This window comes from Bradysia coprophila, unplaced genomic scaffold (genome assembly GCF_014529535.1).
Source record: "Bradysia coprophila strain Holo2 unplaced genomic scaffold, BU_Bcop_v1 contig_94, whole genome shotgun sequence".
Taxonomy (NCBI): Eukaryota; Metazoa; Arthropoda; class Insecta; order Diptera; family Sciaridae; genus Bradysia; species Bradysia coprophila.
Window position 1 is genome coordinate 4,111,130 of NW_023504022.1, and position 60,948 is coordinate 4,172,077.

Here is a 60,948-nt window from a genome sequence, read left to right on the forward strand (position 1 = left end):
TCAAAGTAAAATTTTACCACGAACGAAAATATTCACGGCTAATGTCTTCTCCGAGAGGATGGATAGTGAATTTCAACGATAAGACCGAAAACAACAAAACAAACAATGAAAATCGCATTAATATGGCTATTAGGTGTTCGTACACATACAGCATCTCATGCATACCGAGTCATACGTTTAAAGAATTCATTTAGCAATATATTCTCCACATAATTTCTTTTATAGAACAATGTGCATCATCAATTCATTACTTCTGGCCCACCACTATATTCAAAATCAACATCAATAACTCAACTTAAAGTTGTGAACATCGCTACTTAATATCACCGGTCGCACACATATCACTAATCGCGAATTTCTTCTTTTTTCTTTCAATCAAAACAAAAATAAAACACACGACTATCTAACAAACTCGAGCTGTTTGCTCAGACTGTCCTACTCCATTCTTACAATTTATTCAATGTGGGCAAGTAATACCAACATAATTGACCACATGTATCAACATTACCAATACAAATGGACAATATCGATAGCACAGTGTGGAAAAGGTACAAGAAAAACGCAGTGAAAGAAAGCACAAAGCATAGAAGGCGAAAAGAATAACTGAAATGGAAAAATTTTTCATCAATTTCGGCCAAAGAGCATTATTTTCTATTCTATTTTGTGGCATGACGGCAACGATATGTTGTCGTGGTGGACGATGGTCAAGCGCATATTATATACGCAAGCAAAAAGCATGTTGGGATATGTTATGAACGGGAGTAGATATATATGTACATTGTACAATCATATGGGTAATGTTATGGCCATGGTTGAGTATATGGCTGTGGCTTTTTGAGTGTATGGTGCAATGGAAAAAGCGTCAGATTCCACCATGTGCTTACTCAAATAGATGGTGTGTGCAGCCGAATAGAAACGTAGACATACGCACAATATCTGTTCGGTATTTTCTTTTTCGGTGCTTTCTCGGACGGTATTTTCGTGAATGGGTTTATTTTGGAGTATAGTGCACTTTACTACATCTAGAGCAGGTGTTTATAGAGCATTGTATGAGTCATGTTTGTTATTGTCGGTTGGGTGGTTGGGCAATTGAAATTGTGCGTGTGGATTTTTCAATATTATTTACGGAAATCATATGGCAGTCCTCGATAAAAATGTGTCTGGAGCGAGTTGCGGAAATCTTCAGAGACACAGCACATAACATTCGGAAACCCTCTTCAGTTATCCACTAATTTTCCATTCATTTACCAGAAACAATAGCTCAACTTACTTTGAATTCTTTTCCTCTTTTATTCCATTTGAACCCCGAATACTAACACACAATTTTCCTCATTCTCTTATATATTCACTTAAACTACAGATATCCGAATAACTCAGCTGAGTTTTGTGTTATATAAGCTGGTAGTGCTGGCTGGTCTAACGGCAATGACGAATAGCATTCGTGTGGTAAACTTTTTTAATTACTTTTCTTAGTAAATTAAATTTGTTATACCACACATCTCGTATGTACACGTATATAAATAGAGGTACACACCAACACCACACATTATATTGTCGACGTCTTAAATAAGTGGAAAACTGTGATGAGTCTTTGTGCATATCGTATTAAATACGTCATTATTACGGGCCAACCAATGTTAATTGATAAGGAGACTGTTTCTGTATCACAGCGATGGTCTTTAAGAAACAGTGGAACAATTTAACGGCGGTGAATATTCCTTTTTACAAAGCAGGCGATAAAATAGTTATTTTCTCACCTCATTGAAACTTCGAAAGCTTTTGCTGTGAAAAACCTTGACCTTGGGAAATAAGTTGAAAATTGCATTTTTTTGGATGACTTGTTGCCCTCGCTACGCTCTGGCCCGAAATGATATTTCCACCTTTTTTTTCCCTAGGTGAACCAAATACTATTTCGGATTGCGAAGTGAAGACTCATATTAATTCCCAAGCATTAAAGAGTTAGGTAAGGTAGGTAGCAACCTTTTCATCTACTTACTACATCCATGAAGAATTGACAGGGCATCCTAAAAATCCTAGTAATCCCACCAAGGATGCAGTAATTTGGAATCAAATGTAATTCCTATTTGGTAGTCAGTTGCAATGACTCGTGTGAGATCTCCCTGTCCGTACGTACTAAGTGTTTACCTGCTGCCACTGTTTAAATTGTTAAAAATATTACGAACTTGAAGATGAGTCCTGAGTCCCGTTGGTTCAAATGAACATTTTTGATGGCTGGTCTGTTTTGACATTGTATTACCTCTGAATGAATGCCATTCCTCAGTAGCCAAAAAATACACTTTCAGACGAACTCACCTAGACCAAACTTGTATCATAATTCAACCCTCAGTAAAATCAGCTGCTACATGTGGAGCGACTACCCTATACATGAAAGAAACTTCACACTCACACACACCATAATGCAACCATACCGGCGACGAGAAACCGAGCATAAACAAACATGTAAACTCATATAGTTCACAATCTTAAGAAATTATCTCTGGGTGATGGAAGAAACGAAAATGTGGAAATTGGATGGGGGTAGGTGGTTCAATAACAGAACAAGGCTACATTACTGGGTGGCATTTAATTACATCTGGTACAAAGTTTATTAATTAATGGTCGGGTGAGATGCAATTTGAGATTCTTTAATCAATACGATATGTATGTGTTGTTCATGGTACTTGCTGTGGATATGTGGTGTGGTTGTTAAGAAAATGCGGAAAAATATTGTGTGTTGAGTGTGTCTAGCTACATCTATATGAAATGTTGATAAAAGAGGGCAATGTTCGTACAGCTGAAACTCACTTTGTATAATTGCTGCAGAGAAAAGAAGTTCTGTCGGACGTTCGGGGGGTATGTGGGATAATTTTTATTGGGAGAAATATGGGGGGGTGACTCATTAGAAAAGTTCATTTAAGGAGTTCACCACAAAACTAAATGATGGAAATTTTGTCTGCGTATTTGTAATTGCTGTGTTTTTGAAGAATTTTGGCGCTAGTGCTAGTCGACAGCTATAGAAGCATAGATTTCAAATATTCTCGTAACTGTGAGTCTATAGTATCCATTTGTTCAATTTATTGATTTTAATTTTTTTTTTGTTTCAAACTTGATTGTAGTGCAGATTACACTTTTGCAGTGAAATGCCACACGATTAAATTTTCCACGTGCGGAAACTTCACTATAGATCTAGAGTCAACTAAGTCTGCCTCTCTGTTTACTGACAAGTATTGAAAACTCTTCTACCGTTTTTCAATGTTTCTTCTATCCCCGAATGTGACATTGAAAAATTGAACGACAAATCACCGATTTGTATGTCTTCTAGTGCCTGAAATTTAAAGAGAATCGTAGTTAAATCTGTGACCTTCAGCAGAGTGGGTGTGGACTGAATTCACAAAACATCGGAAGGACTATGATAGAGGAGTGCACACGAAGCTCTTCCTTCCGGCATGGTACCCAAGAAAAAGTGGACCAAAGGGCTACTTTACATTGATCGATTTGAAATTTAACGAAATTGATGAATTTTGACGAAATTGATGAAATTTGGAATTTTGTAAATTCCACAAATAAACGGCGCTGATCGGAAATCGCATGAGGAAGGTGGAGGGTGCAATTGACCGGACACTGTCTAAACTTGGGAATTATAATTCTAAAAAATTCTGAAAAAGTTCCAAAAATTAGCCCTAGGATTAGAGGAGGAAACGGGCGTTCATCTATGAATGTCCAAAGTATTACATTCTGAGATGCAGGACACTTGGAAGTCATGTTGTTCAACACTCCCTGACTGGTACATTTTACGGTGAATAGATTCCTGTCGCGAACTGGAAGGTCTAGATGATTTACATGATGAAAGGGAGAAGAAAGAAAAGATCATTTGATCTGTTTCTGTTTCCAGTCATCCCAACCTGATAAATCTTAAATGAACGATTGGGTCGTTTTTAAGACGATAGTATCGTTTGTGACCATGTAGAGATGTTCCACTACCCATCGCCGATATTTTCATAAATTTTAGTAGATTCGGTAGGTACGCCTAACAATCAGCAGACTTAGAAGATGTTGAGCAGGAGTAGAGTGGAAGACTCGGCTTAAATGATAATAACAACTCTTTTAAACAGTCTATATTTAGATGGTGTACAATAGGTCCAAAACAGGCAGTGAGACTTGTCATATCTGCTTGATAATAACTGAATTCTGGTGTTCAAATTATTGATTTAAAACAGAAATGTTGAGCCATTGCGCAAAAGAACTCCAGCCATGAATTCAGGTTTTTCCACATTCTAATTCAAAATTTCCCCTTGTATCCATCCGGAATTTTCCAATATTTGTATTTCGATTCAATATTAACGCGCATTTCATCTAGATAGTCGATGGCATCGAACCAAGAAATTAGCTTCGAGTACAGCTTATGAGAACCAGAAAAAACAAGTAAATAAAATTACCAACTACCTTTGAATTGCTGTAACAGCAAAGATACCAGACCTATATACAGACTGGAATATCTTCTATACAGTTTGTATCCGAAACCCCCTCTTTATACCATATTCAAATGCCTCAATCCTTTTATATGTGGAAGACTAAAAATTCTCGTAGTTGTTGATACGAATTGGTGATGTTGTTTGCCTTTGATACGAAGTAAGGAAGAAGGAAAAAAAATCGAATCAGGCTCAATCTCCACTATGCAGTGTGAATACCGGCATTGAAATTTTTCTCACAAAAATCTATGTATCTCACCGTACACCGTGAATAAGTATATTTTATGAAAACATACCATACTTCTTTACCATACATATGAAAATTCCGCAGTTGAGATGTTGGTTTAAGAGGATGAATAAGAAAATTTGAATGGAAAATGTATATGTGTACAAGACACTTGATCTTTTTAAATGTGGTTTCCGTTGCCGTACACATATCTATAGTCGATGACTTGGTGCTGTTTGGCAGCAAACGCAAATTGATATCTTATACTTTGCCTAAAGTTTATCGATTCCGTCAAACATCAAACGCTGGATCCCTTGACTTGGATGAAATTCTTGCAGTAAAATTTTGGCTTGAAATCTAATTGTCATTCGGTCGTTTAGGTGCCACACTAAGCCCCTTTGCGATTTTTTATCATCGCGAAAGCTTAATTTTATTTTTATAAAAAAAACCAACCGACACCACTCATGAGCTAAACAAGGCATCAGAACAGTCGGAGCGTTTGCTGCGACTTAGCCCCGTACAACCCGTAATCCTATTTCGTCCGCAACCATAATACGTCCGTAGCCCTAATAAGCCCGGAACCCTAATACGTCTACAACCCTCTAATGCGTCTGTTACCAAAATGCAAGTCAAGTTCAGCATGGTCAAATTTACTGAAAGTGTTCATTTTTAAAATTGCGCATAGCGCAATTCCGAAAGCCCATACGAAGTACCTCTCAAATAAAACCAACAATTTACGACATTATTTTAGAAACCCAAAATTTTTTGCCAACTTTCCATTGGGTATTCAATTACCTCTCAAATGAAACAAAAACTAGCAAAATCGGATGAGATTTACTCGATTTATGTGCAAAAAGCACTTAGGGCCGAGTAGCGGCCTTAGTGCAAGGGCCCAAATTTGAAACTTTTTTTGCCGTCATTCTATTCGGCATTCAATTATCTCTCAAATGAAACAAAAACTAGCAAAATCGGATGAGATTTACTCGATTTATGTGCAAAAAACACTTAGGGCCGAGTAGCGGCCTTAGTCCAATGGCCCTAATTTGAAACTTTTTTGCCATCATTCTATTCGGCATTCAATTATCTCTCAAATTAAACAAAAACTAGCAAAATCGGTTGAGATTCACTCGATTTATGTGCAAAAAACACTTAGGGCCGAGTAACGACCTTTGAGCCCTCCCAACAAGCCCACGTTGCATCTTACACAAAAACAATGTTCAGCAACTTTGTTCTACTCGTCAATACCTTTCATTTGATATATCACAAGCAGCTATTGCGTGCGTATTTCGGTAGATATCGTCGAAAGACTGAAAAACACCTATAGGGCCCTAGCTCTGGAGGGGCCGACCCTACCATGCCCATTTTCGAACTTGACCTTACTTTTGTCGATACCAATCGGGAAAAAAAAGAATTTTGAAAAAAGGTTGTGATTTACTCAAGCTAGAGGGGTCACGGACGGACGGACGGACGGACATTTTTTTTATTGCGGATTCGTCATCTATGAACATAACCAAATGCTTTGCCCTTACTGTCTGCTTCCAATTCGACGTGTTACAAACGGCATATTAATCTTATAAGCCCCCAGTACTTCGTACGGGGCTAAAAATAATTTCAATACCCAAACCGAACTGCACCATTGTAACACATACACCACCCGTTGTTAAAACACTGCTACAGTTCTAAGAGATTTCACACATAATTTTCTATATTTTATTATCATCCGAATCAGAATCAATAATATTTTCAAATATATGTGGTGTGCCATATACCTATACCATTGGATGGGTTATCCAGAACACAGAAATAATAATATGAAAAAGAAAAACTTTTAGTTTTACGAAGTGTGTATTATATACACCAGGCATATCTCAATATTCTTTTATTGTATGGTAAAAACTTATAATCGATTCACGAGATATCAATGCTTGGTTACTCTTAACATTTGCACCTCTCCATTATACGTATTTCTGCCGTACCTTGTCCATATTTTACAATAATTTAAATTTGAACGGACACTCTTTGTGAATTTCTAAGAAATTTTATAATTTATACAAAGCGTTGGAATATCTGCAGTGTACATAGTTATGCACCACGTCTATATATATATACAATAAATAAATAAAATAAAATAATAGAAGTGTATCGATGGGAACAACGTATTTATTGAAGCTAATGTAATTGATACATGAACAACGATTTTAATTCAATTTCAGTTTTTCTTCCATATTTTAATTTCGTGTCAAATAGTTAATAGAATTTCCAATATAGCACTCAAAGACAAAGTCAACAGAGGAATATTAATTGATTTTTAATCGATGCAACAATTTTTTTGTTTTTACTATTCTTTCTATACTGTTTGTCTAATGAGACGCACCTCAAAAGATTGCTATCATTATAATTAGCTGGTGCAAAGCAAACATATTTTATATACTGTAAGTTGAAAAAAAATTCATAATTTTCAGCATGAATCTAGTTTGCAAAGACAGTCAATTTACTCACTAAAATTTCCGTGCGCATATAGCTATTTTGCTAACTAGTTAGTAAATGGGCTTGTTTTGCGCACTAGATGTGAGTTTGCCGATACGAACGGAGCGAGTTCGGCAACACATCGTGTGCGCAAAACCCCATTTACTAACGTGTTAGCAACAAGATTTTATATACTGTTAGTTAAAATATTCATAATTTTCAAGCAAAACACATCAACACAAAATCCTGCTTCACATGATCGTAGTAGGATTCTGTCAATTGCGTGCGCATAAGTTGCTATATTGATTATATGCATAAAGCATATAACTGAATATATAAGCTTATGCGCACGGAAATTTTAGTGTGTAAATTGACTGTCTTTGCTAACTAGATTCATGCTGAAAATTATGAATTTATCTCCTGTAATGTCATAATATTCACAATTTGAGTGTCACTTTTAGAATCAAAATGGGCTAGATTTAAACACGTCATTCACAGAACGTACGTTTATTAACTGAAAATTTCGATAAATGGTCATTTGCGCACGGCTAACTTCGATAATTTCTCATTTATTCACTGAAAATTGACAAATTCTTGACAGTATACTAGATGTGTGTTTTATTTGTGGGGAATATGAATGAGTGACGGCGTCATGGCGTGTTTATGTTTCAGTTTGATTTTTTAAATTTGGTTTTTATGGTGATTATGACATTACAGGAGATAAAACCTTGTTCCTAACACGGTAGTAAATGGGGGTTTTGCGCACACGATGTGTTGCCGAACTCGCTTCGCTCGTATCGGCAATCTCACATCTAGTGCGCAAAACAATCCCATTTACTACCTTATTATGAAAATAGCTATTTTTCAACTTACAGTAGATAAAGTTTATATATTTATGCTTTATGCATATATCCAATATAGCAACTTATGCGCACAACATTGACAGAATCCTACTACGATCATGTGTAGCAGGTTTTTGTGTTGATGTGTTTTGCTTGAAAATTATGAATATTTCAACTAACAGTAGATAAAATCTTGTTGCTAACACGTTAGTAAATGGGGCTTTGCGCACACGATGTGTTGCCGAGCTCGCTCTGCTCGTATCGGCAAACTCACATCTAGTGCGCAAAACAAGCCCATTTACTAACTAGTTAGCAAAATAGCTACAGTACTTCTTTAGGACCAACTAGAATTTCTATGTGAGGGATTCTTCTGAAAAAAAGAAGACCTAAATCGGACGCATTTTCCAGGGTAATTTTTTATGTGTATCCAGTAAGGTACTCGACCCCAGATCCCAAAACCACTTTCAAAACAATTCTTCGAAGCTTGTGTGGCTGGTGAAAAGTGATCAAAAAACGAAAACTTGCACTTTTCTTCCAAAAATTTCTCCAGTTACACGAGGCATAAAGGGTCGTGTGGGGTGTCATTTGAAAGGTAATTACATGTACTTCCGGGGCAAATAGGTTCTTATTGGGTTTAAAAGTCATCCACACTGAGATATGTACAGATGAAATTTTAAAGACTGAAAACTTACACTTTTCTTACAGAAATTTGTCGAGGTACACGAAACGTTTATGGTCGTGTGGGGTGTCATTAGAAAGCATGTACTTTCAGGGCAAATAGGGTCTTATTGGGGTTTGAAAGCATCTACGACGAATTATGAGAATTTGAAATGTTTAAGTGCTTATATTGAATCGCAGATGCAACCAAACTTCCGTAAGCGTCCGTAAGCTATACTTTCCCTGAAAGTACATGCACTTACCATTCTAATGACACCCCACACGACCATAAACGTTTCGTGTACCTCGACAAATTTCTGTAAGAAAAGTGTAAGTTTTCAGTCTTTTTTCGGTTGAAAATTTCAACTGTACATATCTCAGTGTGGATGAATTTTAAACCCAATAAGACCCTATTTGCCCCGGAAGTACATGCAATTACCTTTCTAGTGACATCACACACGACCCTATACGGCTCGTGTAATTGGAGAAATTTTTGTAAGAAAAGTTTTCGGTTTTCGATCACCTCACACCAGCCACACAAGCTTCGAAGAATTTTTTTGAAAGTGGTTTTGGGTTCTGGGGTCGAATACCTTACACATATAAAAAATTCCAATGGAAAATGCGTCCGATTTCGGTCTGCTGTTTTTCAGAAGAATCCCTCTGTTTAGGATGGGTAGCGTTTTGCAAAAAGTTGTTTTTTATTGTTTAAGGCCTCGGCGTAGATTCTCATGCTGGGCCAGTATTGGCCGTAACTTTAAGAGTTCGTAACTTGACAGTTCTTATGGGATTTTAAACACGCAACTGTCAAGTTACGAATATTTGGAGATAGGAAAATACGAGAATCGTCGCACTGGGCGCCAGTTCCCGTATTTTCGTAACTTTACGAATTCACAAAGTTACGAACGAAATGTTACGACCAAAAGTTACGAAAAGGTTACGAAAATCTTAAAAATTCAATTCTCAAACATTTTCGTAACTTTTCTAGAAAATGAACTTTGGGATATACTACACCTAACGAAATATTATGTTTGACACAATTATTGTCCGGGTTCAATCATGCCAATTTTCTATGTCTTATTGTGCTAAACATGTCATGTTTGCAACAGCCAGCAGCCATGTCATTATTATTGTGTTAAGAATTAAGAATGTTTGTGGTTCTTCATGTTGGTGTTGACAAAAAATATTTATACAGGCTTATCGCTCTACATTTTTGTCACAAACATACCTGATGTTTGTGGTAACCACCATAGCTGAAACTCTGACATCTATTATGAGTTGACCGTAATGAACTATGCTTTTAATTGTTGAGAATATCTGACTATAACAATTTATGTTCGCTGCAATCACAGCATGTTCCTTGGAATCATTACATGTTTCTTGTAATCATTACGTGCTACTTGCAACGATTATAATGTTTGAAGCATTCATATTCAGATATTGAACAACATAATTCAGAACATCACACTGATAATAGTAGGCAACGCACTTCTATTAATGACATCTGCCAAATATCCCCATTTTTTTACAGTGTAAAATTTTGTATGTAGCACTGTCAAGTTTCAGTACCCAATTTAGAGTACCACTTTTGCTTGAAGTGCGTTGTAGTAGGACGAAATCTCGCCTCAGACATTAAATTTTTTTTATTTTCTTAAAAATAATCCCTAAGAACCCAAAATCTGAAAAAGCCGCTATGAAGGAGCAAGAACGATTTTTTTTATTTTACGAATTATGGTTGACAAGTATCGGGAAGCTGGTTTAATTGGCAGGGAGAGAAATGGAGTTGATTTTTTAATAGCTTTAATCTCTTAAATTGCAGTTTCGATCAAGTCTTTCTTGATTTGAAATATCATAACAAAGGCTGCTCATTAGGTGCAACGAATAAAAAATCAATCTCTTTTACTTACGCGACAAACATAGAGTGCCTAATAATACTTCACACCAATATAGCATGTCACGCAGTACTAGTTTATACTGAAAACTACGACAACTTTATTTTCATAGGTGAAACGGTCGTTTCGTGAAGCAAAGAAAGTATAAAATGAATGGGATCTTCCAAACATGAAGGTAGCATTCGAAGAATTATTGAACTCAAGTCAAGTTGACCGTGTGGGGCTGCTAGCATAAAAAAAAACGAATCCTCAAAGTGGTTGCATGCATTACCGTCGAGCCAACTAGGTTTATTGTTGGACACTAATGCAGAGAGAATTGTGGTAGCTTTACGTTTAGGAAGCAGAGAAACACCGATGCGTTTGTGACGAGATGGTAAAGGTAAATGGTCACCATGGCTTGTCTTATATGAAGGCTGGTGGACATTACGCCCATCATGCTGACCAAATCATGTCAGGCGCATTGTCGTCTGCTAGAGTTCCGAACATTCTGAAAGCACCTGGTCTATCGCGAGATGATGCGATGGTAAAAGCCCGGACGGACTGTCTTTGATTCCATGGAGTAGAGGAAAAGCGATTCTTTGGAATTCAGCACTGACCTCGTCATATCTGTATAATTCATCTAGAACCGCTGGATCAGTTTCCGAAGAAGCAGAAAGACGTAAACGCAATCATTACATTGATTGAATTAAAACAAGGCATCAGAACAGTCGGAGCGTTTGCTGCGACTTAGCCCAGTACGATCCGTAATCCTATTTCGTCCGTAACCATAATACGTCCGTAGCCGTAATACGCCCGGAACCCTAATACGTCTACAACCCTCTAATGCGTCTGTTACCAAAATGCAAGTCAAGTTGGGCATGGTCAAATTTACTGAAAGTGTTCATTTTTAAAATTGCGCATAGCGCAATTACGAAAGCCCGTACGAAGTACCTCTCAAATAAAACCAACAATTTACGACATTATTTTATAAACCCAAATTTTTTTGCCAACTTTCCATTGGGTATTCAATTACCTCTCAAATAAAACAAAAACTAGCAAAATCGGTTGAGATTTACTCGATTTATGTGCAAAAAGCACTTAGGGCCGAGTAGCGGCCTTAGTCCAAGGGCGCAAATTTGAAACTTTTTTTGCCATCATTCTATTCGGCATTCAATTATCTCTCAAATGAAACAAAAACTAGCAAAATCGGATGAGATTTACTCGATTTATGTGCAAAAAACACTTAGGGCCGAGTAGCGGCCTTAGTCCAAGGGCCCAAATTTGAAAAATTTTTCGCCACGGTCTTTTCGGTATTCAATTACCTTCCATAAAAAACTAAATCTAGCAAAATCGGATGAGATTTACTCGATTTATGTGCAAAAAACACTTAGGGCCGAGTAGCGGCCTTAGTCCAAGGGCCCAAATTTTAAACTTTTTTCGCCACGTTCTTTTCGGTATTCAATTACCTTCCATAAAAAACTAAATCTAGCAAAATCGGATGAGATTTACTCGATTTATGTGCAAAAAACACTTAGGGCCGAGTAGCGGCCTTAGTCCAAGGGCCCAAATTTGAAACTTTTTTTGCCATCATTCTATTCGGCATTCAACTATCTCTCAAATGAAACAAAATCTAGCAAAATCGGATGAGATCTACTCGATTTATGTGCAAAAAACACTTAGGGCCGAGTAGCGGCCTTAGTCCAAGGGCCCAAATTTGAAACATTTTTTGCCATCATTCTATTCGGTATTCAATTATCTCTCAAATAAAACAAAATCTAGCAAAATCGGATGAGATTTACTCGATTTATGTGCAAAAAACACTTAGGGCCGAGTAGCGGCCTTAGTCCAAGGGCCCAAATTTGAAACTTTTTTCGCCACGTTCTTTTCGGTATTCAATTACCTTCCATAAAAAACTAAATCTGGCAAAATCGGATGAGATTTACTCGATTTATGTGGAAAAAACACTTAGGGCCGAGTAACGACCTTTGAGCCCTCCCAACAAGCTCGCGTTGCATCCTACACAAAAACAATGTTCAGCAACTTTGTTCTACTCGTCAATACCTTTCATTTGATATATCACAAGCAGCTATTACGTGCGTATTTCGGTAGATATCGTCGAAAGACTGAAAAACACCTATAGGGCCCTAGCTCTGGAAGGGCCGACCCTACCATGCCCATTTTCGAACTTGACCTTACTTTTGTCGATACCAATCGGGGAAAAAAAGAATTTTGAAAAAAAGTTGTGATTTGCTCAAGCTAGAGGGGTCACGGACGGACGGACGGACATTTTTTTTATTGCGGATTCGTCATCTATGAACATAACCAAAAGCTTTGCCCTTACTGTCTGCTTCCAATTCGACGTGTTACAAACGGCATATTAATCTTATAAGCCCCCAGTACTTCGTACGGGGCTAAAAAGATTATCATTTTATGCCTCTTGCATTTGAAACGCCTGGTCCTATGAGTCCAGATACGAGAATGGTAATAAAGGAAACTGGCGAAAAAAGATCGCAAAAATTATCAATCTCGATCCAGAGAGGGAATGCAGCATGTATTCTGGGCACTTTCGGGAAAAAACTAACAAAATGATTTTAGTTTATATATTGAAATTGCAAACCATATGGTAAGATCATTCTACGTTCAGTACCAGTACCAGCCCAGACCTGTCTAAAGTTCACACAGATTTTGAAAATTTTTCTTGCAAATTTTTGCAAACATATATCAATGAATCTAATCAAACTAGACATGACCCGAAAGTACTTAAGCTCAGCTTTCCAACGAGCCCACGAATGATCATTTATAACGGCCAAAAAATTCGGATAAAAAACACTATTTTTCCAATTTCGGAGATCTTCCACCAGCAACCAGGTGTGGCTCGAGACTGTGTGAGGCCTGTTTTGAGGTCTACTGGCAAAGACCTTTCAGACCATGTATATATCCATCCCAGACGAAGTGGGTCCGATTTTGATAGGTGGATTTTCAAAAGAATCCCTCTTAACATTTTATGAATCAAGTTTGAGTTTCAGTTTCCTTCTTAGATAACCAATTAATTAAAATGTGCTCATTACCGAAAAGCTACTGTCGCGAAAAGACTCATTATCATTTTGTTCGTTCTAACTTTTATTTTATTATTTGGGGGCACATCTTGATGAGAAAAGCAAAATTGTTTATTTAGCGAACATCAGGAGCCACAAATTATCCGGTTCGTTTCCAAATTTTGACAGCTGAGTTGATTGGTCGAACCTCACAGCCTGCTACATGAAATTGAGTTGCTGTTCCCGTTTGCTCCCATTTCCCAGTAAAAAGTCTAGCTGAATAACCATTAGTTGGCAAAGTTATAGCATGAGCGTAAACATCGCTTCTTATGTTGTCTATCTTGGATATACTCGGAGAACACGATTGTTGCACCTCATCCCATCCTGCAGAGTCGCCACCCAAAGCTCGAAAGAATTGTCCAGCATACTCACTAGTTACGTCGGTCCATATCATCGTCGGCCACAATGCAGTTGGACTACTTTGTTTTCGGTACTGAATGTAAATGAATCCAACTGGAATGAGGTTACTGGTGAGAGCGACCAAGCTGTCTTGAATGTTTGTCATTTTCTTAATAGCCGCTTCTATCGGAGCTAGACTGGAGCTGAGAGCCACAATGCTATTATGATTGATGGTGATTTTTCGCATGACATCTTCTGTTGTCCAGTCTGGCGATTTCTGGCACAATGGTAAATTCATTTGCGAGCAATGAACGCGTTGCAACGTACTGGTGCGTGGTTCGATTTGCAAACATGCATTCGCATTTGAATCTATTTGTCCAATCCAGATGCTGTTATTCGTAAATTGGCCGATTTGAGCTAGATAACTGTACAGTTGCAATGGTTTGACTCGGATCAGTGATGGACTGTACATTAAGTCACTTTGATCGGAGCAAAATTTCGCTGCTTCGCTATAGCTCATAGGTTTGAAAAATATTTTGAGACATAGGTCGTCTTTATACGTGATCCAGTCATTTCCGCAATATGCTCCATCTGAAAGAAAGAAAAAAAATGATTTGCTTTTATCTTCAAGGATCTGTTCAACGAAATGCGTGTGAACACAGATAGATTAGGGTTCCCATTCGTCCTCTTTTTAAAGGACATGTCCTCTTTTTTCATCTCGTTCTTCTTTTTTACAAAAATTCTAAGAACATCACTTTTCTGAAGAAAACGTCGTCTTTGTCATCTTTTTTTCAGCTCTTCTTCTTATTTTAGTAAATTTGATGCAGCTCATACCTAAAGAACGAAAAATTTTCGCTGCGCGGATTTAACTAATAATCTTCTCTGTCAGAGAACGGTATCTGAACGGTAATACAACGAAATTTTCATCACAAAAAAAAATTTCGTGCTCTTTTTTTGACTTGGACTAGATATGGTATGCCAATGTCTCCACCTGCTATAGCTAAATCATTACAACAACAACCAATGTCGCAGCTACAGTCGAGCTGCAGAAATGCAAGCTTTAAAGAAAAGAAAAAAAAAACTCGAGACGATAACCGAGAAAACTATGATACTGTATGGGCTCGGGGAGTGAAGGAATCCGTCAATTCTACAAACAAATTAGGCGCAAGTTTGATCGATGAAGCGGTAGAACGTCCATAGAAGTTATTCCTAATGCAAAAGAAATCGGTGCAGCTTTATAAAAAAGGTAAATGCAGCTACTGTTCCAGGCACCTTTTCATACGGCACCAAGTACGACGAAGTTTTGCAGATAATTTATTCAGGAGGACGTTGTGTTGCTGAGGGTTATCGACGATAATGTTAGGTTTCTTTTTTTGTATTGTGAGTATTCTGCTTTATGAATCGTGTCTATATGCCACTGACATTTAATGACTGATTTCGGTCAGTCGAAATTCAAAAGAAAGCTAAGAGTAGCTGTTCACGAGTGACTTAGGAATATCCAGCGACATTACAGCAGGTATTTTCTATCGTATACATTTCTTCAATCTTCTACTTCCCAAAAATTCCCAAATATTCCCAAAAATTCCCAAATATTCCCAAAAATTCCCAAAAATTCCCAAATATTTCCAAATATTCCCAAATATTCCCAAAAATTCCCAAATATTCCCAAAAATTCCCAAATATTTCCCAAATATTTCCAAATATTCTCAAATATTTCCAAAATCGATAACCAAATTATAAGCCATGAACGACATCTATTCGCGAAGCAGCAAAGCGTATTTATATCGGAAGACTTGAAGAAGAGAATACGATAGAAAATAATTGCCGTTCTACGGACTCATCTCTACTGGATCATCTCTTTTCTAGAATCACGGCCGACTAAAACAAGATTAATTTATCAGAAATCAATTTAGGGACTTAGATGACAAGGTTTTTGAAGTCAAAGCAAAAATTTGGAACCTCGGACGTAATGTGCTTGACGTGATTAGGCAATGTCAATGCATATTCCTTATGATGAACAAAGTGTTATTTTCATTGCACTTAACACTTAAATCTTTTGTGGTTCCTCCATCGGCTTAAAACAGGTCATTTTGTGTATTAAAAAGTTTATGAGGATAATATCCACTGATCGTTCAAATATTTAAAGGGTAGTTCCTGAGTGAAAAGACATCTGCGTCTCTACAGACGACTTCTTCAACTCAGTTCAATATTTGGGAATTTTTGGGAATATTTGAGAATATTTGTGAATTTTTTGAATTAATTCCCAAATAATAGGCCCTGGCTATCGTGCCAAATGAAAACTGAAAAAAAATGGTTTTTCTTTTTAACTAGCCAACGTTTCGGTTTGGAATCGAACCATCTTCAGGGCTCTTTTATTCGACATGAAAAAGAAAATTCACAAAGGACTAGGTCTTGGACCATCATCACAATTTTATGCGCCATTGTTTACCTGAAACGTTGGCCAGTTAAAAAGAAAAACCAGTTTTTTCATTTTTCATTTAGCACGATAACCCTCAGCAACACAACGTCCTCCTGAATAAATTATTTTTATTCTTTTGTAAAAAATTGCAAAAATATGAGACTCACTAGAAGGTTTTACGTAAACTGCTAATATTATTAATGGCAAAAAAGTCTTCATGATTTTAGTAGCTTTCTGTACAAACCTCAACCTTGAACTAAACTGAAAAATATGATTTCACCTTAATATCAGAAATTGTCGAGTGTAAAACAGAGAATCATAAAAACATCCGGTGAAAGAGATAAGGCGAACCATTGTGAAACGCGTGCAGTGGGCAAATCAGTCGAGTTAAAAAATGACGCAAGTGCTTGTGTATTTACTTACAAAATAGCACGGCAGAGTAAAGTAAACCAGGCAGGAGCGCTTGATTTGGCTACGGACCTGAATTATCTAGTAGCCTTTATGTTTTGCGAATAAAGTTAATTCAATTTATGTCAGTGTTCATTTGAGTTTATTTTCATATGGTGTATTAGATCCCTTCTTTGATGTTTCAAAAATGAACAGTTCTTGCTTGGTTTATATTTCTCTGCCGTGAAAATAGCTAAAAATTTACAGATGCAGAATGTTATTCAGTTATTTTGTTATGGCAAGAGGACCTGCGTCACCATTACTCAGAGGGATTCTTTTGAAAAACAGCCTACCGAAATCGGCCGCATTTTCCAGTGGACTTTTTTCTATGTGCCTAGAAAGGACTTCGACCCTAACACCCAAAACCACTTTCAAAAAAATTCTTCGAAGCTTTTGTGACTTGTGAAAGGTGATCAAAATCCGAAAACTTGCACTTTTCTTACCAAAATTTCTCCGGGTACACGAGCCGTTCATGGTCTTATGGGGTGTCATTAGAAAGGTAATCACATCTACTATTGAGCCGAATCGAGACTCATTGGTTTTAAAATTAATCCACACTGAAATATGTGCAGTTGAAGTTTTCAACCGAAAACTTGCACTTTTCTTACCAATATTTCTCCAGTTATACGATCCGTACATGGTGTGTGGGGTATCATTTGAAAGGTAATTTCATGTGCTTTTGGGCCAAATAGGGTCTTATGGGGTTTGGATGCATATGCGATGAAATATGGGCACTTAAACATTTCAAATTTTCGGCTTTCACCAGCCATAAAAGCTTCGATTTTTTTTTTTTATAGTGGTTTTGGCTTCTAGGGTCGAAGTCCTTTCTAGGTACCTATAAAAAGTTCCACTAGAAAACACGCCCGATTTCGGTAGGCTGTTTTTCAAAAGAATCCCTCTCAATATGGTATACAAGTTTTCGATGTTTTCATTATACAAGTAGGTAACATAAGTGAAAAGTAGTTTAACCGTAAAATCGGTTTTTAGCGGCGAAAAAACAGCGGTATCTCAATGCTCAAAATTGGCAAAAACCGGTCAACCGATTCGGTTTAAATCGGTTTGCGTCACGGAACCATTTCTTATTCCAACTTAATATTTTTTACAAAAAGTCAAAAAATTCGCCTGCGGCGAAAAGATGTAGGTACGTAGTATATGATATTTTTTCGACTTCACTACGTTACCTCAATTTTTCACTTTTTTAGTCGTAGTTTACAGGAGATTTTCTTTAGTCGAACATAAAGTAGTCGTATGTAGCTGTATTCTGGAACCAGGAGCATACATTTATGTTTCTGCAAAGGTTTTTATTCTGCACGCAATCTAGAGGTCCCCATACGACATTCAAACAATAAAAAAATTGACAAAAAACGTTAAGATGTAGTTTTGTTGTTACATCAAATTTCGCCGATGCCAGAATTTTTGAAACGAAAATATCTATCGAGGAAATCAGTTCAAAAGTTTGCCTCTAAAAGTTCACTTGAAATGTATTTCAGTTATTTATGCAGTAATAGAAAGCACTGGAAGCAAAAATTCAATTTATTTAAAGTTTTTGTATGTGCAAGGTGCCGAAGAATGGGCGAATGTGCTGGAAAACCACATTTAAAATCGAAGAACAGTGAAAATTAGGTAAAGTGTTTTTTTTCCCTTATTCAAAAATTCTCGAAAGATCGAGCTATTATTGAACCTTGTCAATGCTTCGTATTACTCCATAAGGAATTGAAATACGTATAAAACGAGCTATTTTCTACTAGTCCAAGAATAAAGTTTGTTCGCGGAAGCTTCGACTAAAAAAATGTCTCAACGGGTACGGATAAATAAACTAAAATAGGAAAACTGATGTACGTATCACAATTTAAAAACCTAATCGATCGAGGAATCATGTAAAGTTACTTTTATTTCACTGTGGTGAAACTCTACCTCAAGTTTCTTTAGTAAATACTTAACTTGGAAATGGCAAATCTTGTGTGTTTACCAACCTCGGCTACGACTCTATCGCTACCTTCGACTACGACTCTATCGCTACACAAGTAGTGCCATTTTCAGCATTGGTAAGCTTTGGCATTTCCATTGGTAAGTATCTGAATCAAGCGAAGGTAAACAATTTTAGAGGATTAGTCACTCTTGTTTTTAGCAATCGTTCAGCTCGTTTCCTTAATCGATGATAAATGCAATTTTTTACGAGGTCAGTGTAAACATATGTTTAAACTAGGTCAGTTTAAATATATCATATGGAGTTCATATGAATCGTAGAGTTATTTGCTCTAAAAAATGTTTGTAAAAATAATGTTTCATTTTGTTTGAGTCATTTCACTTCAAGGGACAAAAACAAGTAATCAGATAATAATAACTTCTTAGGGCCTTTAACCTGTAACAGACGGCAAGCATAGTAACAGTTTTACTATCTGATCTATTACTTCATTTGATCGAAGATTTTCAGAGATTATTTTCAGAAATCTTTTACTTCATTTGTTTTGACACGGCAGCGTCAAATAAACCAGACTGGAGCGGTTCATTTTCGAAACGTCAAATACAGGACCTAATACACTGTATGAAAATGAACTCAAATGAACACTGACATAAATTGGAAAATTTTATTCGAAAAAAATATGGCGCTACAAGATTGTTCAGGTCCCTAGACAATAGTCCCCAGAAACAAATTTAAATTTGATTTTTTAAGGATATCAAAATTTCATATTTTCAAAGCTATCGCATTAATTGGATGCCATTATTTTTGGGTGTTTTAGAAACAATCTTTTGGAGCTTTTTCATGTGAAGTACGAGTTGTAGCTAAGATTATTGCATTGAAATTTATTCCACAAAAATAATTGGAAATGGGCGACCAGATCGAATTTTTTTGTTTATTTCCTCAAGTCTAACTCAACTTAATTTACAGATGAGCCTTTGACAAAGTCTCATTTCTCCACTAATAAATGATTATCGTATAAGGTACATGTAAGGTAAAATGTATTTACGAAAAGACTCCTTTGTAACCATATATCGTAGCTATTAGGTTATATATTAAAAAATGATGTGCAGAGTAATACCTCAACGAGGGAACAATCTCACATTACCATACATGAAAATGACTTATGTAAAAGCATACATATGTGTGGTGTCTATGCATATAGGCATATGTACGTACATATATCATACATGTTTCTAGCTTGTATATATGCTCCATTTTCAGATAGTATCATTTCGTATGATAATATACAACAAGGATTTGGTTCATGTGGATTTGTGGATTGTAGCACACACGAATTCTCAGTGTTATATTGAGAAACGAGATGGAAATTAAATTTAAAAAGAGTTCCTGCTAATATAAATGTAGATATGGTGGATGGATATCCAATCCCACATATATGTACAAACATTCTCCTTTTTAGCTGTATCACAAGATATTTGCGAGTTATATATCAAACATAGCTTTGATTATATACATATATATACAGAGACGGCATTTTGGTCTTGGTATTCATCATAATATGGATTTTTGAAAATGTACTTTGGCTTGAGTTTTCGAGTTGGTTGGGAATGGAGAGAAAAACTTTTAAATGAAATTTTAAAATATAATTGGAATTTGTAGAGACCAATAGAAAATTTTGATAAAGTCTGCATTTAGATGCACATAACGATTCGAAATACGGGCAGAATGTAAGTAATTTGGCTAATTTTGGATTGGATACAACAGTATCGTATACATTATGTACAGGATGTACAGTCAATGAGATATGATATCAGATGGCTTCGAACCTCAACCAAATTTCGACACTGAACTGATTTATCTATTCAAAACCAGGAAATAATCATTCCGCACTCTTCAAGATCTATACAAATTATTCAAACTTAATGGGATTTATTTTAGGATTGACTCGGGAATGTAAGATTTTGTATTCCCTTGGGAACAGTTCCAACCATTTTAGCCTTTGAACAGACGATAAATCTAAAAAAAATAGCTAAAGTTTTGCTTAGAAAAACACTCGGTCACCTCCTGGAAATAATGCATGCTGTTCAATGTGAGAAACGCTTTCAGTGAGAACAGATGATAACAGTCCTGCCAATGTAAACATCAGTTTTCCGAGATGTTAACCTGTCACATAAGGCTTTTGATCTGTTAGCGATAACGACGACAAAAATAATTACAAGCTCTGCAATATGGTCTTTTATATAGTAAAATACATGGTAAAAAATTGAAGTACAAGATTTGTAATCAACCGATTAAAAATACTTTCATCGATGGAAGTAATAGACCCGATAATAATACGGGTCATATGTTTGCCGTCTGTAACAGGTTAGTATCTACGACTTGATAGTAATAAGTCCGGCGAATGTAACAATAATTGTAAGGTGACGAGGCTAGTGTGCATTAAAAGAAATCGAGGTTCGAAAGTTCACAAATCATAATTCCGAACAGGTGCTCAACAAAAGCATTCAGAATTCCAGCCGTTATGTCTTTATACATATGAATCAGATAATTCTCCGACGAAAATGTTTCGTTAGCTTCGTGCGCAACTTAAAGCTATTCTTACAGCTCGACTACCATCTTTGGCTAAGCAATTTTCTTTTTTGTGTATTAATTCATCTGTTTAGAAATGGCTTGTCATCTGTTATCGCCAAGTACACAAAGTTCCGACTAAAATGAGCTCTCTAAAATAGAAAAAATTATGTTAAAGTGATAAATCTTCATTTTAAACAAAAGAAGCAACAGATTTCTTGATAGACTTGTAATTTGTCAAAGAGTTGAATTATCATGTGTCTATTTAGTTCAATATGTAGAGCGATGGACATCCAAGAGGTCTTGGTTTAGATCCCAGGTGAGGTGCAAACATTACTAACTAGTTTTAAATCTAATCACTACACGATTTAGGACCCACCATTAGGCACCTAATGGTTGTTCGACCGTAACGAAGTCGCAAATACGTTATAGAAGTAACCTGTTTGGTCCTATATACAGTAAAATTCATGTTAAAAAAATTGAAGTACAAGATTTGAAATCAACAGATTAAACGTTCTTTGATTGATGGAAGTATGTAATAGACCCGACAATAATACTGGTCATATGCTTACAGTCTGTAACAGTTTGAAGTACTAGATTTAGAAATTGTAGCAATTACAGTTTAAGGTGCGTAACCTACACAAACAGATGATACTTTCGGGTAGCCTATGTAATATTGAACGGAAATATCTGTACCATTCCCATGTGCAGGGTACAATCCGCAAGTAATATAATCAATAAACCGAACACCTATCACGAACCTACTAATAAATAAATAAATTTGAAATGAATTCGAAACATTCTCTCACCCACACATTTTGCATTTGTGAACATTACTAGATCGAGTAAAACCAAATAGCGACACACGGTATATATGCACGTACATACTTACATATCTCTAGAAATGCATAGATAATAGCATAGGCATGTTTCTCGCGAACCCATCTTCTTTAACTACACTCTTTACATCATTTCAGACTTCGCATACACATGCTGCATTACAGGGAAATATGTTATAAAGCAAAAGAAGAAGAAAAAACCTCGAATGTGTGACTCTCGCATTCGATGTGAGTGTTTTTCGCGAGTGAAGAGAGTTTTTTTTTTAAATGAACCCAAAAAAGAATACAAAAATTTTTTGTTGTAATAAAACAAGTTTTTTAACGTTGATTCGCTTGACAACATAAAATGTTCAACGATTGGCGCGCGCGTTGGATAAAAAGCCCCGGTATGCAAATAGACTCCGCCTGAATGTCTGTTTGGAAAACGATGTGTATTAATGTTCAACGAGAAGACAACGCGGTGAGTATGAAGTACCTCGCGAAAGCGAGACATAAACACAATCATAATCACAGTCACAGAGGGGAGACACACATTCATTTATACTTTGAAATTGTCGATATGAATGTATGGATTATTGCATAAATTAGGCGCACACAGACAATGCAAACCGGCATTTTTCTTCAATTCCCTGCATCGTTATTTACTATCACCATGAATGTTGAGACTATCGTCTCGTTGATGTTGTACACACAGCGAGTATTTAATTTGCAACAAATAATCGGGGAAGTTTTTAATTATTTTAAATTGGAAAAATAATGGATTCACGTAGGTGTGAATTTGGAAGCTCCTTTGAACGGTAGCTCTTTCCAAAACGATAACTTTACAATCAGAACTATTGACGAGTTGTAAGGCAAATCAATTCTTCCAATATCCCAATGTATGCAAACAACATCAGTTATTGTCATACATTTTGTCATAAACATATTCAAATTTGTGCACATGCGATTTACAAGCACATACACCAAGGAAATGACTTGCTTTCAAGCTTAAGAACTCCGCACAAGAACCAAAAACTTACATAACTTTTGTGTTGTATTATATAGAGCATCTGGCCGTATTTTGCCTAGTACAGTAAATTCGCATACATATTATGTATTACTTTCGCCGTCGTCTCGATATCTATATACGATTCTTTGGTTGGATTTATTACATGCATGGCATACATTACAAATATAAAGAGGAGTTCCTGCAGATACAGAGGAAACTATCAGGAAGCTTAGTCGCACAAGAATGCTTTTAAGAATGTGAATTATTCTCTTAGATGGTTACAGCGAGAAGATCGAAGGCCAGTTAATTATAACCTGCCACCGAATGTTTTCATAATTGATTTTAACAGATCCAATGCAAGGTAAAATAACTGGTCCAAATTAGATTTCATTCATAACAGCCTATAAACTATTAGAGGAGAGTTTGGATAGCAGTTAACTATAGTTTGCCTTGGTTAGGGGTACTTGTCATTGCATATTTTCAAAATTTTGACATATACTCCAAAGCAAGTTAAAATTACTGGTCCAAATTAAAGTTCGCTCTCATCTTAACAGTCTATCCAGTTTTGTATAACAATACATGGTCTCGACATTAAAGAAATTTTTTTTGAATTTGACGCCCAAAACGAAACTGCAGGTAAGAGTAAGGAAGATGTTAGCAGTAAAGCCACCCTGGTCCATCTACATTTTCTCTTTCCTCTACAAAAGAAGTTGCATAAAAAAAGGAACTAGTGTGATTTTACTGAACACTGTGACTGAAAATATTTTTACTTTTTTCGCCCTGGGTAATGGGTCATTACTTCATTAACATGAGCTTTAAAATTCATTGCCTTAATTCATTGGCTTAATGAGCAAAGTAACTTACGTAACTGTTTGGAACTTTGTATTTTGCCTTGTGTGGTTGCATCCCCCGTCTTCAGCTCGAGCTACAAACGCCTCACTTGGCAAAATAAAAAGTTCCAAATAAGGACGTAATCGAATATTTGAAAATATTCCAGCACAAGAATCGGAATATTCCTGGAAAAATACAGAGAGAAAATGGTAGATTACGTCAATGTGATGCATTTTATGCATAAATCTAGAGAAAACTTAACTCGAGCCAACTTTTCATCGCTAGAGCTGATAGTTTTGAAATACTGATCTGCTTCGATTCATTAAAAAGTAAGTCATAAGTTTTAAGTCTAAGTAGTCGACTAAAGTATTCTAAAGGTCTAAAGTAAAAGTTATAAGTTTATAAGTTGTACGCCCCAAAGTGTGATGCGTTTATAAGTGATTAGTGCTTGGATTAGTGAGACAAAAGTCAAAATATAAATTTCATATATATATATATATATATATATATATATGTATGTACATCATCTTAATCACTGACAGGAAATTAAACAGCGGACACAGGTAATGTGCGTCTCCAGGTAATGCAATTTCGTTACAAAATCTGTGAAATCGAAAATAATCTGTGACAGGTAATGCGAAACGTTATCTGTGACTGGTAATGTGCCAAATCAACGGACTTCAAGCAAAAGTGGTACTCTAAATAGGGTACTGAAACTTGACAGTGCTTCATTTCATACAAAAAGTACTCTATTTGGCAGCAGTCATTAATAGCACTTTTGCTTGAAGTGCGTTGGCCAAATGAAATAAAAAAAAATGTTGCACGCGCTGGGGCTCGATCCGATAACCTTCGGATCACCAGCCTAGCGCGTTGTCACTTAGCCATTCAGTACACGATTTTGCATGGCTTATTGTCGTTATAAGCTGAAACATTACCTACGACAGCCAATGTTGATTATCTACCACAGAAAATGCACTTTACCTGTGACAGATAACATTGGTCGGTCACATTCAAGGCTGTATACTTGGGGAGGTCACGCAGATACAGATACGCGGGTTACACACCACAGTTGATGATAAAATGGCCGATTTCATACAAAAATTCACCTACTCTGATGATTCTCGTCGTCTTGATGATGTGGTGAATTTCTTGTATATGTAAAGTCATTAGAAGTGGTGTGTTCCCGCGTATCTAATAAAATGGCGGTCTGCGTGACCTCCCCAAAGTATACAGCTTTGGGTCACATTATCTGCCACAGGTAATTTTTGACAAATTGCCTACTTACAGAACATTTTGGGGCACGTTACAAATCACAGGTAATACATTTCTGTAATGTTATCTGTGGCAGATAACTTTTCCTAACATTACCATCAGTAGGTAATCTTATTGAAAATATTATCTGTCACAGGTAATGCAAAAAAATATTTTTTGCCAGTGATTTTTAATGTGAAAACGCGTAACAGATTTTGGTAGCTAACTTGGCCAGGGTACAATCAAGTTAGCGTTGCCTATTACCAGTAAATTTTCCCATTTTAAATTAAGGGAATTCACGAAGCTGAAATAAGCAGAAATATACGCTGTATATTCCGTATATCTTGTATATCTCGTATATTTCTGTATATCTCGCTTATTTTGACAACTGTCAACAGAAAAATAATTCAATTTCAACTCGATGGATTTTGCTCAAACAAACTGCCATTGCTTAGCGCGCGATCTCAGGAACCTGGAAACGTAATTAGTTTTTAAATCGGTTTAATATTTACCGAGCGATAAGACTTTGAAATCATGATGTGATCAGTATCAAAAAAAAACTTTTCCAAAGTCTTATCGCTCGGTAAATATTAGACCGATTGAAATACTAATTACGTTTCCAGGTTCCTGAGATCGCGCGCTAAGCAATGGCAGTTTGTTTGAGCAAAATCCATCGAGTTGAAATTGAATTATTTTTCTGTTGACAGTTGTCAAAATAAGCGAGATATACAGAAATATACGAGATATACAAGATATACGGAATATACAGATTTATATTTTGACTTTTGTCTCACTAATCACTTATCAACACATCACACTTTGGGACGTGAAACTTATAAACTTTTGACCTATAAACTTATGAACATATAACTTTTACTTTATAAGTAGTCGACTTATAACTTATGACTTATGACTTATAACCACGTGACTTATAACTTATAAGTGACTGACTTATAACTTATAAATTTGGATTTATACGTCGACTTATAATTATATGTTATTTGCGCAAACTCTCTATTATTTCTTTTTTCCACACCATCTATACGAGACATTCATCTGTTATTGATAACGACGACAAAAATAATGACCAGCTCTGGGTAATATGGTCCGCTGTATAGTAAAATGCATGTTAAAAAAATCGAAGTACCAGATTTGAATTGAACCAATGAAAAATACTTTCATCTATGGAAGTAATAGACCCGATAATAATACTTGTCATATTCTTGCAGTCTGTAACAGTTTAAAGTACTAGATTTTGCAATCATTCTTTACAATGTCTACTTTTTCAAGTAAATCCCACATCAAGTATTTATAAAAGTAAGTCTAAAACACATTGGGTTGATCTTGTTGGAGTTATCAGATAGGATCAATGTTTCTAACATAGTTTTTGCAGATTCTGATGCAGTCTTGTTAGTGTTAGTGTAAATATGTAATGTATAACATCCGAGATAAGAGACCAAAGGTGTCAACGAAAATTAAGAATTATACGAATTTTTAACATAACCAGAATGTTTTCGTGCCATCGGTGTAGAAACAGTTGTTCTCCAAAATGTAACAAAAAATATTCCAAAATTCAAAGATAATCAGAAAATTCCACTGTATTGCATTTCCAACACTATATCACGTTCTACCTCCTGTTTCCTCGTGAGTAATTTTTCGGTATTTTCAATTACTGCACCATAAATTACAAATAATCGCCCGTAATTTGTGATATTAAAATTAAAATTGATTGTGATTATGATAATATGTAAATTGAATTAAATAACTAATAAAATGTAATTTTAAAGTGCAGTGAACGCACTGAAGGAAAACACAATGGCACAAAAAACGTAATGAAAATAAATAAATGAAAAAAAAAATGCAAAACAAACGCACAGCATTTGGTTACGGATGTCTTGAAAACCGGTGAAAAGAAATTAAAATTGGTGCGTTTAAGCATGTGAGCTCATTTAATCGTAAATGCAATAAACATTATGAGCGTAACGTTTCGTAAAAATCATTTTTGTTTTATTGACAAATTAAATATAATTTTTTGTTTGATAGTTTTATGGATTGAATTCATTAACCATCCAGATGCGAACAGTTACAGTACGTATTCTCTAGAAAATTCAATTAAATTCACATTTTAACAGAAAATTATACCGTCATGGAAATTTGATCGTTTCATCAGATTGTTGTCTAGAGAGATCCTGAGCGGTGATATTCATGCGTCTGTATTTTAGTTTTATTAAAGTGCGAGGTAAAGCGTTAAATTGCTTTATCGTTAAATTATCGTTTTTGTTATTCATACAACAATTTATGATTCTTATTATTCATCTGTAGTAAAGGGCACGAGTATTGCGATATATACAATCGCTGAATCTGTTAGTTTTTAGAGTTTCATAACAAATCTTTTACTTCACTTTATTTAACATACATTTTGCTATAAAAAAACCCCTACCATGAGTCTGCTTACATATTACAGTAATTGTTTCCAATAACAGATGTGATAATCAGGTAGATTTCATATCCTGTCAAAGTAGGTCCATAGTCGAACCGACCAAAATCAATTATTCCTATGAAAATCACACAAAAAATGTTTGTCACAAAATGTACACTATGAATAAAAATGGATGGATGAAGAATTAAATAAACGTATGAAAATAGAAAATACCGGAGTAATAATCTAGTGGTCCTTTGTATATTAAAAAAAGCAATACATAGCGAAGCGAGTGTTTTAGTATAGAAATTTTCGAAAAACAATTTTCTACGAACCGTGAAAGACTCGAATTTGCTTGTCTGTTAAAACTTCACGAATTATATATATAGCCTGGAAATTAGGAACAAAATTACGTAAAAATTGTGTTTTCGACATGAAAACCGAAATATTTGTTATTGTGAGAATTGGTGGGCAAAATTGGTGGGAAAAATAGCGCGAAGAGTTCGAACTTTTTGGGGATGAAGTTGGAAACTTTCAGAGTCTGGAAGTGTAGTTAAAACATAGCTAACGCCGACCCGTACGAAACACCTATTCGTGTCAAAAGCCTTTAAAATCACTTACATTATCCACTCTTTGCCTTGTTATCATATACAAATAAATTGCCAGAGGCAACATAGACAGCCCCGTACGAAGACAAATTTCATAAATTCCTATTTAAACAGCTATGTACCGCTTTATTTACCTATATTTCACTATAAATAAACATTTCACAGAGGAATATATGCCTGTATATAGCTCAATATAGCTGTACATAGATATATATAGATGTCCATATATGGAATGCCTGAAACACCCCACTCACATAACCAATCACTTCTACGTTAACAGAAACTCTCTAAGTACCATTTTTCCCAGGATATATCACTTTTAATAAAATCCAATATGGCCGCCGGCAGCCATTTTGTTAGGAGACCGGAAATTGTACCGACGCTTTACATTCGTTAATACCTTTCAAACAAAAAAAAAATCATGAAATTCGGTCAAAATTTACTCGAGATATTGTCAAAATACACCACGTTCACTGTACTTCCGAGTAGCCAGATAAGAGCTCACTGCAAGAGACCTAGCTCACGCTCAGGAGAACATAATTTCATAAAAAAAAATTTCCCTGATTGGTACGGTCAATACCTATCTAATAAAGCTAAAACAGACGAAATATGTTCAAATGTGGCTGACCTACAAGCAAAAACTGCTTGCCGCCCTGTGCCTGTTTCACACCAAGGGGTCTAACTCACGAGTCGGTCATCCGATTTCCATAAACTTTTTTTTTGTCGATCGGTATTGTAAGTACCTTTTATTTGACGTATCACTGACAAGTGTAGTGCTTAAATGTCTGGAGATATCGTCGAAAAACACTTAGGCACTTATTGGGCCCCAGCTCCGGAGAGGTCGATCCGAAATCACCCATCTTCGAACTTAGCCTGTCTTTTGACATTACCAAACGAGGAAAAAAAGAATTTTTAAAATCGGATGCGTTTTACTCAAGTTAGAGAACCCACAGACAGACGGACACAATAGGTTTCCCCTTACTCCCCTTACAATTCGACGTGTTACAAACGTATGCGTAAACCTATAAGACCCCAGTACTTCGTACGGGTCTAAAAAGAGTGGTTTCTTCTCATGGACTAATAAATATGGAAAAGGTTTTCGTGAAAAAAGAGTTTTGAATTCTACAATCTTGACAAAATTCATAAAAAACACTTAAAAGTTGAGACCTTTTTTATTCTCCTTAGCTATACAATACAGTCTAAGGTAACACCTAGGTATAGTGGCTAAAATTGAAATAGTCAGTCCTCAAAGAATTGTCTCATAAACTTTTTTTGCTTATCCATAAATGTTCATTTTACAGGAAGTTTCATTTTCAAAAATGTACTATACACGTCTTTTAGAGCTTGTGAATTTTCAGAAATGTTTGTGATTTAAACAGTTCAATCTTCTCAAATATTTATCTAGCTTCGTAGACAATTACATCTAATCCAAGAGTTAAAATTTACTGGCTAAAAGTTTAAACCTTTTAAGAGTTGTAGTACATCCCCATAAAATACTATGTTAAGCAGAACTAGCGACAGCTGATGAGCATTGTCATGTTGTTGATTTGCTTTGTGTTTATTGAGTACCAAACTATAAATATAGGACATTACTGCTGTATATAAGAGACGTGTACGTATACGAGAGCTTGCGCGAGTATTAGTACGAGTCTCTTATATACAGCCTTATATCAGTGAGGTATTTTATCGCAGTAGGCAAACATCTCTTTTTCTAGTGGTATAATTTTGCTTGCAAAACCTTTAGCTCTCTAGGGTAAATTTGTTTACGTCGTGTATATAGCGCACAATACAAACACACCGTATGCGATAAAAAATCATACTAACAATACAACTGACGCAAAAGCAGCTGTTGCTAGTTATGCATAATCGAAATATTTTAAGGACTTCTGTTTCATGGGTAACCGATTTCAATTTTTAAGAGATATCAAAACATTCATTAACCTGTCACATACGGCTATTCATCTGTTATTGAACAAGGCGACAAAAGTAATTACAAGTTCTGGGTAATATGTGCCTTTAAAACAGTAAAATGCATGTTAAATAAATTGAAGTACCAGATTTGAAATCAACAGATTAAAAATACTTCAATCGATGGGAGTAGTAGACCAGATAATAATACTGGTCATATGCTTGCTGTCTGTAACCGGTTAAAGAAAATTCCTCATTTTCTTGTAGAAACTAAAGAAGTTTATGCCAATTTGAGACGTATTACGGAAAATCTATTATGAATGAGCATATGCTCTGCGATTTAAGTAGATCATTTTATAGAATTCAAGAGACTGATATAGTACTGTTGCGGAAGCATACTGAACGAACAGTTGACATCGTATGCCGAATGAATTGATTAAAGGAAACAAAAGGTGGGGTGAGCAGCATTCATGGCCTTACTATTTTAATTTGAAAGAAAAATAAGAGTTGAGCTGTCGATTTGCAAAATTTATTCGATGGCAAAGTCTCATCAATTATTTGTTGTTTGTTTCTTTTCGGTAATAAGAAAACCTCCTGACACAAAACTAATATTCGACCCCATTTCGTTCATTTGTCTAATTTGACGATGACAATTGACAATAAATTATATGCGTGCTCATATTATGCTTAATTTCATAGCCAAATTATGCAAATAAAATTACTTTTTAAATGTAGGAAAAAGACTAAACAAAAAATTAAAGACCAACTTGATGACGACGATTATAATCGGAATAAATTTTTATATAAATTTTCCTCATTAAAACGAACAATAAATAATACCCCTGATGCACGCACATAATAAAATTAATTTTTTTTTCTCTCTCTCGTTTTTAAACAAAACAATGAATAAAAAAAATAAAATAATAAAAAAAACTCGAAAATGAATGAATTTGAGAGATGTCAACACACAACAAATTAATTTAATTGTTTACAAAACGGAAAAAATGAATAAATGAATAACAACGAAAAATTGTCTGTGTTTGGTTTTTAGTAGATGGAAGCCTCGCATACCCATAAACATTTAAACTGCTGGCCGAGTTGATGAATGGCATCAACAAAAATTAAAATTTTCGACTGTTGTTTTGTTTAAAATAGTTAATCAAAAATGCAACACAAAAATTATTCAAACATTCAAAGGGCGTGTAATTTCCGTTTAATTCTTCAAACACCACATTATCGTTTGGTATTTTTTTATCGATGCTTAACATCTCTATGGGCGAGCGGCTACTGTATGTGAACGAAAAAAAAAACATTTTACGGTTTCTCAACCAGAAGTTCTCCATATATATACGAAGAGATATATAGCATGTCTGTGTTTATACATATGAGAATATACTCTTCATGAAGCTATGAAACCAACAGTTTCGTACATAGACCAAATGCACGACGAGAATTTCAATATGCTAAATGTCTTCAGTTGTCTTAACTTTCCCGACTCAATATTGGTAATAACCTATTTACATGATGAGTTACTTGCTTGATTAATTTCATGAGTAATATGGAATCGACGGTTAATCAACTAAAAATATTAGTTGCGGCATAAGTAATTCATTGCATGTGGGATCAATTTTGAAGTCACACGTATGGATTGAAGCAACAAGCAAAATTGATCCCGAATTAATGAATTACTTCACGCATGGTAATAATCGAACGTTATTAGTTTTGGGTTGAGCGTTAAAAATAATTCCATTTACCAATATTTCCATCTAATTGGTACCAATTTGATGATCATTACGGTAGCGAGAATTAAAATATTTGTAAATATCAAAAGATATTGGTCGAATATAATTTCCCATTACTTCACAGCATGTAATGTTAGATACCTTACTTGGCAATGGTGTGGATGATGGAAATGGTATTTCTTGTGTGTTTACCGACCTCGGTTACGCCTCGATCGACAAATTTCACACAAGAAGTATAATTTCCATCATTTGTCACATTGATAAGGAATGTACTAGATTACATTGGATGCTGGGAAAGTAATTCTTTTACATGAGGTAACAATGGGTTGTGATGGAAGTTACAGATTTACTTGCAAAAATTGACTCCAGCGCCAACTTTGTAATTTTCTTTCTCGAAATTCACACGTAATTTCTACTCAAACGGGAATAATTTTGTAATTTTACTTAAAAAATACAAACTCTACTACCGAGTCAAAACATAAACAACCAGAATACATGTCTTATTTACGAGCGTCATATACCTTGATCGCAATTCTTCTTCTTCTTCTTAGAATGGCGGAAATCACAACCCATTTTGTGATAAAGGCAAACTCAAGAGAGCTTTTTTTGAGCAACAACCGCGACAGCAGTAGTTGTCTTCTCGTCAAGTGTTTATCCGAACCTAGGTGAGGTACCAACCTATCGAAAAACGGTTATCAAAGCAGGTTGAACACATCAATATCACAACGTTTTTCCAAATTAATGATAACATACAATGTATTTTAGTTTATTTCTCGTGTGCTCTCGGCCTAATGAGAAATTTGCAAAAATCAACATTTCTCACAACCTTGACGACTAAAAGGAATGGTTTTTTGTTGAACTATTATTTTGTTTCTTACATACAAATGACTATTAACAAGAGACTAGTTTTGCCTGTGTCTCTTTTTGTAGTAATTTCAGTTATGCCTATTTAATCAATTTTTCCTCCCTATTTCCATCTACCTTTCGCCTCGTATCTCTTCAAGATCATTTTATTCCCAAAATTGCAAAAAAAATATATTTCCATGTTGAACACATTTCACATTTGAAAGTGCATGCCATAACTGAACAATATTTGATTTTCATAATATTCTCCATTCAACGCTGACAATGAAACCCTCACACCACCCATTTCAAATAATAATACAATCATACCGTCCCCCCAACGTGAAAGTCCACGTAATTTCTCCCGATACCTTTTTCATTGCTACATTCAACTCTTTCGGAACGCCATTAACACCGTTTCCCCCATTATCCCACAACTCCAAAATTCATAATATTCTCATTATCATAACCCTATTCAAATCACTTTATCACCATAATACCAAATATACATGTTCCATAAACCATTCCATTTTCAGCATAACATCAAAAATAATCATGGATGGATAATTGCACGTACGTCATTTCATTGACATCGCCCACACCATCGACACTTTCGACTCTCTGTGTTTTAATCTCATCATCTTTAATAAACATTAAAATTCATAACACCAGATCATCGTTGATTTAACCCTTTGTATTTGTGTAGTAATTACGGAAGAATAATCGTAATTACAGCGAGAGAGACTGACTTGTTAAAATAAATATTCTTCGGTGAGTTTCATGGTTAGTTGCGTGTGCTGTACTGGGGATGTTGGCTAACTAAGTGAGTTTTCTCTTATGAGTTGAGTTTTGTCGGTGTCGAGTGTATTATATATAGAGTCAATTCATATTTCAGTTTGTATTACCATTGGGGAGACTTGCAGACTGAACACAATTTTCACAGTCATTTCAATGGAAATATTTAAATGAGTTTTGTTCAGCTACTACGTCGGAAAAATGATTTTGATGATTAACTAACGAGGGTCATTCGTTCCGTTCAAGCTCGGAAGTGTTAGGATAATTAAAACAATATGTAGATGATGAATGGAAATTTGATATGGCTGAATGTAACAACGAATCGCACGTGAGAGGAGTGGGAGAAATAGCGTTGTCGGTGACTTAAACTGACGACTGACAAATTTAGAGCGGGGGTTAATCAAATTCTGATTTTTTTTAGTTCTTCAAATCAAAAGTTATGCAAAGACTCATATAGTAGGAAGCTTGACCACTGTGGAAAGAGAAAATTAAATACATCTTTCGACGTTTAACATTAATATGCAGTTCAAAAATACCATTTCTCATAAGTTTACGGCGGTAGTGGTACTTGATACAATGCTCTAAAAATACTATATCAATTTTCACACGAACAAGTCTAGTGAATCATAATCGAAATGAAATTCCGACTCATCACTATCCTTGCAGACTCGTGGCGATCTGTGGTTACACCACGAAAAAAGCTAAACAAGCAGGAAAGATTAGAGCCAAAAAACCAAAAGAACCAATTCGTAAAAAATGAGCACATAAATGCAACTAAAATTGTTTTTTCTTCCAAATCACAATTTGTTGCAAATTAAAAATCCATTTTGATAGCATCAACATAGCTGCATCAACCGCAATAAAATAATAAAACGAATGAAAGATTGAAATTCGGCGACAAGAAATTAAAGCACACGTTAGCGTTTATTGCCCCAAAGCAAAACTGAATCAGTTACAGAAAAAAATACTCAAAATCGTCGGTCTTAAAAAAATCAACATAATAAAAAAAATGCTTACACTATTATCCAGAGCCGTATTAGCTCAAGAAAGTCCTTTGTTGTCTAGCGGCCAGAAAATGCGTCATTACTGTCTTGCGTGACCGTGCCCGGTTTTTTCGTATTTTCTGGTCACAAGACAACAAAGTACCGTACTGTCTTGCTGGCAATTTTTTTGTTGAGGCGTGTGATAAAAATTCCTCGCCTTGAGCTCGAAATACAACTCGCTTACACCCCTTCACAAAAAATGTCCCAGCAAGACAGTAATGTGTTATTGAAGCGCCCATATCACTCATTTGTAAAGGGCTTACAAATCAAAAATTTTAATACATAAATCCAAAGGGAACTTAAGGCATTGCCCGAATTGACAATATTGCCAGTTCGAGCCTGCTATTATCCATTTTAAAATAAAAAAAAATCTTTGGCTGAAAATAAAATTATGAAAAAAACGAAGCCATGCGTACCGCGCTATAAACTTCGTTTCGTTACAACTACACAACTTTTATACGTGAACCAGATAACCGAGAATATCGCGCACAGTCTCGTAATCATTAAACCACAAAAATTAACACTTTTCCGTTAAGACAATGGAGCTATTAAATTCCTTTATTTGTTTTTCGTGAATTTTTATTTTTTATTTAATTTTTTTTATTAAGAGAACAAGAACTCGCGCGCGCGCGAGTCAAAGAATAAGGCGTTTTTATATGAAACAATATAACATGTTTTATGGACTTACCTATCAAGATAACAGAGCCAGAAAGCACGCAGAGATGTTTAGTTAGAGAACAATTAAAGAGGAGTCTATGGATGCTAAACGTTAGTTTACTGAACAAATGAATTTGAAATCGGGGATTTGGTTGTTTAATAAGCCAACTATGCCTCGTTCGCCATTGTCAAACCTTTAACTTTAACACGTGAAATTTACAAAAAAAAACAAATTTTCGAAAAAATTAATTGATATTCACCAATGCACTTCAAGCAAAAGTGTTTCGAGTGACAGCTGCCAAGAAGACTACTTGGAAGACTACTATTTTCTACGAAAAAAAAATTGGGTAGTCGCAGTATGTTTGGTGGCTGCAACGATGAATTGAGATTGAAATACGATGAATTGGTGTACATATGTCCAGTCTACATTGAGGCGAGATATGAACTTGCACATAAATTTCCTCAGAGTGTATTTGCATACACTTCGAGGCGTGGTTCGGAAGTCATGTTAAGTCGTCGGTGCACTTGGTGTGGTTAGTGGGGTTAGTGGAGGCTCATAACTTATTTATCTTTTGAACAGTTTTCGTTAGTTTAAGGTCAATTTTGTTCTTTATTGACGTCTGTATGCAGAACACTCAATTTCTGAATATGTTTAGGTCGACGACACTAGCCTAGAGTGCCCGAACTTAGAATGGATAATTCAGCAAAATATGTTTTAGGTTAACAGATACAGAGTACAGGATGTATGACATCATTTTTACAACGAATGCTTTCGACCTTCAGCAATTAGAGACAAGCCTTCCTTACATGCCATTTTGTTTTTTGTCGCAACCTAATGTCTGACTCACAATTGAACGACTAGGGTATAAATCTGCAGCAATTGAATGTATTCGGTTCTCCTGAAGCGTTGAGAAGACAACGCATTTACATCTATGAGGAGGAAATGACAACATTTTAACGAGCCACACGAAATTCTCATTGAATCCCTTTCTGATACTTCAGCAAATCTCTGCGTTGAAACATCAATAGAAAGAAGCCCGGTCACTAGTTTGAAATACTGTAGCTTCAAAGTCGATTTACATTGACCGATTACAGCTATGGTATTGTCGCATCTAACGGGTCGAATAATTTTGTCAACCGTTCCTTTAACGGAAAGTCGAAAACAATCTAGTCTTGTCAATTCACATGACACAAACAATTCTTTCTTGCAAATGAACAGTGCTTTTCGTTAAATAAATTCCGTTTTCTGTGATTGTGATTATGTCTAGCGTTTATCCGTTCATATTTGTTTAAATGCCATTGCCGGTCAATTAATCTAGACAAGTATCAGCTCGGGTCGATTTCGATGTTTTTTGTAACGCACCCATTGTAATCGGCTTCTTCGGGATTATCTTCCAAACATGACTTGATTGGAATTATTTGAAATGATTTAATGGAACATTGAGGCTGGGAAAACCGATCAACGAATTTGATCCACACCGATACGTAGTTGAACGTAAAGGGTTCGTAGTGGATCCACCGAGATCCACCATCAACATTTTTAAAATTACCATTTTTCCCATGTATTTGACAATGTTTGCCGTAATGCTTGCTGCAGTTGTGGGACACACAGGTGCGTACAGATCCGTTGCAACAGTTCCATTTCAAAAATGTCTTTTACACATGAACATAAATTCCATCGTGCGCACAGATTGTCATCTTAGCAATTCAGAGCAAACAACGAAACAAATGTCAATTGAATTGATGAATCCGAAGCCGTTACATACAATCAATGTACTAGCCATATCATGCATTTCGCCGTATGACATAGCGTATTGTTTGAATGGTGGCCGATGTTTTAATGTCACATTCGCCACCTATTCAATGCCCAGTTGTGAGTGTGCCACTGGTTTTATGGGCGAGAAATGTGAATACAAATATTTGGATCGATCTTATAATCCTGAGCATTATATGAAAGCGGATGACACTATCACAGCAGAACATTGGTCCAACGTCGGTGAGCACAAGATTGTGTTGTCTTTCGGTAGTATCGTTGGGTCCCGTCCCAGTTGTTTTGTTTCGTTTCGATCACGGCAGCGTAAAATAAACCAGGCAGGAGCGGTTCATTTTCGAAACGTCAAATAAGGGACCTAATACACGGGATGAAAATGAACTCAAATGAACACTGACATAAATTGAATTTGCTTTATTCGCAAAATATCAAGGGCTACTAGATTATTCAGGTCCCTAGTCAAACAAGCGCTCCTGCCTGGTTAACTTTACTCTGTCGTGGTTTCGATGTAAGTTCGATGTAATTTCTTTTAACGTAACAACCTTTCCTTCCAATCAATAAGACCGTAATCTTGTGAACGTCCGTACCGATCCTCTGGATTTAACGCTAAACATTTTCTCATTTCTCTTTTATCTTTCAGAGAAATCTCACAGAAAACCAAGCTCATTCGCCAATATTGCCGGAGAAACGTACGTTGGATCGGGTGCAGTAAAAGGAGTTTCAGCTACTGTTTCGGTTATGCTACTGTCGATGTTGTTACTGCATCTCCTGATATTTGTATTAGTAGCAGTATAAGGATACCATTTGCGGTGAGTAAAGAACGAATTTGTTTTGCAAAGTAGGTCGAGAGCAATGATTATTTGGGCATCGACGTCAACGCTTTTTTTTCTTCTTTGATCAACATCTTGTAGCTTTGATCAACGCACTTCAAGCATGAGTCAGCTGCAGAAGGTATACTATTTTACATGAAAATGTTTTACGTTTGTATGATACACCTTCCAGTTTCAGTACTCTAGTTATTAGAGTACCACTCATGCTTGAAGTGCGTTGCTTTGATAGAGTAATATTAGTCAAACACTTACTCGCACAAATGATGTAACAGAGTCACGCGCAAACATTGATTTCCTCAATTCGTTTTTGTCTACTTGATGTGACTGCAACCTTTCATTTCCTGTTTGAAGAACTTAAAACAGTTCTTGCTGTTTTCCTCTGTCAACTCAACCAATTAAAAATGTGTCACATACTCAGCTCAAGGTTTATGATTTGTTTTGTCAAATTTTGAGTCATTCCTCGAATAATCACTTCTCAATGCTCATCGGGGCATATTCTATTATACGACCAAATTCTAATCCTGGTGTGTGAGTAGGTTACGCAAACCGCGCAAAGAATGTTGGTTAACTGTGTAAGTGCATTTCAATGCTGAACTTCAACTGAACCAAAATTTTGTATGAAATTACAGTATGCAGTTCTGCCGATTTTTTTCGATAACGTCCCCAGCGATCGGCATAACATGCTTAACATCTTCATATACACTGACAAAAAACAGAGTTGAGAATCTCACATGTCACAGAAAACTTTGTCTCCAAGTAACTAGTAATCTGCATTATCTGCCTCAGCTATATTTTTCGCATGTGGCGCTACGGTCGTGACAGCCATTTTAGATTTCCTGAAGGCAAAGTTACCTGCTACCGGTGAAATTTTCTTTCCAACACTTTTTTGCCAGTGTGAACCATTGATCAAAACGATCACAATAAAGATTAATTTGAATTGGTTTGGTTTTTAATCCAAGTTTTCTTCTTCTTCTGTTTCAGTTAAGAGAATTGTAACCAGTACAAAGTTATCGTTTCTATAAATTTAATTTTTTTTTTTCGTAAATAATTTTCTTGAAAAATTTCTATGGTGCACCAGTAAATACGATAAAAGTTGTTGGTTACAACTTACATTTGTTAAAATATAAGATTTATTTAAAAACAAAATTATTTCTAACATTTTGTGATATAATACCGTAGGCCTACGTTAGGTCGGTAAGATTTTTTTTTTTTTGTTATTGCTGATAGGTTTGAATAACAATAAACTTGTTAAGCCAACTAAATAATAATTAAGGGGAAATCTAAGCGAAAAAACGCTTTATGTTGAATTTACGAAAATATTTTCCTTTTTCTTTCTTTTTATGTATCATCTCGGTATGCGCATACCCATAATTTCTTTGTTGTTTAAGAAATTTTGAATTTTCACATTTTATTTTTATTTAGTTTTTGTTAAGCTATTAATTTGTACTCCATAAAATGCTGTAAAAGGAAACTCGTGTGATTACATTGATATAATGTTACCTAAGATGTGTTTGAAATGCCGGTTTTCCGGTGTAAGCTCCGGAGTTGGAAAATCGCAAGAAAATCGAAATCATTACCTTCAGTTAAATACAAAATCAATGACACATTTGCTACACTAGTTTTGGAAGTCATTTACTCCTTTCAGAAAAATTACGCTTAAGTGTGACCAATGATAGTTCCTGGATTGAATTATCAGGTTTATTTATACTGAGGCTGAGGATACATAATTCATTCAAAAAACGACCATTATAGAACAATTCTGCACTGACAAAAAAAGAGTTAAAAATCTTACCTGTTGCAGGTAAGTTTCTCTTCAGGTAACCTACAATAGCTGCCACAGTTGTAGCTCTACATACAAAAAATACAGCTGTGGCAGATAATGTACATTACCTGGAGACAAAGTTACCTGCAACAGGTAAGATTTTCAACTCTTTCTTTTCATCCTGGGAGGATCTTCAGATCTTCGACTTACTGTGGAGCAATGCCTGTTTTAGAGTTACGAGTTGTGAATTCTACTCTTCGAAACTTACAACGTCTAGAGTATCTTGACTCCTAGACTTACATTGGCTCAATCGATTGAATGGATTGCTGCCGAAGAGCCTATAAGAAGACCTCATTACCTTACGAAATTTACTGCTACCCAATACTCTCTCTATCAAACAAACTCTCAGCTTTTTGTGGCACATGCAAACCTTATTTCTTTGTATTCTACATTTTGATTGACAACGTTGCTGTAATCATGTAAATTCCGAAGACTACTCGATTTTTAGCCCACCTTAATAAAAGTGGTTTGTTTGCTAGAGAGAGTATTGCTGATACTTAATAGAGAACTATTTTGTATGAAATCAAAGGATATCAACACTTAGCCTTTGATGAAATGGTTTTTCTTGCATTTTTCTGCAGTTGTGTGACTGTGACACACTGTCAATTTTCAATACACTATTTAGAGTACCACTCTTGCTTGAAGTGCGTTGCTCCTATACTTCTACTTTGCTCAATATCGATTAATTGGATTTGTGTGCCTAAAAGAGGAATTTACCTTACGAAATACGCTACATTTTCACAACTCAGCGAAAACTGTACACTGTAGATGACTTTGTTGTCTTTGATGACGTTGTATGAAACTTGGTGCAAAAGGTTTTATTAGGCAGAAGATGTGTATTGCATCTAATAAACCACTTTGCGTCATTTCGTGTATTGTAACAATTGGACAGAGGCTCGAGTTACATGTCTAGTACTTAATCATTGCCTAATTTTCAGAATTAAATTCACAAAATTCACAGAGTTTTTGTTTATTTTTGGCAAATCTACATTCTACTAATTAGGCCCTGTAATTTGTACTCTGTTGCATAAATTACTATTGAAGGAAACCGCTATCTCGATCATTAAAATCAATATTTCATAATATTAGTCCCACCCGACCACTAAGTCAATCAAAAATAGTTAAAGCCTCACCAATCATATCCATTACAGCACCCCTACACTCACCCACTAAATATATATCTTGATGGTGTACATATAACATCATCCACTCAAGGAAATTCTTTCCCACAGAAATCTTAATTAAAATTGCTTCGAGTTCCAAATAATTCAACATGAGAGTAGAATGGGCATTTGAAATAAATTATTTAATTTATTTTTGTTTTCGATGCTTTGTGCTCAATTATCTTTGTCACATTCATCAGTGATTTGTTTGTTAACAGTGGTATATAATGGCCGATGTGTTATATGTTGTCTGCGTCTGTATAGATGGTGTATATGGCTTTTAAACGACAAAATCCAACAAATCGTCACATCATTATATTATTATCAACTAATTGGTGCTCTTGATTCTAATTGACAAAGTATATTCAATTACAACAGGAAGTATGAGATTTATTCATCTCTATTCATGTATTTATTACGTAAAATATTAATTTTAATTAAGCTTTAAACACCCAACTGATTACGGCTGTGTGTTTTTTCAGTGTCATGTGTGTATATAAAACGGGCTCGTAACAATGTCCATCACTAATAGTGGCGTGGATTTGTTGAGTGTTCGGGAAAAATTATTAATTTTATTTTTGTTAGTTGATCTAAATGGAACTTAAATGTATAAAATGTACGTCAGCATGTATTACTCGTTCGTGGATGTGATATGGAGTCGTTAGCTTTGATTAATTTATTGTTGTTTATCACTTTTGTGCTGGCATACATATTCAACGAGAGTGTGCTCATATCGGATGTTTGTGCCGGCACATCACAAGGAGCCCCGCTGATGACCATGTCAGCAAAAAATTTTTTTTTTTTACAATTTCAAATAACTCACCGACGACGACAAACTTATCAAATAAATTTCAATTTCAACACCCTCTTAATCACCGACCATAAACCTATTTCAGCATTGCCTCTAATCTTCAGGTGTTTTTCAATATGTTTGCTGTGCTGTTGTTGTTGTTGTTACATTACAATTGCTGTGTTTAGTAGATATTTTCTTTCACCGAAACAAATGGTACACACACAATAACATCGGTTAGGGTGAGGGACTGAGGGACGTTGGTTTTCGTTCTGCTTTTTGTGTCTTTCTGTTCCGACATACATATATATGGCATATGTGTATAGATGTCCTGATGGTCAATAAAGTAGTGTTTATCTTTCTGCACGATTGCATTACTAATTGCCGAAAAGTGACCAATAAATTGGATTAAGTCTTCCGTATCCGATATACACTTCCCTCACTTTTTCTTTCCCATTGCAGTTGTAGGTCTATTTGGTGTGTTGTATATAACTATATTAGATGGATGGAGTCTATTAGAACTTGTCATAATATCTCAGCAACAGTAACGTCTCACGTATTCATCGCGATTTTGTTTTTTTTTTCGATTTTAATATAATTTGCGTCGAGACATGAACCTAAGTTACAGATTTTCTCACTCCTCTTCGGTTCTCTTTTGGATTAAGGACCTTAGCTGTCTGTCTTCGAGCCAGTCTTCTAATATCTTCGAAAGTGACAGTAATATTGCTTAATGGTAACCCTTAAACCATTGACTGTACTAACGACATGCTATTTCAACCGCAACCAGTGTAGCCATTCATATTATACAAGAACTTAATGAAAATTATTGTCAATTGGATACAGAACATAGGATACGGGTTGTTATATGTATCACATCCTCCAAGCTGCACTAAATCTCTGACACGGACAAAATAAATAAGGAAAACTGTCACCACCGGAAAATATGTTATTAAAACCCAAACACATGAGTCCCGAAGACGTGCGAGATACAAACAACATTATAACACACAATTTTCCATATTAATTTTCCCGAAAATATTAGCACAATCTACAACAGATTAGAGGACGAAAATAAATAAAACAATCAACCCGACACAAAGGGAAGGGGGCGACAGGAGAGCGTATCGTCGCACAGATCTTGTACGCGGAGAAAATTATTATTGAATCGGTTTATTATATGGCAATAATGGTGGGTATATTTTTGGCCATTAGAGAGCTTAAGGTGTTTGGTTTCGGTGCTAAAGCTCAATTTATATTACATAATACAACATCCCATTACATATACAAGAGAAGCGATTTTACCGTGGCGTGATAAAAATGTTTCTGTAACTGACGTCGTTAAGCACATTTAATTGATATATTAACGGGAGAGCGAGAGGTAAATGAGATTGCATATGTACGTTGTGGGGTCTGTTACTAAATGAAATTATTTTGATTTGTTGTTTGTTGACTAGAACAGTGATTTCAATGGTTAGTAGCGAAATAGGTTTATCGTTTAATGTCGAAGTTTAACGTAAGAAATTAAACGACAAAATGCTTGTATCGAAGAGTTAAACTGGTTAAGATGAGTACACAGTAAAAGAAAGCTTGGAAATGAACATTGATCCTACATATTGAAAGTTGATTGGATTCAAAATTCGTGCGACGCTTTCTTTGTCAACTACCCTCCAAATCATTAAATAATAACTATCTTATTAGCTTCAAAAGAAGCAGAACTTTTTAACAACTGATGTAATCTCTGGGTGAATTGTATACCAAAACTGGTGCTTAAAGCTACTACTCATATGAATGACCGTTTACACATAGTTTGTATGAATGGTTATGCGTCGATGCAATGTAATTCACTAAAAGACGAGAACTTTTTTCAATGCACTTATGTTTAATATATCCCTTGTAAGTTTGACCAACATCACCAATTTAGACAAATGATGAATTTCACTATCGCACAACACTTAACCAAGATAGCATCGAGAAACGGTGGACATTCACAACTGTCTGTAGCGTCTGTAGCTTCAACAAGAATAGACCGGCTAGAAGCCTAGTGAGGTCTTTTTTCTTTCTCTCAATTTTCTCACTTCTCGAGATACCAACTACCAAATACGTGAGTTATAAATAGGCAAGCAGGGAGAATAGTTTCTTCAGTCGATATCCAGCTGTTGAACAGTAAACATCGCCACCATCGTTCTATCAGTATCGTAGTCAACTACCAATTTAGTATTCAACTACCATTTTGGTATTCAACTACCAGTTTGGTAGTCAACTACCAAATTATCGAATTATAAAGAGGCAAGCAGCCTAAATAATTTCATCAATCGGTGTGCAGCTCTCAAACAGTCAACATCTCTACCACCTCTCTATCAGTATGGTACTATGGTAGTCAACTACCAGTTTGGTAAGCAACTACCAGTTTGGTAGTCAACTACCAAAAATTCAAGCTTTAAATAGGCAAGAAGGCAGAATAATTTTGTCAGTTGGTGCGCAGCTCTCGAATAGTAAACATCTCTGCCGAAAATTACGTTTGGTAGTCAATTATAATATTTACAGTCAGCTACCAACTACAAAATTTTAGAATTGCAATGTTAACTGTGAGCTATCGGTTATCAGATAACAAATAATTATTATTTGCCTGGTGTTGATATGCTCACAGTGACTTTGCAATTTTGAATTTCAGCTGGCAGCTACCAAAACTATCAACTACCAAAACTACCACCTACCAAATTTTCGTTTTATAAATCGGCAAGCAGGTAGAATAATTTCGTCAGTCGGTGCGTAGTTCTCGAATAGTAAACATCTCTGCCGAAAATTACGTTCGGTTGTCAGCTACCAACTACCAAATTTTCGAATTGCAATGCCAACTGCGAGCGATCAGATAACAAATAATTATTATTTGCCTGGTGTTGATTTGCTCATAGTAGAATTGCAATTTTGAATCAAGGCTGTTATTGTCTCATTTTTGAATAGTGACACAGACACATGGACAGACAGACAGACAGACAGACGGACAGATGAAGTGTCCACAATAGGGTTTTTTTTTCTAAAAGAAAAAAGACCTAAAAAGCAAAAGTGGTTAAAACTGGACGTTTTTTGTTACTTTAGTAGCAAACTGCGGCATTTCAATTCCTTCTTGCACGCACTTCAAGCAAAAGTGATCATAGTCGACAGCTGTCAAATAAAGTACTATTTTGTATGAAACTGATTTTTACAGTGTTTCACACACTGTCAAGTCAGAACCCTATTTAGAGTATCACTCATTCACTCATGCTTGAAGTGCGTTGGTATAACGCTTATTTTTTACATAACTGTCATCAATGATTGTAATGCACGCAACACATTCACTAATTAAGGATTTCAGATCAGTTACAGCCTATTTCAGCTACAGCCTATTCCTTGAACGATTTGAGAAAATGGAAGGCACGTAGCAGACAAAAGATCAAATTTTATCATCAGTAAACTTAAACACGCGACTTGATGTTGATCATCAAATTCTGGATACTAATTAACATAACTCACCCTTCCAATTTCCAAAATCAATTTCTATCATAGCCATCCATTTTATACGAAAATCCTCTTTTTTTTGTTATAGCCTTTATTGCTACAAATTCAGAATGATTTACATTGGATGAACTAGATCGTATAAGAATTCCGCCTGTTTGAGAAGCAACTTCGAAAAGTTTTGATTCTTTCACGTTTAAGCTTTCATTCAAAATTTCCTTAGCTATTTCCTTCCTGAACAATCTGAAAGTTTGCTGTTTCTATTACGTTTAAATTGTTCGCAGAAAGTACTCCGTCAAATTTAGCTGTAGGATATAAGCAAAAACAAAAAAACCTTAACCCGTTTCAAATCGGTACGTTTACATGACGGGAACTGAAGTAAATGTTATGTATTATGAGAAACTAACTTCATGTATCTCATATAGCATCTCCCTCTTCTTATTGTTATTATTAAAAAAAAGCATAATAGGGAATTAATATTGAAAATCGATGACACATCAATGAATAACGACCTTCTTAAAACAATCGAAGCAGAGTGCAGACAGCTATCTGAATAAAAATAGTATATTTCAACATACCCCAATACACACAAGATGTGTGTGCACGCGCGGGCGAAGCCCAAGCGAAAACACACATCGAGTGTGTATTGGGGTATTTTGAAAGATATTTTTCTGTAATAGTGAGAGTGTGTTGGTGCATTCCTTCCCAACCGTTACTTTCCCGCTCGACCGTTTACTTTCCCGCTCGACCGATTCATATGACACCTCACCAATACACTCTCACGTATACAGAAAAAATATTTTTTTGTTTGTAAAAGATATTTAAACTGTCGTTATATTCTCGACATTTGTAACATACATTTTTTTGTTGTTCTTTTACCGTGTGCTATATGGAGATTATAATTGTTGTTGTTGCTATATATCCTGAATTGTTCTGATGCACTGAGAAAAATAAATGCCTCTGGGCGACGATTTTCGTATTTTCGTAACTCCAAGTATTCGTAACTTGACAGTTGCGTGTATAAAAACCCATTAAGTAACGAATGTTTTGAGAATAGGCGCCCTTATGGACCAACACACTTCAAGCAAAAGTGCTTGTTTGGAGTTGCCGTTTAATATTTTACGAGGTGAGAGTCGAATGTGATGGGCTGCAGCACGACAGAGTAAAGTTAATCAGGCAGTAGCGCAGTAGCGAATAAAATTTTTCAGTTTATGTCAGTGTTCATTTTCATACTTCCCTTATTTGACATTTCGAAAATGAACCGCTCCTGCCTGGTTTATTTTACTCTGCCGTGGCTGCAGCAAAATATTTCAAAATGACGAAACATGTAGCGAAATTCCTTTTTTTATTTTGGTGAATTAGGTGGAGGTTTACGGTGCTGTCGATAGGGAATTTCGAGGTAATTGTTTCGTAAAAGAAAATTTTAAGATTTCCAAACCATGACTTTTGCAAAGACCTAACATTTTGAAATAGAGCTAACAATCAGAATTATGACTGCCACTATTTAAAGAAAATGATGGGCTAGTTAGTGAACTGTATTTTTCTAATCCAGAATTTCTAGCAGTGACATATTTGACAGATTGCATTGCACTGTACAGTACCTTATTTAGAGTACAACTCATACTTGAAGTGCGTTGATGTGACAGATGTTTTAAACACGTTTCACAGCGTTGAATAAACAGGCAAACATCAGAGCCTGCAGAAGATATAATATCCGACAAAAGGTTGTTGAGTAGAGGCATTTGAAGACGTAAGCACGAGTTGAATTTGCACTGTACAAATGCAACTCGAGCCTTTTCCAACAGAATTTACCAAAGCGAAGTTATTTCACAAGAAAATAGAGCGCAAAGAATGGAGTGCTGGAAAAACAATTGTGGCACCTCGCTTCGCGATGGCCTTATGCTCAAAACAAACGAGGCATTGAAAACGTGTTTTGGTCCTAGTTTTCATTGACAGATGCAGCAGTCGCGATTTTGAATAGAAAAAGTTCTAACTTCATTTGACAGTTTCGAAAATTTCGTCATGAAAAATAGGACCAAAACACGTTTTCAATGCCTCGTTTGTTTTGAGCATTAAACTTTCACTCTTGTTGGTTTTTCCTATTTTATTCCTTCAGTAAATTTGGTAAATGTGGTAAATTTCGCTCAGTGTGCATAAAACTGATGTAGTAAGTAAATATATATAACGTAGCCTATACACGAGCAAATACATAAATGTTATGAGATTTATTATTGCTTTTGCCATTTTAAATGTTTTTTGTTCGAATTAACTTTATATTTCTCAGTCCCAGTAAAATCGAAAACGTATACACAGTTGATTGTAATACTGTTATCAGCATGTGTAATCTATATATACGATATTATATTCTCATTCTCTGTTGCACTATAAAATTTTATATTTTTTGATATAATTGAAGCATATACCCAAATATTGCAATATGTTTGCTTAAGGAAATCAACTAGACAAAACGACTTCTGCAACTTCCTGCGATGGTTCTTTTTTATTATTTTATTAAGCTCTATTATATGGTGTATCTCTATGCAAAATGCGGATGGGAACCGCAGTAAGTGAACTGCACGACAAGTGTTTAAGGGGCTTTTAGAACACGCCGACTAATCATTCATAAAATGGGTTCTATATGGCTATAGAGATTGTATGTCTTATCGATAGTCATTGTAGAGCTACTCAATTAAATTATATGAGTTCATGTATTGAAAACATATAGGGCGTGGGAATAGACGAACAAAGAAGTTGGCTGTAATACCCCGTCTTTCAAGGGAATATGGGTTCTGTATATTAAACACAGTTTAAGCTCTAAACCAGAGCGGGTAATCGTGAAAATGTTTTCGCTTATTTTCTGAAATTTTCTTGATTTTCACCAATCTTGGTGTAAGCCGTTCAAGCTTGCTAACTATTAAACTCTCCGAAAAAATCGGATTAGCGGGTAAAACAAGTTTCTTAATATGACTTATAAAACAAAGTGTGAACAAGGCTAGCAGCAGAGACTCGCAGACCTCTTTACCATCTTAATAACTGTAGTTTTCTAGAGAGATTATTGGTTCAAGGACAGGATGCATCGTAACACCTGTTTTCAATATCCAAATTAATGCTCGGTCAAAATTCAATATAACTTGAAAGTAGTTCAGATCAGGCTCTCAATCAGTACTACTAGCGTCGGATTTTAACCTTATGATTTTAGCCAATGCTATCCTTATTCTCCTACTCGATACTTCGACTCCGACAACAGCAGCAGCAGAAGAAGATTCAGCAGCAGTAGTAGTACTACATAGCAGCAGCAGTGATGGAGAATTTATTTAACTAGATTGTAATGTTGTGCTTAAAATTGTGAAACGGTAAGTGGAAACCGTGATGATAGTGTGGTACTACATTGATCAAGTATGTTAGATGGCCCGAGTGGAGGCAAAATCCCGGAACGAGTTAAATTCTTTTTTCACACGAGGATACTACAACAAGCCCATGAACATTCAAACACATTCAAAAAAGTGCAGATGACTCACTGATTTGACCAATAATGTATCATATTGTTATCACTTTTACGTTCGGTACAGTTGTTTCATTCGGTGTGTTGTTGCATCAGGGCCTTCTTTTGAGAAATTTTTTCTCGAATTTCTTGAAATTTCTCGATTTTCTTGAAATCTTTTCTCAAAAGAAGGCCCTGTGTTGCATCCCTCGTATTGGGCTCGTCAAAAAATGCGACATTTGTAAAAATAAGAATCTCCAAACCAGTACTTAATCTACTGTACGTTAGAGTTAGTCTAAATTGTGATGTAAATCGATAGCTACCAAACATGAGAGGTAAACCATTATGGTTCGTAAAGTTCGTGAGTATGGCAATTTTGTGAATTTTTGACACTTCTTCCATATATTTTATGTCAAAACTCTACGAAATCATACTCACTAACTTTACGAACCATAACGGTTTGCCCCTATGGTACCTATTGTACAAGACAAACACAACTTACCGGGCGTTGATGAAATAAAATGTTTTGAAATTTTTGTTTAGTGTTTGATTTGGTTCGAGCTCCGGCAGCTAGAAATTTGTTTCAAGAAAGAATTCGCGTGACCAAGTTGATATGCAAAATCTTTTCATGTTCGAAAACGAGACATCTAGGCGAACACTAAAATCAGAAATTCTTGGTTCGAACGCCTTAATCTCCTCAAACTCCTTATTTTTAGTTTCACTCTAGTTAAAACTTCTAACATTTTAATTCTGACTGTATATCCATATTCAAAACCGTTCCTCGCTTACTTCACCAAAAAAAGCTCATGAAACCTAAATAATTAACAAATGAGATCGATAGTGCTAAAAGGTACTTGCAAAACCCTATTGCTTCAATTGTTCTTTTCATCGATTGTGTTGATGCTGCTGGTAACTTAAAATCATTTATTGTCAATCAATTGTTAACTTTCGTCTTGTGTGTATCGTGTTTGAGAAAAGTTTGGTTAAGTTAGCCAATGCGTATTTATTCCTCAATCATAGGAATTAGGGATTACAAACTGGTTTAAACCGAACCGGTTAACCGGGCGATTTTGGGCGTTAAAAAACCGCGGTTTTTTATCAAGAAAACCGCGATTTTCGGGTTTTCAATGAAGCGTTAGAAATCTCTAGTTTTTGGGAGAATTTAAGCATTTATTTTGTGTATTGGTATCATTTCAGCAACGTTTTGAGCTAATTGCAGATAATTTCGCCAGCCATCAGTCTCTGTAAAAGAAAATTCTTATTCCTACCAATAGATTTCGTAAACATGAAAAGGCTAACTTAAAATGTGAATAGTATTATAAGATAAATTATCTTAGTTCGTTCTAACAACAAATTTCCGTTTTCCGTGCTGAGACTCAAAATTTTGTGAAATAGAACTAACTAAAATACGTTAAAATAAGGGGCCTGATAAGTCTGATTATAAGGGGACAACGTGATCAACTCAGAGGTACAGGTTTTGTCGCCTCTGAGTTGATGACTTTTTCCTTTCAGGTCGGTATATTTGGTAAAGGTAAAGGAGATCATTTTAAGAAAATCAAAAATATTCTTAAAGTAAGCCCGAGAAGACATTTTGAAGATGCTTTAACATTTACTTTTCACCGAGTTGCATCCATTGTGCGTAACAGGGGTAATAAGAGGCGGCTATTTTCCGCATTACGATTTTCAATTACATTTTTTTAAAGAAGAAAGCCCAAAAAATAGTCTTTTCATTTTGTTAATTACGAAAAGCGAATGCAATAAATAAAAGAGCTCCTTCTAAGTAGTGGAACCAATTAGACTTGTTTAAGAATTTGCTTTAGATTTTGCTGTTCCGAAAAACCGCGGTTAACCGGCTAACCGCGGATTTTTTGACATACAAAACCGAAACCGCGGTTTTTCAAAACGGGTTCGGTTTGCAATCCCTTTAAGAATGCTGATCCTGAGCGAGGATTTAGCGTCAATAAAGTGTTTCTCGAAATTTCAAGGAGCAGCTCTTAGAAGAAACGATTGCGGCTATTCGGATAGAGTTAGAATACTTTGTATTTCTACGATAAAGTGGAAGATTTTCCAATTATTCGAAAATTGTTAGACCTCTGCTCGTCGACCCGTAATAGTATGTTGTGTTACAAGTATTGTAATGTCGATTTTTTCAGCACTAGACTCAAGTTTTCCGTACGAGCGGAGCGAGTAAGGAAAATTGGGTCGTGTGCTGAAAAAATCGACATTACAATACGTGTAACACATCATGCTTTGTGCCAACCGAGAATTGAAATAGACAAATGCCCAAAAAATCATAATTTCCATGGTAAACAATCACTCTTCAAATTTGATCGATCACATTGCTTTGCATTTTCTAAAACGAATGTTGTAATAACTCATACAAATTCGGAATTGAAATATCCCATCAAACGGATGCTGAAATAAGTCACTTTACAACACTAAAATGAGTGCTGAAAAGAGTCGTATTTCAATTCTCGGTGGCACAAATATCTTTTGTTAAAGATATTTGTGCCACCGAGAATTGAAATACGACTCTTTTCAGCACTCATTTTAGTGTTGTAAAGTGACTTATTTCAGCATCCGTTTGATGGGATATTTCAACACTCAAAGCAGTGTTGTTATGGAATTTGTATGAGTTATTACAACATTCGTTTTTGAAAATGCAAAGCAATGTGATCGATCAAATTTGAAGAGTGATTACCAAATCGAAACAAAACGAGTCAGACAAAAACGAAAAGCATAAGAAAGAGGCCAACATTCAAAGCATCGAAGCTGAAATAGCTGAGGAGACTTTAAAGTTAAAAGTCGCCGAAAACTTAATTGATGATGGTAATAACACTTCGTCAGCTGTAGTTAGCGAAGGTAAATTAAATAAATCATCAGTGGCCAAGGCACAGATGATTTTAAATGCAGGCATTACAAGTAGCAAGAAGATGAAATCAAAAAAATCAAAAAAAAGACAAAAAAGTAAGAAACTAGGCTAATTTTTTTTTTAAATCTAACTGCGTGAACGTAGGGGTACGTTGGGTATCTTATCTAGAGTAAACATTTTTTGGAAAAATCTTCGATAAAATATTTGTGAAAAATTCGGAAAGTATTTTCCAAAGAATATTCTTTGAGAAACACCAAAAAATCTACTTCATATATCCTTAACATGACTTTGGAAAGTCAAAAAAATTTCGAATTCATCAAATTTAATCCAAAATCTCATATTTTAAAACTCCTGAAATGCTCCTTAAATTATCGAAATATCCTCCTTTATTCCTTAAAAAGGAGGCCGAATTTTGAGTGGGCTCCCTGCTTTAGGCTCAACCTCTATTTTATCATGATAATGACCGCAAAGAGAGTGTAGTGTACATAACCCAAGTAATGCATAAATAGACACAACGAACCACTACTAATAAAACAAACTGTAAATCTATCGTGACACCTTCTCTTATCAGTTCCGATAGAATTTTATTGCCTTTTTCGAATTCGACAAAAATTCATTGCAAAACAACGTGTTTCTCGTCGAACACATCATCATCATCATCATCAACATTCAATCGAAATCGAGTTGACGAAATGTCCCGTCAAGCCCGAAGAGTGAGCTAGGATTTTTCGGCGTTCCAACTCTCTTTTTTTCATCCACACCGTACAGTTTGCTGTCGTCTACTAGATAATCACGATACGACAGAATTTTCTTCTCCCAGTCGTCGGTTATTTCTTGCAGTGGTGGTCCCTCGCCTTCGTATTCTGCTGGCATAAGTTTTCGGGGCACAACTTTATAGAGAGAGTCCATGGACGAGTGGATAAAAAGCTATGGAGGTGAGAATACTGTTAGAGAATACTGAGCTAGGAGCATCTTGTTAACTGCAGTCCAAATCTTACCCTCGATTTCATTTTGTCGTTCAGGAACGATTTGAAAATATTGAAAATTTTCTCGAACGAACTGGGTGCGTTGATGTAATGGACTCCTTTCTGTCGTATCGGCATCCCGTCTTGCCACATCATCGACATCTTCTTCATTAGACTCGGTTGCATTTGTATGAAATGTGCCATCGTAACATTCTTCAAATCACAAATGCCAATTTGGCCAGCTACTACCGTGTTATCGTCTTCAATCATCGTTATATCATTGATCATCATCGTCACTTTCATCACTTCTGGCATCGTGAATTCGTTTGCATTGTAAACACCTGGCCGCATCAGCATAAGTCGCGGTGTACCAGGACCCTCGGTATTTGGAAGCGGTAGTCCGACTCCAAGTTTTATTATCCGATGTAACTTGTCGTCGAGTGGATCCCGGTCAGCCAGCATTTCCGGTATGTGTGTGCGCAGTGTGTAAAACATGTCCAGTTTCTTTTTGGTCATTTCCATACTGAATTTACAACCGCGTAGGAACGAGATGAGGAACTGATCGTCCGTTCTGGCGCGGAGATGTGAAGATTTTCTGATCCATTCCTTCAAAATGCCCAAATTTTCGTGAATTTTATCCGATTCTTCATACAGCTGCTCACGAGCGATTGTCTGTAGACTTGAATTCAGAGGTCGGATAGCCGGTGCAGACATTATTGTGTGTTCAAACCGATTGACGATTCCAATAGAACTGTAGTTCCATACGGAATCGAACCGAATGGTTTATCAGTCGAATGATACTTTATCATCGGGTTGATTAGTTGTTATCAGTGCAGAGAAGTCTTATCAATGGATTTCGATTGATGAAAAATTTACATTCACTTAAAATGCCATAACCCTTGACAATATCGTTTGATGTTCGTTACATTTATAGACGACATCAAAAACCGTCTCAATTTAACCGTGAAACTTGTAAACAAAAGCTTAAGGCGATTTAGAATGTCCGGTGTGAAGACGGGACCGATTAATCCTCTAGCAGCAAGAACTTTATGAAGGTCAACAGCTCCATGGGGACATTCAATATTATGTCAATGTCTTTCCATTGAAATTCCACTTATCCTTCGTGGAGTGACCGCTGTTCTTAAAACTCATTATTCGTACAAAACGGGAGCTTTTTGTAAATGTTCCCAATTTGCGATAGCAGTCAGTTGTTCTTATAATATTGGAGAAGGACAGAAATGGAATTTTACATCTTAAATGTCTCGAAATGATCCCGAGACAACGAGGAAGACACGTAAAGACTCTATAGAATGTTAGATTTGAAAGATCTGAGGGTTAGCGAATCGAACCCGAGTAAAAATAAAGTCTCAATTGAGAACGGTTTGAGCTATCTCAAAGTCTCAAATCTTGGCTGAGGATTGATTGAGGATTGGTGAGATATTGGTAAAGTTTAAATTGACTGGTGAGACATTGAGGACTTAGTAAGAAATTAGACAAAAATTTCTCATAACTTTTTTTTCGATTAAAAAACACTCACAAAGTCCTCAATGTCTCACCAGGCCTCAATGTCTCACCAGGCCTCAATGTCTCACCAGTCCTCAATGTCTCACCAGGCCTCAATGTCTCACCAGTCCTCAATGTCTCACCAGGCCTCAATGTCTCACCAGGCCTCAATGTCTCACCAGGCCTCAATGTCTCACCAATCCTCAATATCTCACCAGTCCTCAATGCCTCACCAGACCAGGCCTGAATATCTCACAAGTCCTCAATGTCTCACCAGTCCTCAATATCTCACCAGCCCTCAATATCTCACAAGTCCTTAATGTCTCACCAGTCCTCAATGTCTCACAAAACTCTCTTCTAAGTCTCACAACGCCCTCGATGTCTCACTAGAAGTCCTCAATGTCTCACAAGACCCTCTTATAAGTCTCATAATGTCCTCAATGCCTCACGAGAAGTCCTCAATGTCTCACAAAACTCTCTTCTAAGTCTCACGAGAAGTCCTCAATGTCTCACAATGTCCTCAGTGGCTCACAAAAGTCTCGATAAAGTCTCACAACGTCTTCAATGTCTCACTAGAAAACTAAAAAAAGTCTCACTCAAGTCCTCATGTCTCATAAAAGTCTCAATATCACACATGTCTCACGGGTCCTCAGCGCTACAGAAGCGCTACAAATGTCTGAAACATGTCTATATCTGTCGAAATCAGATATCTCACTCCCATATTAAAATGTGTAAGGATTTGAGACATCTCAACTCGAAAAATATTTCTACTCGGGAAGGCATTGCCATGAAATATATTCCAATCGGGAAAGGATACCTTTGCAGACGGAACATTGGCTGTGATACAAAAACAATGAAATTCGATTCAGTTAAAATGAACGGTTTAATTGCACGATTCTCCATGAACTTTATCCACATGATGCTTCAAAGCGTAACTATGGGCAAATCGTTCGTTGCACATTTTTGCGCTGCATAAAAATGGTCGCTCACCTATTCAGTTCAAAGTTAGAAATAATCAGTTTCGTTGAAGAATGTTAGGCGCCGAGTAAAAGTACCACTCATAGAGGTGCTTATGCTCCGCGTCCAAAATTCGATCGATGGAAAATGATTTTTTTTCTGAATAATTGAGCTGAATATTAGATGCAAAAATGGGGTCAGTGACCCATTTTCGGCTCCAATTATGCAGAAAAAAATCATTTTCGTAGAAGTAAGTTAAGCACTGACCGCTATGGATGCGACCGTGGACTTCCAGATTGTATTTTGTATAGAATCGTTTCTGGCACACACTGCAAAAGAACGGCCGATGGTTTGTGTGCACTCTCATATGTCGCTTCAAGCGCATTCTAAAAGACAATTTCGATTAGATATTTGAAAGATTAGCAGCGAGGTGTGGTCATCCTACTTGGTTCGATATTTTTTTCCGCACACTTCACACGGCATATCGGCTTCCTTGTGCAGTAGAATGTGCAACGACAGATTCGCTTTCGATCGGAATCCTTTGCCACAGATATCACATCTGGAATGGAGTGACGGTTAACAAAACTTTTGCGGATACCAAGGGACAGAGCACATACGTTTCAGTCGGAGCATCACTATGCGACTGTAAATGTACCCAAAGATGTTGATATTCCTTCCCACAAAGATGGCAAAGACCTCGGTAGGCCTTGGTTTCGATTAGGTCGCGTTTCTTCAGTTTGGGCCAGTCGTCTGGACATTTATGTGTTTGCTTTGTGAATTTTTGTTTCATTTTGCATCTGAAATATTACGGAGAAATGAGTGAGAAAGGTGAGAGCAAGGGAATCTAGGAAAATGCATTCAATTTGCGTCAAACGCGTCGACAGATAGGATTGGAAATCAGGGCTTTTCCCACTGTCTCCATCCAATGAAAACCTACCGAGGCTTAGGCAATGTTTTGCTAGACTCGTTCTCCTGCTCGTTAATTTCACTTTCCGTTGGAACTGACTCCTCATCTTGAATGCCTTCAGACGTTGGACTACCAATTTGTTCATCAGCTTTGCATGGATCAGGCGAGGGCATTTCAAAATCTAACAAATTAGGACGAATGAACCCGAGGCGATTTTTAAGGGAATTCTTTCAATGTAAAACCAACCAACCGCTAATCTCTCCAAAATTATTCTCATCTTTCGTCCACAGCGAATTTGACTGCGTAACAGGATGTTCTGCACCCAAATCAACGAATGGAATGGACCCACATTCGGTTTGTAAGTTCAGTTCATTTCTTTCCGGAATGGTTGCTGTTTTCGCACTTTGTTTACATCGCTTCTGGATTAATTCATTTGCCCTCGCACATCGTTCACGAAAACTTCCGATAGACTTTATCTGTTTATAACACCGCAGACATAATCCGGTCGTGCAGTCGTTAACGGTTACCTAAGCAAAAATACGAAAAATAAATTTGAATATCCCCAAATGGGGACTGTAAAAAATGCTTGGTGTACTGTCACTTGTCGTGTTATTACCTCAATGTTCAGACATTCGTAAATTAATTTCGAAATATCCGGTACAGTCAATTTCCTCGGACTTTCACTGAATATGGAACGAACATTCTTCCCAGCTTTCATACACAATCTACAATTTTTAGATAAATCTTCGACGATGGACATTGTTTTTGGTTGAGAAACTAGAATCCATCCAACAATAACAATAACAAACACACACCACACACACTCGATATGCCATTTCGTTTGCTGTCAAATGGCAATGATGTGAAGTTTACAACGAATCCATGATTCAGTGTCGATTCAGTGTTGTTGGTATTTAACTGTTGAAAAATGTTATGCTTGCTTTCCACTTACCAAAAAAGTACTCAGTGTGACAGACAAAATTGATGTTTGTTTATTTGACATCTCACTCTATTACGGCTCTCTCACGGAGCGATTTTTGTTGAGTGGAAACCATAATTTAGTCTGTATTCTCAGTCATCATCCGTTTTGCATCCGTGTACATGACAGTTGGTATTTCATACAATAGAGCACATTGTTTGAAATGACAATTGTCACGTCTCTCCATACACTAATTCCAGTCGACATAGATTGCTTGTAATGCTTGATTTCCACTTACGCCATTTTGCCTCAGTTGTTCAAAGAGTAAACGGAGCGTGAACGGCGTAAGTGGAAATCAAGCATAACAGTCCGGAAACTTAGACGCGAATGTCAATAGTCACACGAAAACTAGACTTTTCATTTTTATTCCGAGTCATGCAATGGATTTTACATGCTACATACTTTTCATGGTTCCAGCACTGCTTTCGATGCCCTCAGCATGTAATAGTACATTGAATGACAAGGGGCGAAAGTAAAAAAATTCAACCGTGTGCACAGGTTGAATTTTTTTACTTTTGTCCCGAGTCGTTCATACTATTTTTTTTGATACCAACATTGAAAATTGATACGTATCGCAAACATCGCAACAAAATGTTGAAATAAAAAGGCATTTAGCCAGAAAATGCGGGGGTCCGTATATGAAAAATTTAATAATTTAGCCATCACAACAATAACACACACAAAAATTAAGATATAACTAACAAATCATTCAGTAACAAAAAGTATCAACTTTGTATGCTAATTTCAATAAGAACACTGGCGCACAGTGTTTTACAATTTTGATCAAAGTATTCAGCATAATATGAGCGGATTTTGTTGATAACTCGACTCATTTCTCTCATTTTCTGTGACGTCATTCACTTTCGCTGTTCGTTCAGTTGCGTTCGCTCTTCGTTAAGTACTTTCTCCCCGTGGGATGCATTTTTTTACTTTCGCCCCTCATATGCGGGGCGAAAGTATCATTTTTCAATGTTGGTATCAAAAAAAATCCATTTCATGCTTCGGGGCCGAAAATGAGGGCAATTTTTCGAATTTTCTCGGGTTTCCGGCCCTCTGCATGAAAACTCACATGTGCACCTGTTTGGGACGGTTGATTTAAGGCACTTTCGCTTGTAGACCTCACTTCGTTCGGCCTACAATCCGCGAAATTGCCTAAAATCAATCGTCCAAAACAGGTACACAAATGACTATTACATAACTCGGAATAAAAATGAAAAACCTCGTTTTAGTGTGTTTATTGACCTCGGCTACGCCTCGGATCAACAAAATTCACACGAAAACTATACTTTTCGTCTTTTTATCCTTAGTGATGCGAAATACTGTTATCACATACGCACGGTGTTCGGATGTCAAAATTACTTCACTCGACGTTTAATTCAAAAAGTACACTTCAGGTCTATGTTGTTGTCTCGTCAACCCCTCTTATTACACAAGCGCCGTTTTTAGCTTTTGCCCTGTAAAAGGCGTTTGCGTGGTTCTAAAAATCTGAAACTTCACAGGATGACTCTAAATAGGCGTTAGAATCGATTTTTGATAGTAGGGCCCTACCTTAGGTCCGGCCCATCGACACGGACCTAACGATTTTTTCGTTGATTTTGGTAGTATTCAATGCGCTGAACACGATGGTGGTGGAGAAAAAAAAATTTTATGTCGTTTTGCCTGTCAAAATGGCCGCCGAAGTGCAAAATTTTGCACTTTTCAATTGCGTATTACGGGCTGTGGTTGATCGATTTCTGCGCGGTTTGTGCCTACTAAGGGGTAATCGAGGGTGTAGATTCCGAAAATCAAGTTTTTACGGCACCTCACAGTGGAAGAAGTGCCGCAAAATGCGAAAAAAACTGTTTTTTTGGGTACAAAAAATCGTTTTTTTCGTATCCCATTCAACATTTTCCACTTTATTGAAAACGGCTATTATTAATGAAAAGTACTCTAAAAGACCTTTCAAATGAGCCCCATATCAAGAAAATCCTTGGTGCCGTTTCCGAGCAATTGAGGTTTAAATGTCGAAACAGAGGCCCAACTTTGATCTCAGTACGTCCACAAGATGGCGTCTAAGGCTATAGGTTACTTCGGCAATTTTTTTCTAAATATAAAGTTGAGATAGGTCACAGAACAAACGGATTCAAATCGAAGTCACTGGACCGAGATATGAAAAGATTTGTAAACGAAAATTTTGTGACATTCTTCAGTATATGGCGCACTGCTTCTTAAATGAAAAAATTTTCGTTGTACAAATTTAGATATTGCAACGAAAGAAGTTCCAGCACTTTAGGGCGCACTAATAATTAGAGTGTGAGCGCCACAGCAGTGATTGGGGCAAAACATCCAATATCCGAAGCCTCTGCCTGGAGCGATTATGTGGTCTTAGGGTCATATTTTGCTAAAAGATTTCCACAATAAATTATTTGTTTTGCATCTTTTAATGAATTGAATTACCTGAAATATGATAAAGCCTATCGATTGCACAACATTTTGCCATAAATCACAACACTTTTTGTTGCATTCATTCATTTTTCATTCCAAAGCGACATTTTATTATTATTTTTGCAAACAACAACAAAATGTTTTTCGTTTTAAGACGTCAAACGGCAGTGCTAAAGGTACTAGATCAAACTGTGTCGTCGTTTGTACGCTTTTGTAGGCGCGAAAATTTAAACAAAAACCAATGCTCGAGATAAATGTACTAAGTGCTTCAATTTTGAGCGTATTTTTGTTAGCGCGAAAATATTCGAAAGGTGTAATAATAACATATTATCGCGTGTGATCGTTCTAAATTTAGTAATGTGCGTTACAGTCTGTCTTTGCAAATTAAATGTATTAGCAGTCGGCAGTTTAAAACTCATCAACTATTCGGTTGCAAAAGTGCGTTGCGGGTGGGTCTAAATAATTTTTGTATTATGTTGATTGCACAAACTCGAGCAAAATTATAATTTTTTTGACTTACACATAGAAACAAGTCTGACATTATTGAATATAAAATAGCGCCAGTTAGCAAATGTACAGGTGAACTTATTCACGCCATAAGTCCGCTGAAAATTCAAAACTTGAAGTGGCAACTACAATTCAAACGTAGCGTCGTATATGAATGATTCACGATATTTTCATACAAGAGTGTGTTGAAATTTATTTTTCAATTCATTTGTTCATCTACTGATTCACCCGAAATCAGCGTTGGGTGGAGTCGGGTGCAAACGAAATGTTGGTCAAATTAATTAATAATTAAGAAATTGTTGTGCAATTTAATTCGGCCGTAATAGATCGACCTCACAAGATTTGTCCTTTTAAAAAATTTAGCAGAAGCACTCATAGAACAAACTCACCGGATTTGACGTTTTACAGATCGCGAAGGCGTTTATAGATCGATATTACCGTATTTTCCCTTCTACAAAATGTAATGAAGACTCTAAACTCTTATAGATCGATCTCACCAGATTTGGCTTTTAGCGAAATCTCTAATAGAACGACCTCACGGGACTTTTCCTTTTACAAAATGTAGCGATGTCCTTTTAACGAAATGAATTAAAGTAGCTAATGGAACCTCATGGAATCTGCCCTTTAAAAAAATGTAGTGAAGACTCCAATAGATCGACCTCACAGGATTTTCCTTTTAACGAAATGAGGCAAAATCGCTAAAATAGATCAACCTCGCCGGATTTAATATTTTACAAAATGTATTAAAGACGCTAATATATCAACCTCATAGATTTTGTCCTTTTGTTCTTTAACAAAGTGTAACGGGAATGCTAAAATAGCCCGACCTCATTGGATTTGCCCTTAAACGAAATGTAACGGGAACGCTAAAATCGCTCGACCTTATTGGATTTGTCCTTTAACTAAATGTAACGAAGGCTCTAATAGATCGACCTTACCGGATTTGTTCTTTTACAAAATGTAGCGGGAACGCTAAAATAGATCGACTTCACCGGATTTTCCCTTTTACATAATGTAGCGGGAACGGTAATAGCTCCAGCTAATTGGATTTGTCCTTTAACAAAATGTAGCGGAAACTCTAAAATAGCTCAACCTCACCGGATTTTCCCTTTTACGAAATGTATGCTCAATCTCTATAGGTTAGCAGGAATTTAACAAAAGCGTATACTTCATACATTTTGCTGTACACAATGGGAAAGGGTCTGATAATCATACTTTTTTGCGCGTGCATTTCTTGAATG

At 36.1% G+C, this 60,948-nt stretch overlaps 3 protein-coding genes and 2 long non-coding RNA genes across 5 annotated transcripts; 1 reads left to right on the forward strand and 4 right to left on the reverse strand.

Annotated features, from left to right (window-relative positions):
• Positions 1-13,635: 13,635 nt before the first annotated feature.
• Positions 13,636-16,624, reverse strand: LOC119085013. The gene is made up of 2 exons (XM_037195193.1): positions 16,549-16,624; positions 13,636-14,553 (listed from the first exon to the last, which is right to left on the reverse strand). Exons 1-2 carry the CDS (start codon positions 16,598-16,600, stop codon positions 13,724-13,726), a joined length of 882 nt encoding a protein of 293 aa, XP_037051088.1. The 5' UTR covers positions 16,601-16,624; the 3' UTR covers positions 13,636-13,723.
• A 15,443-nt stretch (positions 16,625-32,067) lies between these two features.
• Positions 32,068-43,355, reverse strand: LOC119085016. Its single transcript, XR_005089203.1, has 3 exons — positions 43,345-43,355; positions 38,355-38,360; positions 32,068-32,178 (listed from the first exon to the last, which is right to left on the reverse strand). It is a non-coding gene; the product is annotated as an uncharacterized LOC119085016 (long non-coding RNA).
• LOC119085015 lies at positions 36,341-38,912 on the forward strand. Its single transcript, XR_005089202.1, has 4 exons — positions 36,341-36,856; positions 36,935-37,240; positions 37,656-37,824; positions 38,827-38,912. It is a non-coding gene; the product is annotated as an uncharacterized LOC119085015 (long non-coding RNA).
• An 8,651-nt stretch (positions 43,356-52,006) lies between the features above and the next one.
• On the reverse strand, positions 52,007-53,472 carry LOC119085017 (retinol-binding protein pinta-like). The gene is made up of 2 exons (XM_037195194.1): positions 52,464-53,472; positions 52,007-52,392 (listed from the first exon to the last, which is right to left on the reverse strand). The coding sequence occupies exons 1-2, from the start codon at positions 53,142-53,144 to the stop codon at positions 52,135-52,137; spliced, it is 939 nt and encodes a 312-aa protein (XP_037051089.1). The 5' UTR covers positions 53,145-53,472; the 3' UTR covers positions 52,007-52,134.
• Positions 53,473-54,792: 1,320 nt separating this feature from the next.
• On the reverse strand, positions 54,793-56,646 carry LOC119085018 (zinc finger protein 652-like). Its single transcript, XM_037195195.1, has 7 exons — positions 56,414-56,646; positions 56,048-56,324; positions 55,828-55,978; positions 55,508-55,687; positions 55,336-55,449; positions 55,158-55,276; positions 54,793-54,923 (listed from the first exon to the last, which is right to left on the reverse strand). Exons 1-7 carry the CDS (start codon positions 56,555-56,557, stop codon positions 54,817-54,819), a joined length of 1,092 nt encoding a protein of 363 aa, XP_037051090.1. The 5' UTR covers positions 56,558-56,646; the 3' UTR covers positions 54,793-54,816.
• Between the last annotated feature and the right edge of the window lie 4,302 nt (positions 56,647-60,948).

What these genes read in the sequence shown, in the direction of transcription:
- LOC119085013 (XM_037195193.1), bottom strand. Translation starts at nt 16,600, where the DNA reads ATGAAGACTTTTTTGCCATTAATAATATTAGCAGTTTACGTAAAACCT. An exon ending in AGTTTACGTAAAACCTTCTA is followed by an intron (nt 14,554 to 16,548) that starts GTGAGTCTCATA and finishes TCTTTCTTTCAG; the next exon opens with ATGGAGCATATTGCGGAAAT.
- LOC119085017 (XM_037195194.1), bottom strand. Translation starts at nt 53,144, where the DNA reads ATGTCTGCACCGGCTATCCGACCTCTGAATTCAAGTCTACAGACAATC. An exon ending in ACGACAAAATGAAATCGAGG is followed by an intron (nt 52,393 to 52,463) that starts GTAAGATTTGGA and finishes TCACCTCCATAG; the next exon opens with CTTTTTATCCACTCGTCCAT.
- LOC119085018 (XM_037195195.1), bottom strand. Translation starts at nt 56,557, where the DNA reads ATGTCCATCGTCGAAGATTTATCTAAAAATTGTAGATTGTGTATGAAA. An exon ending in ACGAATGTCTGAACATTGAG is followed by an intron (nt 56,325 to 56,413) that starts GTAATAACACGA and finishes ATTTTTGCTTAG; the next exon opens with GTAACCGTTAACGACTGCAC. An exon ending in CCACGGTCGCATCCATAGCG is followed by an intron (nt 54,924 to 55,157) that starts GTCAGTGCTTAA and finishes TGAACTGAATAG; the next exon opens with GTGAGCGACCATTTTTATGC.